At 38.1% G+C, this 57,839-nt stretch overlaps 1 protein-coding gene across 1 annotated transcript; it reads left to right on the top strand.

Annotated features, from left to right (window-relative positions):
* The first annotated feature begins 29,084 nt into the window (after positions 1 to 29,084).
* sema3ab (sema domain, immunoglobulin domain (Ig), short basic domain, secreted, (semaphorin) 3Ab) lies at positions 29,085 to 53,300 on the top strand. The gene is made up of 17 exons (XM_030136708.1): positions 29,085 to 29,910; positions 37,586 to 37,746; positions 38,195 to 38,257; positions 42,099 to 42,218; positions 43,636 to 43,726; positions 44,484 to 44,603; positions 44,701 to 44,843; positions 46,366 to 46,480; positions 46,576 to 46,645; positions 46,729 to 46,873; positions 46,989 to 47,208; positions 47,310 to 47,401; positions 47,499 to 47,540; positions 48,144 to 48,301; positions 49,503 to 49,570; positions 50,340 to 50,485; positions 50,744 to 53,300. The coding sequence occupies exons 1-17, from the start codon at positions 29,793 to 29,795 to the stop codon at positions 51,275 to 51,277; spliced, it is 2,406 nt and encodes an 801-aa protein (XP_029992568.1). The 5' UTR covers positions 29,085 to 29,792; the 3' UTR covers positions 51,278 to 53,300.
* Positions 53,301 to 57,839: the final 4,539 nt, after the last annotated feature.

Raw genomic sequence — 57,839 nt, 5'->3', positions numbered from 1 at the left:
AGCCAACAGGAAGCTGTGGTCATACTTGGTACCTCTGTGGTCTGTAGGCTTGGAGTCAGTTATAGGGCAGGGAGATGAGCAGCCACACTAAAGCACCCTCACTGCAGTTATATATAGAACCTGTTCACCCCCGCCCTGCACTAGAGGTGAATGGGCTGTACGCAAATACATTCTACAGCTTACATGACCTGTTTTCACACCCGCCTTCTTGGTCCTGCTTTTCTTTCCTCTGCCCATTCCCATGACTTTTACATCCTTTGTTTTTAATTAGCAGTTTGGTGGAGTAAATAGTGTGGTTCAGGAGAAAATAAAAAAAGCACAAAGAGGTTTAGTTCTATATAGTAATACCTTATTGACTTGCCATTTATCTGCACTTAATAACCCACTCAACACTTCTGTAATGTCTGGCTGATACTTGACAAAATATCTGATTTAAATACCTTCACTTCATTATGACAAAAATCAGTCAACTGACAGAGGAAGACAGACAGGAAGAGGTGAAAGCAACAGGATATATGGACAATGTTACCGAGACCGATGACGTGCGCAACTGCTCCAGGCCTCCCATGATGCTGAGTGTTTTTTGCAAGCTGGATGTGAGTGTGTGAGAGGTCAGAGCTGGACGGACACTGCGGTCATTGTCCCGAGATGACCGACCTCTCATTTCCTCTTACTGACCAGGTGCTGAAGTCAAATAGATGACCTGAAAGTAGTCTGTGTGACCCGCAATAAATGTGGGTGCATTTGTGAATCTGGGAACTTTCACAGATGGACCTTTCACTGATAAATGCATCAAGAAATCCATCTTAATAATAATTTTAGGCCAGATTTACAGTATATACACAGTTTTTGAGGAAATAATTTACTTAAATACTGCACACACTTTTACTGGACAATTTACAGCATTCATTTTCACTTTCCATCTTTATTTATTGCCCTGCACGCCCACATTCCTCCTTACTCTCTTTAAGAGCTAACTCAATTGCCACTCAGAAGGTGTTGTTTTTATTGCTCCATATTGGTTGGTCCTGGTTGCCATGTGGAGCTCCTGCTGTGTGTGTGTACATCAACACCTTGTTGCGCACACACTACAGCCACCTGTGCCAAAACGTCAGGGGAAAACATCAGTAATATAAGAACTGTAAAAGAGAGAGCCGAAGTGTGAGAGTGATAGAGATTCCTCATCTTATCTGTTATGTTGTAACTAATCATGGGATTCCTCAGTGACAATAACAATAACAATGCTGGGGGACTTTTTCCACTAAGACACTTTCCATGTCCCTGAGATGTGTTGGCAAACACATGGACACAGTGGCCTTTGGTGCCACAAACAGCTGCTCCTTTATCACTCTTGAAAGAAAAAGGTAAAGGCGACTGAGAGAAGCCCCACAGTAGGAATGATGGGAGGCAGAGTTTCTCCAATGTATACACTTTGGCAACTTAAAAACTCTGGGGTAGTGTAAAGTGTTGGCTTAGTGTGGACAGAAAAAGAAAACATTAAAGTTAATTGTTTTTCCCACTTGCAGTACATACAAGAGTCCGCATTGGCCAGTGTAAATTTTGCAACCTACCCACAGCCCGGTATATGTATTAAAAATGTGTGAACACTATGCAGACACCTAGGGTTCACGTCAGCGTCTGTTTTAACACTATATTTAGGGGTGACATGACCTTAGTAGCACTGTGACAAATCAAAGACACACACTCTCTCACACTCTCTATGTGGTCCAGCTGCTTTTACCATTATGTACCAGCCATACACACTCACCTGATTAATCACCTTTAGTCACTGAGGATTACACATCACGTGTTGTATCATTGTTACACAGTATCTGACTCATCTCAGTACTTAATCCAGATGGGATGCAGAACATACCAAGGATTACACAGTGTATTTACTGTTTCAGGGCCAAAAATGCTTGCATTCTTAAGGGGCCTGTAATTGCTACCAGTGCTTCTGGATACACCTATGTAAAGCTCCTCATCCTCACCTACAGTCTGATGCAGTTGCCAGTTCTGTGTAGGTCCGGTTACCAAATATTTCCGTCTCAGGTTGAAATAATAAATAGTGAAGCTGGGCAGGTCAGATTAGAGAGGCTGGTGTGTATTTTCATACAGTTGAAGACAAGGGCTGCATACTAAGGCTCTAATGCCCTACAGATGGTTCCACTCACTTTAGTCAACTACAGGACGTACCCTTTCTCCATCCTGGCTATTTGATATGCTGAAGGCTGACCAGACCTCTGATGTGTCTGTGTTGACTTTATGGGAGGAAAGACTCAGGAATACAGGAATTCATCTGGGATTTACCACGTAAGATAACAATCTGCCTGTCATAATCTTCACCATTTCCCATTGATTCAAGTTGTTGAGGCAGTCCTTGAAATTATTAACCATTGAATTTGTTTGGGCACGTTTAAAGAAAACTTCAGAGTAAAGCAAACACTCCCATACCTAAATAGCTAGTATGTTTAAGATACATCCAGTCAACACAAGTCTTGTAGGAAAAAAATCTGTATTTATAACAAGTCTTCCCAGACTGTTTGTTGACATTTAATGTAGCGTCATAGAGACAGAAACCCAACCAGGATAAACATAGATGATTATGACTTGCTCTCTCCTCAATTTGTAAAATCAACAGCAGCAACAAGTCCTGACTAGCTTCTTGTGGGGCATTTCCAAAATAATCTTCTGAAACTGTAGAAAATCATTAAGTGAAATGGCATATGTTGGAGACAGAGATTGGGAAGAAATGTGCATAACCACAATACATACTTGGATAAGAAATATGCAGCACACAATCCGATTGATTATGACATGCTGAGATGATTTTCGCTTCAACATTGATGTCAGACTGTGGTTGAGACTCATTTGTAGCCTGGTGTTTTCTATGTACACAATATAACCTAAGATATATACTCCATTAACCACTCTTTCTCCATCTAAACTATCTGATGCACTGGAGCCTGACCAGGCCCCTGAACTAGTCTGTGTAGACATTCTTAGTGCAGATACTCTATACAGAAATTTGTCAGGGATTTACTGTGTCAGATGTTAATCTATGTGTCGTAGTCTAAAATGCACACACGAGTGATCTCAGTGACTCAAGATGTTCGGTGGAATACTGTAGTCTTTGCTGCGACAAGAATTTGTTTATTTGCCACCCATGGTGCCACTGTAAGGAAGACTCAAACTAAATACTGCACAATTAAATGATTCCTTACAATTATGCTCAGATGACTTGCCAGAGGGGAAGATATTAAAGATTACTGCATTGAAAAATAAACATGGGAATCAGAGAGTGTAATTATGTGTATTTACCTTCTCACAGAATTATCCCACATATTAAATTCTGATTTGTACAGGTGTTAACCATTGACTCATCATTGTTGTTAATTATTTAACTTAATTATTTTACTTTTTGAATATGTATTATATGTCTTAGGTTTAAATGTTTTGTTTGTTTATTTCTTTTTCTTTTTTGACATATCTGAAATAAATACATCAATCAATCAAATTATTTAACTATAAACTAAAATTAATGCAACTGTACTTGTAATGTATACAACTACATATTGTCAGATGAATACATTGAACAGCTCAGGTGATAATGGCATACATAAAGCATGCAAAGGCAGGATTTATAAGTATTAATGGATTTTAGAATGGATTATAGCTAGTAACTGCAGTGGATTCTGGGACTGGTAGGACTTTTAAAGGTGGTTTTCCTTTGTTTAAAAAGGATGACCTTACATTATCCACACTTTCCACTTTGCCTCATCTTAGATATGGCTAGAGATTTTGTCATCAGAATTTTATCCCTGTTTTAATAACCGTCCACTCACATGCATTTCTCTCTTCACTTCTGCATTACTATGGTACAGACAGTTAAAGGGCATCTGCAGTGTCTCCGCTGCACAGTGCTCTTTGCAATGGAGGTCAGAGAAATGTCACGTACGTATCTGAAATGGCTGAAAGTTAACATGCTTCATTACTGGTGAAAGATCTGTTATGGTCTCTGAATGTGGAGATAGCAGGGTACAGAATAGTTCACATTTACATCCCCACTTTTTGTATTAAATAATGAACACTCATTTTATCAAATCTGCTGAATTTACAAAAGTTTAAGTTCTTCTGTTAGACTTCACTGACTGTTAATGAAAAGTGGAACTTTGGTTGCTCAACAGTGTCCAATTTAGACTATTAAGTTTAATTTCAAGGTTGTAAACAGTATAACATGGTCTACTGCTCTTCTGTTGTTAAGCCACTAATCACACTGGAGTCTTGAATAACTGTTGTTTACCAGATTCACCAACAGTATGCTAATCTGTACAGACACATAATTATCTCTAAATACTTCTCGCTGCCTCTTGGCTCCGCTGTTCCTTGAACTGCACTTACTTTCGACTCTTTGGTCAGGGTAAATTGTCTTGTCATTTGGACTAATTTAATTTAAATGAGATTTTGCTGATGGAATAGGTCATGCCTCAGTTCAACCATTCATTCTGTACACTTTTTTTAATCATAACAACTAAAAAAAAAAACTTTCATAACAGACAATTTATTCATCCATGTTGTTTTACATAATGCTGTTAGGTTGGACCAGTCTGTCTGGCTCTGTCTCCGTAGGACGACAGGCAGAGGAGACTTTAGATCTCTTTGTACAGGGCGGCTTTGTAAAAGAAACCAGAAACACACAGATACACATACATGCATCAGTGCACATACACACATTTCTCCACACTAAGGAGGCAGGCAGTCCCACTCTGTAAGGGGTAAAAACACACAAATTAAACGCTGCAAGCTTGTGGTTTTTAATTTAGAGTGCTGACAGCCATCCAATAGTCCTGTGGTGACACTGGATAACTTTATGGCCCTGGTGAGCACAGCCTGGGACAGGGACCAGGACAGACACCCATTTCAGCTCCAACCCCCTGTACACAAACACATATACTTATGCCAAATAGCATCATGAGGGCACTCGTTGACACAATGTGTTCCCTAACCTTAACCCAATTTTGACCTGAACTTCAAGTCTAAGTCTAAACCCTCAAACGGCTTTTTAAACATCCCTCTGAAGGTGAGGACTGGCCAAACTGTCCTTACGTTTGGTAGGTCTTCATTTCTGTGGTTAAAAAGTCCAAAACTGCCATACAAGAACACACACAGACACAGAAGCACACACTTAATCTAAAGAACTAAATGACTCCTGCAGATGTTTCCATTTGATCTATCATTGCATCCATGTTTTGGGAGGAAATAATAGAGCTATCGATCATGTTGTAAAAACATTTGTGGTTAAAGAAAATAGTATTGTCAAAAATAAAAAATCAAACACTTAATCAAATGAATGATCTCTATGGGTGGCTGTGGGTTCTGTAATTGCCTGTTTTAGAACAAATACTGACTTCCCTAGATGATATTAATGCCAGCCACCCACAAATCTGTGTGGATATGGTTGTGTTTATTTCTTATGAATTGACTGACTTAGTACCGACTGACTATTGTATCTCTGTTTGCATCTTTACTTTTTAAAAACTGGTCGAACTACATCCTGGGTTAATGACAATATTGACATGCTGTCCAGTTTCTTATTACATGCGTGTGCTCACGATGACCTTGGTTGAAGAGGACAAACACTCTGAGGATAAAATATAGTGTTACAAGTGACATGAATCAAATAAATAGCCTTCTTATTCATTCAGCACTGTGTCAACAATCACTTGTAAACCTTAAAAATGTTGGGCTCTGTCTCCTGGTGCAGGATTACTTGTATAATGTAATCTTTATGAACTGTGTTTCTAGATGTGACCATAGACCATCTCTTTTGATTTATCTTTATTTTGGATTTTGCTCTTTTTTGCTCTTGTGTGCTTTGTTTGTGTTCCACTAATGCTGCTGTAAATCTGGAATTTCCCCTTGTGGGACTAATAAAGGAATATCTTATCTTATCTTATCTTATCTTATCTTATCTTATCTTATCTTATCTTAAAGAAGCTGTGTCTGTCCGTTGGTCAGTAGCCAGTAGGTTTATGATATCTCAGGAGGACTGGTTTGACAGAATGTCACAAAATTTGGCACAAATCTTGACTTGGACACAAGCATGAAGTCACAAAATTTTAAATGCTGAAAGTCAAAGTCATGACGATTTCTAATGAACATTACATCTCAGGGACACCTTGAGGGTATTTCGTTGAATGTGTACAAAATTCACATTGACTTCAAGATGAAGTGACGAAATTTAGGTGGCCATAGGTCGTAATGACTGTAACCTAGCAGTGGATGGTGCTAAATAAGACTGTGAATATGAATGTTTAAGTTTGAGTCAACTTTTTGATGTTGCAGTCAGCTGATATTGTTTGTGTTAACATGTCATCAGCCTCTGACTCGGATGTTTGACAAAAGCATGAAATTCTAGCTTCATTTAAATGGTTTTTTTGGGGGGATATGTTCCTTTAAACTATAATTCCTGTGTAAAATACATTAGTGGAGACAACTAAATGGAGGCATAACAGGCTAAACAGGACTAAACTTTGTTACTTGTGACATTTGAAGCAGGTTAGTCATCTGCTTTACATTCATTCTGGAATTCTGACTATCTCTCTGTCTAACTCAAGGCCATTTGTAAACCTAGTGAATTCATTAAATCACATAAAAACATGCAAATAGACAATTCTGACTGACTACAAGGTGCACAAATGGTGCTGTGAGGTGTTTCTCCAATCCACACATCACCTGGAGCCACATTCGCATTTATTTGGTTGGTGTTCCAGGAAGTGAACATATTAACACAGAAATGAAGTAAAACTAACTTCAGTAAATGATGAACTACAGAACAAGAACTATATCACAATAAATTAAACATTATTTATTTCAGAGATATTTTCTAAAAAAAAATATTCATAATATCAAGTGTAAATGCGTCTAGTTCTTCATGTAGTTTTACGTGGGGACCAGCCTCCATTGCTGTAACTTCACAAAAGATATTTTGCCTATAACTGCCAATTATTCAGAGACGTGCATAAATAGATTATGAGTGAAGCTTACCGGTTGAATCTGACTGAAACTATGGTTCTTGTTAACAAACAGTAGACAAAGTAACTGCAGCTTAAATTAGTGGTGAAAAAGTTCTGTAACGTTCTATGTTGTAAAAGTTACGCTCTTAATATTCATTCATTATCTGAACCTGCTTTATCCTCACTAGGGTCACAGGGGTCACTGGAGCCTATCCCAGGTACTTACGGTGAAGGTGGGATACACCCTGGACATGTTGCCAGTTTCTCTCAATATATATAACATTAAAAAAAAATTAGCTTTACAAACTCATGGCTGTGGATTATGGATTTTTTTTAACCTGTAGAAATATAACACTGTCTTTCTCCTTTCCTTTATTTCCAGTTTTTCTCTGACGAAAACACACAATATATAATCACAGACACATAAATATTGACAGTAACGTGAGCATTTACAGCGAGTATCCAACTGTGATCCACATGTTTTGCTTTTTACATCTGAATCCATGCGAAAAATAAGTGAATCAAGGGAAATTTAGCTTCAGTGGTGGCCATATGGGAAGTGGTGTGTGTGGTGTTTCAAAGTGCTTGCTCTGTAGGTGCTGGATCTGTGGCCGTTCCATTGCCACACGGTGGTGACAGCGTGTGTTAATGAAAACCACATGTGATGCCCTGACTATATGTGGTTTCATTTTTCTATTCGTGCCTGCATGGGTGTAGTTACATGAAAGTCTGGGATAAGTGTATTGTGGTCGAGGCCCAATGGACATCACATGAATGGGCTCTGACAGTGAAAGGCATTAATTCAACGTGATGACATGTGTCTCCAAATTATTATTCATTGATAGATTTGTATGTGTTTCCTGAATAAGAACATAGAGAAAACAGGTCATATGAAGTCATATGTTGGACAGTTGTGAAGGAAAGATTTGCTGCTCCACTGGAATATTCTGAAAGCTTACCAGGCAGGCTGTTCTACTGTGTACAGCACTTTGGAGAGCTGTAAATCTTTGTCATTTGAGAACCATCCGCTGTACATATTGTACCTTTTTACGTGTCTATGGCATCTGGAACACCCAGTCAATCACTCTCACCCTCTATGAATGAGTTACAGATGACTTTTTTTTTTTTTTTTTGCTAGCTGAATCTCTTCGGTACCATGTTTGTATCATAGCGCATCTTTTCTCCACAGGGACGCATTTACATCTGTGATTTTCCACCTCCACTCTATTCAATCACTCAGTCTTCCTGCTTTCCAGTTTCACTCTGACAGGGACTTTACACTCTTGGGTTCCCAGTAGAGTAATCCAGCAGGCGGGCATGCCCAGTGCCAGCCCCTGTGATCCTCTGAGAGCGGCTGACGTCACTCAGCTTCTCCCAAGTGACTCTGTGAGAGCGCAATGCACATCAACACTTTAACACACAAATATGGTTTTCCACATCAGACAAGTAACTAAAATAGGAACTATGTGTGTGTGTATGTGCACAGTTGCATTTGTATGGCAGTGAGGGAAAAACAAGAGAAAGATGCTAATGATCAGTTCTTGGCAGATGGTGGAGTGATGATATTACTGCCCTCCTAAACTGCTCTGCTGTTTCCTCTACAAGGCTTGGGCTCGATGCACACTCATCCAAATGCTCGCTCATTTTCATTCACCCAAAGGCGATTGCTCTCATGCGCGCTCTTTCAGACATGCAGGACTCTAAAGAACACTGATCCGGATTAATAATTGTAAGTGAACACTTTTTCATTTGTTTTTATAATATTATCAGTGAATATGATATGTCTAGGTTTGGTTTAGAGACAGTATAGTTAGTGCAGTTGTCCACAGAGACAGCTATTGTTTTGTCATTGCTGATATCATGCTGCCAGCGAAAAGAGTTCAATGATCGCATCTTTTGTCATGGCAATAAAGTAAGTCTCATTTATACTTTGTTGGTGTTGTTAAGCTGAGTAACAGATATGAGGAGACTGCACCTGAAAATTCACCCTGGGGGAATGAACATGCCATATGATCTCATAACACAACCTGATGTTTTTCTCGTTGTGTACATCACGTTACTGTGGTCACCAGGAAAGTGTGCTTTGGTGTAATTTATGTTGGCAGCACGGTTTGTGGAATTATGTGTTTGGTGTTCAGCCACAAACTTGAGGATTTTTAGTGTGTAGACTGTCATAATAATTATACTGGGATGGAATCAGACAAGAATTTTTAGAATAAATAGAAGAAAACAATAGGTCTTATGTTTTAAAATGTGTAGAACTGAAAAACAATGCCTTTATTATAAAAGCACATTGGCACATTCTTATAAAGGTGCCCTATTATGCTTTCAAAAAGTTAATTTATATATCATGTAGGGCTGTCAAAGGATAAAAAAAATTAATCAGATTAATCATAGGGTTGCTGTGGATTAATTTCAATCAATCACAATTAAATATCATTCATTTTGAATCTATATTAATCATGTTTCATTTTGCATGAGTAAACAGACTCAAGAAAGAAGTGACTGTATATGCACTTAACATGTTTGTCGCGAGCAGGGCAACATGTTAGCCGAAGTGCTAGCAGAATCCCCAACTAATGTATGCTTCGCGTTAATGTGATATTTTAAGCTGGAAGTGCTTTGGTGAAAAGAAAACTCCTTCTTGCAGAGTGTGCATAATAATTTATGTCAGTCGACTGTTCCGTCTTGGGTTTTTTGTACTTATGTTTCCATCCAGAGGGCCAATGTGCTGTTTAGCATCTTCCATCTTTATGGGTTGGTTCTGCTGCCTGTCACTACCGGGTCAACTGCCCATTTGTTCATACTGTCCCAAATGCATTGCTAGAGACATTCCGAGTCATTCTGCACTGCAAATGGGTTAATTGTGTTAACATTTTTAATCAGATTAATCATAATGATGGATTGATCCGCGTTAACTCGTTTATTTTGACGGCCCTAATATCATGACAGCACTTGTTTGCAAAGTTGCTCCCCACAAACGCATTCACACATGCTGGAAAGTGTCTTACTGCCTGCAATATCTTTAGCAGATGAGGGTCTCTGATCATATATCCTGCTTTTGTAACATGATGATGCATTAAAATACTCTGAACATGACTCTGTAATTCATCTTTACCCAGACTTTGGGCCTCTGGAGACAGGTTCCCCAAACTTCTAAATATTTGCTATATTAATGAGAAGCAAGTGCAATGACAAAAATGATTGAAATTAGCCCTTAGGGTGTAATGGGATACTTTAAGCTGTCAAAGGTTAATCAGAGAAGTCCGAGGTATTGCACAGAAATGAGCAAATATAGTGCCTGTGATCCCTCAGTGCTGTGTTTGTTTACGCTAATCTTTTAAGTCTTTAATTCACAGCAAAGTAAAGGGATGTGTTCTCTTAAATGAGCAGTTGAAAGGTGTGAAGGCTTATTTACTACTACGCTACACTGTGGGGACTAGTTAAAGGTGCTGACAGTGGATTATGCTCCCTCAAATACTGTAACACACACACACACAAACACATATGCACACACTGGTACGGCAGAGGTATATAGCACACAGCTGCCCTGTCTCAGGAGACATAGGACAGAATATACTCTTCTCCACTTGCCTGTGCCTTTTTAGACATGATTAGAAACTGACATCACTGAAACCAAAACAGAAAAAACTGTTCAGGTTCATTGTTGCCAGTATTACTGCAGGTCACATGCATAAATAGGAATTTAACAAATGAGGTATCCTAAATGTATGCAATAGTGCTCTACTTTGCCAAAGAGGTGCAGCCTGGTTTCTGGGATATATAAAGTGCTGAATCTCTGTAAAGGCATTACATTTGGGCCATCTTGGACTGAAAATTCATGGTCTCCTGGTATATCTACCTTTTTCTCTCAGATGTTCAACTGTTGCAAAGCCAGAAACATATATGTATTTTTGTCTCGCTTGGCAGATTCCAATAGAATACCTCTTGTTGAACGTCACTGACCGTTAATATATGGGGCTTAGGTTAAGATAGTTTTACTTTTTTGCTCAACCAGATCATATAAAATTTCACAAGCTTAAAGACAGACGCTGGATGTTTAAAACGTGCAGAAAAGTGTTTAATGTTTCAACAAAAATGTAGCTTGAAATATCTAGTACTTAACTGAAATTGGACACACAGTTCTTGCTTAATTTAAGAACATTTTTGCAGAAATTTAAGTATGACTGCCATCAATACCTCAGTTGTGTAGGCATGCAGCTCTCCTCGGTGTCATGTAAAGAGGCAAAAAGCATGGAGTCACTTATGCTATTTCCTCTCATTACACCCTCTTCACACAGTGTTAGGGTCAGCGAGCAGAGGGCTAATTGAGCCTTAAGATAGCTCCAAAGAAATGTGCTACTGGTTCACTCCCACCACAGTGTGTCACTGAAATGGTTGTTGTGGTTTCACTGGGAAAAAAAGACATTCCTGTTCAGTGTTAGCTGGCACTGAAATATTTCTCTCATCAGAGACTCTTTGTTAGGATCCAGACAGAGTGCTTTATTATTATTAGTGTGATGGATTGTGTCCAGAAGAGGTAAATAGAATTCCAAAAAATGCTTTGTCCTATGATAAACTTGCCATTTCTTAAATGCAAATTTGCAAATTGTTAATATTTCACAACATTTTGTGAAGATAATGTTTTTCTTCAAAGTAACACAAAGCGATGGAAGGTTTTTCTAACTTATCCTTTTGCTTTTACTTCATCTGCTGGTGATTTTGTCGCTTAACAACCCGCTGTCAGTTACCATCTCCACTGCCTCTTGGAAAAAATCACCATACTGGATTGAATTAGATCCTCAGATCTCCCCAAATAATGGATCTTTTTCATTTTCTTTGCAGCACAGAATTTCTGTTTTGCAGTAAAGTTAAGCTATTTTAACCCATAAAGACCCAAACAGCCTCAGGCAACCAAAATCATGTACTGATCCAAAATGTTTAATCACTTATGAGCCACTAAACCTGTTAATACTTTGAAATAATTGGTGTAAAGTGCAGTTTGTCATCTTTTCATGGTTATCAGATATGACCCATTTGGATGTTCAGAGGCTCCGTAGTTACTGTGGAAACACCATCATCTTCTGCAACATTGATTCAACAGTAAAACCCATGGAATTTGACAAATGACAGTGGATGAACACACTTGTTTTTACATTCAGTTATTGATATCTTTACTGAAAAAGTCACTTTTTCATCAATTTTCTCTGTTTTTGATATAACCCTCAATTTTAAACTGAGACTTTTATGAACATGTACATGATCAGTAAATTAAATATAGGAAAATACATGATTTTCACTGAAAAAAGCAAAATACAGAGGATAACATTATAATAAATGGTGGTAAATTGCTTACGAAAGGTTAACTAGAGAGAAAAATTCATTCAGGAACTGCCTTAAAAGTATCTCTGGGTCTGTATGGGTTAATCAAGCACATACTTTTTTTTTTCATCAAATTCACAGAATCTCTTCCTATGGCTTGCTGTCCTTTCTGTGTGTGGAAAAAGGTGTTTGCATACAGCTCTGGCTCTGTAAATTGGGAAGAAGGACCATTCTAGCCTGTCAGCAATAGGGGGTATTTGTTCATCCTCACATGACGGGGAAAAGATTCAGAAGGGGAGTGTGTTTGGTTGTTTTGCTTAAAGTATAAAAAGTTTTAAATAGGAATTATTTACTTCAACTGTAATTTTATAGAAAGGAATTTGTTTGCTGTATTTGTTGTACTACAATTTCCTCAGAGCTTCTGTTCTGTATTTTGTTGGTTCATTCTTCATGATCGTCATTTCTGTAGGTTTTTTTTTTTTTTTTTTGCACACACACACACACATACACACACACACACACACACCTACACACACACACACACACACACACACACACACACACACACACACACACACACACCCATCCTCCTGCCTTTACCTCTGGCTCCAGTACTGACCATGTCTTTTATCTCAGCCACTCACCATCATCCCCACCCCTGTCTCCTCCGGTGCTGACACAGATGGGTGCTCTGGAGGTTCATGCTAGCTGACCCTTCTACCCCACAGGATGCTTCTGTTTGCAAACTGTGACAAAGTATCAGATTTAACCTTTTCTGTAGGGGCATGCAGCGTGGAGAGACAGGGGATCTGGGCATGTTCCTTACCACCCCACCCAACCCCACTGTGTGCACACATTCAGTGACACATGAAAACATGCCTGTGCATGCTTTCTGCTGCTCAAACACACACACCCACACACACAACAAACATCAATTTGAGTAAAACCTGCAGCGAATAGACTGCTGTTCTAAATAAAAGTCTGCCTTTGTCATTGAAGGACAAAGCTTATTAAATTAACTTAAGTAATTATATGTAATTTACCAGAGTTGCTCCAAGGCACAGAATTACAAAATGTAGTGAGTTTCAGTCACACACAGATATCCTAATTAGCTAATTGAGTCATTAACTTGAGCAGAGTGCTATTAAAATGAAGTTAATGAAGGTAATACTTATTAAGACATGATGAATCAACATGTCTGTTAAAACCATTAACATCTTATCTACTGCTTCTTTGTTATCACACTTAAATAATTTCACCGCAATGACACCCTTTTGAAGTTAACTTACCTCGGGTGTTTTGCCAGTAAGCATTATTTTAATACAGTCGTGGAAAAAATTATTAGACCATCAAAAGTCATCAAAAACAATGGTTATGCATTCAAGTACTAACTCCTGTGTGTATCATGTGACTAAAACAGACAGAAAAGGAAACATGGAATACCTAAAAGCACTGTTTTTGGCAGTACAATGCCATAGCTATTGATATAAGAACTTAAGTGATTTTGGTTATTATCAAGAAAACATGGAAAATGGCTAGATATCAGCTCTGAAATTAAACTCTTATGAGGTATTTTTGTTGTTATCATCATATTTGTCCAAACAAATGTACCTTTAGTTGTACCAGACATTAAAATGAACAAGAAATTGAAGAAAACAAGGGTGGTCTAATAATTTTTTTCTGTGACTGTATATTGAAAATATTTCAAAGACCTGGAGACTAAAAAGATGTAGTGTCATAGCCTGTAACTGTAGCTTCTAAACTCAAAAATATCTGCATGTCATGCTGTGTAATTGACCTACTTTACATTTTGTCAGGGTTAGTTTCAGACAACAGACATATTATATTACAATAATAATGCATTGACCTTTAGAGACATAAATTTATGTATGCATTTAGTAATGCTTAGGATAAGGTTGAAGTGAGGTAAAGGAGCACTGTGCAATATGAATTTATTTTTACTAAATTCCTACAGAATTCCTGAAGGATCATTGTTCTTCATTTCTGTGCTGTTGATTAAATTATAGTCATCATTTTGCACCCTCGGCACTACTTGCTAGATCGTGCAAAATGTGGCACATTTTTCAAGAAATATAGGATAATGCCATACACAGACCAACATTAGTAAAGCATGAAAAAACACAGTTCACCCATTTAATTTCATTCAACTGCTGCACAGAAATCCCTCACAGAGAGGACTAAAAATATTAACAAAACAATAAAGAATAGCAACAGTCTTAGAGCAGGCATTAAGACCACCTGCAGGCTATTATAAGGTTAATAGCATATGGTCTTGTTACAATATGGGGTACTGTATGCACAAATGGCAAGGGCTGCAAAAGTTATATTGGAATTTAATAGTACATTTTGTGGTTCAGTGGTCTGTTAACGGTTATTTTTTCATGTGTGACCACGTATGGATGCCTTGAGTAAACACTGAAAGAACACAGCCTAAGGGATGTTTCTGTTCTGTGTTTTGTGAGGGAAGGGGAGGTGACAGACTTTGTTGAGCAGAGTGTTATAATGACCTTGATGTCCTGAGGTGAGGTGCACTTTGTTTTGAGAAGCTTCTTTAAGTGTGTCATTAATTCCTGCTCCTCCCCTTTATAGAGCTGACACTTCCCCTGCATCCAGTGATGGGATGAAGGGGTGGGGTAAGGTAATGATAAGCATGTCTGTGCAGGTCAAAGGGTCATTTATGTCACCAAGATCTCACTCTTACCTCCAGAATCTCAGTACTAAAAGAGTAGTATTTTCTTTTTTTTTCGTTGGGGTATGTGTCCTTTTTGGATGCTCTTGAAATGCATCATTTTCTGATGCCAGAAGTGATCCAACAGATACAATTCCCACTCCTGTTTTATGACTGTTATTGTTCAGAGTGGTTTTCACAGTCACAACCTGGACTTCTGCTTCTGTGGTTTGCTCGTAATGTAAATTTTGTTTTACCTTTGTAAAATGATCAGGTGTTATGAACATGATCAAGCAGAAAAAGTGCACTTTAACATTTATAGTTTGAAATGTCTTTCTCAGGGATTCTTGTTGAATGCATTGTTTTTGTTGCTTTGAGCTCTGTTTTTGTTAAGGGCCTTTGAGAACTAGGCCACAGTAGAAAGGCCTACCGTGCCATTATTTATTTTTATTTGTTAAAAGCTTGAGTGCAGCAGCCTGGTTTGAAATAAGAGGTTTGCTAAACTTGATTGTGATTTTCTCCGTTTTGCATGCAAATTTAAAAAGCTCCAATAGAAGGGTCTGCTTGAATCATTATACTGATGTCATTTTATGCATCAAAGGGTTGAATTTAACATTTATACAGTGATTTAGAGGAGAAATCAAAATATCGAGATATATATCGTGTATCGCAATATAGCCTAAAAATATCGAGATATTGGTTTTGGGCCATATCGTGCAGCCCTACAATGTCATACAGTTAAAGTTTAATTAGCTGTTGGTATTTGGAGTGGTGAAGGTTAGGAAAAATGGTTGAGGAAACCACTAAAATTATAAAGACAAAAAGGCAAATGCACAAATAAACACAAACCGAAACAAGACATGAACCCTGTGCTCCTGTGTGCAGCTCTACAAACTTTATTGCGCCACTGTTACGACTACATCCACTTCTTATTAAGATTTTTGCCCATTTAATGACATTTGGCCCATGTTGTCAGTTTCCAACATCTAAGTACGAATATTGACTTCTATCGAGTACCCTGGGTAAAAATCAATGCCATACATACCCAGGGGATTAAAAAGAGATGCCAAGCAGCCCAGCAAAAACTGCTGACCAAATATGTGATGACTTCAGAATGAGAACACAGTGAGGTCAGATTTAACACATGGTAATAAAGCTGAATAACAAAAGAAACTTAACACAACTATTAAAAACATAAATGCAGATAACTGTGTTTATTTGAGCACTGGCTATTCATTATTCTGTGCTCTAATGTATCTTAAAAGTTCTGCTCCTTAGACACCTTTGGGCTGCTTTACAGATTTGCTGCTCGAACACGACACAATGTTTTATGCATAAGCATGGCAGACCACAGAGACAGAGGGAGCCAACCGTGATAATACTCTGCTGCGGGTTTGGTTAATTACTCAATTTAACAATGTAGCTAACACTGTGTTCTCAATCATGCACTGTTCCATATTCAGCTGTGTTATTCAGAGTGTCCTTTTTCCACTCAGTTTGATTGTTCAAAACAAACAAGGCAAACGTATTCAGCAGTAGTATGAGGTTTGGCACTGGGCTAGTTTGTAATTCATCTCTAAAATACACATACAATGCCATTAACAGCGGAGACTGCTATGCTTTCTAGTGAGTGTTTATTCACATACAGATGGCTTCATAAAGTTGCTGAAGTATGTAGTGGAAATCTGAAACAGTGAACTCTGCAGAACTAAATTAACTAAACCCTCATTAACAATCACTTAAATCCATGTTTACACTGGTCATATTCAAAAGATCCGTCCTAACGAAGGAAACAACATGATGCAATTATAAGATTTTTCTCAATTGGCCGGACACATGAAAGACACACAACACTTTGGGATGATTGGAGATGGCAGGTTGTGCATTCTGTTACTGGACAGCGGGAGAGAGTAATTGAAGTCCAGGGGGGCACAGGAAAATACAGGATCACTGTGAACGTCGGGATGGTTAACTGAGTCCCTTTGTTTGTGTTTGTATGCAATCACCGGCATTAGCAGAATGTGTCCACTCACTGTAACAGCGATTGCCTTCATCTTCATTCATCCATGGGTCGCTCAAGATCATACATCTATGGGTGCCATGATGAGGCGCCCAAGCAAGATAACAAGAGGCTTAGATGAGGATGAGATAAAGGGATGGTGGGTAAATGAGATTTTAGACATGGAGAGCTGGGGCTGTGTTTTGTTTGATGCTTTGGCAGAAAGTGGTGCCTGACTAATGTGGCGTGATACACTTGGTACTGAAAGCAGGGCCAGGGGTTCCTTCCTAAACATGGCTTACTGGGTTGGGGCTTCTGCTTAATTGGACAGCTAGGCCCTTTTCCCTACGCATTTTCGCAAAAGAAGAAGAGAGGAGCTCTTCTTATTTTCTCCGTTCATTTTCTTAGTGCTTTACTTTAGTATAGAGTGTGCTTGTTATCAGCGCTGGAATCAGAGATTGGATGACAGATATGTGTTGTTGCACTCTTTCCTTCAGGTAACAGCCTTTCTCCCTCAACCGTGACAAGCCTTGTAGTTATTGATACTTTGGCTAAGGGGGTCATACAATAATACCTTCTTCTCTTTCTGCAGGTTGTAAGGGTTCTCCCTACCTAATTTGAAGTAGAAAATCCAGGTAGTCAAGGAGCACCCTGTATTAACTTACAGGAATGCAAACTTTGTACTTACAAGTGAAACCAAACACGCCATCATTTCATGATGACTTGTTTTTGTCCTCAGGGCACTCATTTTGATATAGTCATGGAAAAAATTATTACACCACCCCTTGTTTTCTTCAATTTCTTATTCATTTTAATCCCTGGTACAACTAAAGGTACATTTATTTGGACAAATATAATGATAAAAACAACAATAGCTCATAAGAGTTTAATTTAAGAGCTGATATCTGGCCATTTTCCAAGGTTTCTTGATAATTACCAAAATCACTTAAGGTTTTACACAAATAGCAATAGCATTGTACTGCCAAAAACAGTGCTTTTAGGCATTCCATGTTTTTGTTTCTGTTTCAGTCACGATGCACACATGAGTTAGTACTTGATTGCATAACCATTGTTTTTGATGACTTTTGATGGTCTAATCATTTTTTCTGTGACTGTAAATGCTTTTTGTAACATGACATGAAAATCGATCCCCTTGAAAATGTTGTTCACGTAAATATAACAATATTTTTTTCAATTTAATATTGGGTCCAAAAAAGGCTCTGATTGAGATGTGGGTTCACACATGTAGGAAAACACATCAAATTGCCAACATTCTTACGTGCCAACGCTTGTTAAAGTTATGCAACTGCATCTGGCAGACAGCAGCAGACGTAAAAATATATTTGTCCAACATTTAAACTGGGAATGAGAGTTGTTTTAAGAGGGTGAAATTGTGATTCACTTGGCCACTTATTGTTTCTAGTTAAAAATATAATAACTGTATTTTTCATTGCGGTTGATACAGAAAAACAAAATCAACTCTAGGCTGATTGGGCAGGATGAAAAACATGTTGTGTCACATTTCTGCTATATGTCCAGTAATAAGCTAAATAGAGGTGCAATTTCCTCTTGACTAATAAGCGTGGAATTGGTGCTGTTTTATTAACCTCCCCAGGGCTTCAGCAAAGAGAGCTTCTAGTTGGAGCTAAACAGTACTGGAAGTCGTCTAGATAAGCACAGGCAGACTTAGACAGGACAGGGCTCAGAGGTGTGAACATAAAGGGAGGCTCATCAGAAAGCATCAGCACAGATTGGGTCCATTGGAGGCTGGTGTTATCGCTGTCAGAAGACCAGTGGCAGATGAGCTGAAACAGATGCCCCTCACATTTCAAGGCAGTTATGTGTCACATCTTATAATTACGTTGTTTTTTTTTAGCTCTCCATGTTTTATCCTTTCTGCACAATCCTCCTCACCTTACGCTTTTGTGCCCCACAGTGATTTAGAGCAGGTAGGTTCTTTTTCCTGACGACTGAATAGTCCAAGGCTGAATGGGGATTATTGGGTTTATGTCAGAGTCAAGGTTTTGATTAAGGGTATAAATCAGTGTGGCAGGATGGAGGCTCATGAATCCCTTCTGTTTGACCTCATCTTAACACAAGAAGCCCCATTAAAAGAGACGCCCCCAAATCGATCGATCATGCTGCTCCTTCTGTCGACTATTGACAAGGTCAGGTAATCCATCGTGACACGTCAGAGCACACAATGTTTATGGGCTCGACTGACACTGCTGATGTGCACATTCAAGGGTCAATGTCAGCTGTGGCGAGCAAAGTCATTTGATTAAAATTCACAAAGGTGCAACACAAGGACACTGAATAAAGTCTTTGGGAAGAAATGTATAAGTATGGGAAACATTAAGGTGAGCATTAACCAGGTGTGTGTAATATTTAGTGGCATTTGGAGGCGTGGTAGCAAATTTCACTGAAAAGCTCTTTTTAGAGGTTGGTTTTAACTCCATTCTGGGCTTCTTGTGCAAGTAATGGATAAAACTCATAGTAGGAGTTGGTAATGAACCTTGACACTGGATGCCATCTGCCTGGTTGGAGGACCACGGAGGCTATGCTGATGATGACAAATGAAAGTCTTAAAAGTGCTTGGGGTGAAAATTCAAAAGGCACATGTAACTTGTATACATGGACACATAACATGGATATTAATTGAAGTAGTAAACATAAATCCTTCTCAAAAGTAAAATTTCACAAGATGATGAGATAGAAGACATGTAGGGCAACTATGGTAAGAAACATTTTTCTATCTTTTACATTATTATTATCATATTATTTTGAAGTGGTTAGTCTTGACACCAGATCTTGGGAATAATTTCAGTAAATTTGAGTAAATTGTCTCATGCAAATGCACTACATAAAACAGATATGGGGGTTTAATTTTCAAATCACAGTGTAGTTCAGTAGTTCAGTGTGAATAGAGCTATATGATGTTTTGTTATATAATGTAACAAAACTCCATATATGGAAATTTGTATCTGACAAAAAAAAAAAAAAAAAAAAACACTATTCATTTCATCTCTCCTGGTAAACATTACGAGAATTTACAACTTTGGACATTTAGTTTTATCCTCCTAAGTTTGGCCAAACTTGAAAGAAAGATTGATGATAAAATAGTTTCTTTATTCTAATCTAGCCAGATTAGGTTTTATCAGTTTTATCAGCACACACTTGCTTTGTTCAGCTGATTTTGCCAACTTTGACGCTTGTGTTTATTTGTGACTGCAGTGATGAGACGTATTACTTTCAGACTGCTGGAGCAGCAGGCTTAAAGGTCAGGCTTAACCCAGACTGACACGGACTCTTAGGTGATCCCCCTCATTTCTGATGAAAGACTCAGCAGGGGTATAATCCCAAGCCCTCTGTATTGGTTTTTAATGAAGTCTAACCCTTAACCTCCAATAAGACCTTGCATACCAACACACTTTCAATGGTGATGGAATCTGTCCATGTCATGTTAATGTTTATATAGAGAAAATGAAAGTACTGTACATCATTTAAACAGTCACTCTTTTGTTCGTTGAGAAAGAAAACCATTTGAAAATATTGAACTTTGATTGTTATTTTTTTGGCAAAGTCAAGTCTATTCTAGAAATAGCATACTAGCAGGTTGGAAACCAGCAGAAGTAGAAACAGAAGCCTCAGTGTGTCTTGCAAACCACTTCGCCGTTGGCAGTGCCCACTACGAGGGGAAAAAAAACCCTTCTAAATCAGCCACATGTGAAGTTATTGTTATGTCTACTTCCAAAAGGTATACCATTACATCCTGGGCTATGGTTTAGTGGTTTAGTGCTTTACGGCTCTTTCGCATTAACTTCTTCCCAGTGTTTTTCTCTTCACACCTTGGGCCACATAGGGGTTGCTGTGTTAAGCATCAGGACTGTAACATAGAGAAGAGTGTATGGTCACGTCAGTTCAGTTTGTCAGAGCATGGTGGAAGTGAGCTGTGTGATGTCTAGACTCCTGTCACTGTGAGCTGAGTCAATAAACAGCATCAGTGATGAGTTTCAGCTTGTCTGCCTCAACTGTACACACACACACACACACACACACACACACACACACACACACACACTGAGACTGGAAAATGAATGAAGGAAATGGAAAGCAAGACTCTACAAATCAACCTCGCAAATGTAACTGTTCTATTCTCATGTGATTTATTATATTTGTAGACCAATTCTGCAAAATGGCTGCTGTTTTACAAAGCTTGTAAAATGTGCGATTTATAGGACAGATGTTGAGTTGAATAGCTAAATCACCCCACAAAAAAAGGCATGAGGTATGGTCATTTTCTAAAAGTAGTCTGAGGTTGTTTCCTGTTCCCTTGCATGTATACAAAAAATATGGTAATTTGATCAATATGTTGCAGTGAAATCAACAGAAAATATTACTTTATATTGTAATATTCCATTCCTTTACAGTTCATCTTTCATGGAGTACCCTTAAATTACATATTATGAAAATCACAAAGTGCACATAATCATCAGCAAGTCATTGAGCCTATAAACAGTTTTCAAACTCAGTTTATGAAGGGATATTTGGAAAAATCCTGCAGAATCACAGAGCAAGTGTGAATGGTTACTTTCTAAGGAACCAATAGGACTAATATTATTCTCCAGTTAGTGCATTAATAGACAGGTAAGACAGATATGACACATGACATAAGTTACACAGAACATCTGGTTTCTATCTCCCAACCATAAAAGCTGAATTTGGAGAAGTACAGTTTATAAGTAGAGCTGATTCACTGAGATTGCAGATGGCTATAAACGGAGCACCTCTAACAGAAGTATGGAAAAGACTGTCAAGGAAACTAAATAGTTTGCCAAGTGGTGCTGCACAGCTTCACCAAAGAACAGAAGTGGACAGGTTCTGATGCTGAAAACCTCTATTTCAACATTTCATGAATACATGTGACAAAAAAATGGCCCAGCATCCAACTCTGCCAGTCCACAAAATGTGCAGTATTGAGAAAATTCCTGAAAGTGTACTTTCAGGGGCAGTTTAGTGCAGCTGACCTGCATCACAACCTCCATAAAGGAAAGAAAACATGAAGTATCACATTACGTTAACACTGTGAGGCTTAGAGGTTTCATGAAGTCATCACAGGTTCTGCTCCAAAGTGTCACGAGGCTGAATATGATTCATATATCACCCACAACAGTGTATTAGTCTGCACTGTTTTCTGTTTTTGTCTTTTTTCAACATGTACATCTGGGTGCTTCTATGAAACTGGTCCCTAAAAACAGGACATGGGGCTAAAAATTCAAACCAGATGTGGACTAATGTTATGGAGCATTATGGTCTATTTTAAAAATGAATATTTACTGAGATAAAAGAGAAACTATTTTTAAAATAAAACACATTTTTATATTTTTTTATATGATTTTTTTATACAAAAATCCGCCTATAACACAGAAAATTATGCACTACTATTTTTTTCAAATATCTTTTTATTCTCTCACAGGTCCATTTTGGAAATCAAACTAATTATACAAGGCAGAGTGTTTCACAAAAATGACTGCTGTTGCAAAATCACTCATGATTTATTTGTGTTTAAATGGGCAGGTTCTGCATGTAATGTGAGTGGACACGATGGGTTACACACGAAACCTGGAATGAGACTGCCGATTCATGAAAAACCCGCATATCTGGATTAGAAAAATCACTAGGATTGAATAATTTGACACAGTGTCTTCATAGCAGTATATAAGACCATTTCAAGCCATGTTTTTCAGATCAAATGCACTGACACCTATAGGTAGCTTTTCTTGTTCCAATTTTGGTCCTATTTTTGGCCCCAATATTTTATTAAAAATTCATTAATTTTGGGATGGCTCAGAGCAAGAGTATATTTTTTTTGCATTTATCTGAGGTCATCATTGGGTACATCCTGGGGGGAAATATGTCTAAATTTCTCTTTTATTATTGGGTCTAAAAAGCTGGAAAAGTGTCAGGTACCAAAATAAACCCAGTTTCATAGAAGCACCCATATGGAAAATATCATCACACCAATGTTAGAGATGTGAGATTAGAACGTTTGTTAAGGTTGCCAGTCTGTAGTTTAAAAGTTTTTAGTGCAGGGAATAAAATATGATCTGAAGTGACACACTGCATAATGTCATTCACTTGCAAGGGAGCAAATCAAAACATTTACTACAGTTGTGAGCTGAACAAGACCACGGTGTGACCAGTTTATGGGTACTGGTGCGGTCACAGCTCCTGTCCATGTTGGTGTATTCTCAGGGTAGCCGCATGTTAGTCAGAGAGGTTGTTTTTGTTGTTCCCTTTGGAGGTGAGACGCAGGTAACCTGAAGGTTGAAATATTGATGGATAATGATAAATTCATGCGGTTTGTAAAAGAATGAAACAAACAGATGCTGCGTCCTCTGAATTTAGCCTTAATGTCCAGCTGTTGTGAATTGGAACCATGTTCTAAAGACCCAGCTAAGACTAAATTGATAAAACATGATTTGACATTTAACAATGCTGTATGTCTTATATACATCAAATTCAACATAATAGCCTTAGTGTGTACTCCTACAGCTGAGGGTATGGTTATTTTCATGTAGAAGACAGTGCACAGTAATTAATTCATAACTTTTTTCAGTATTTCTTATTCATTTTTCATTAAGAAAGAGTAAATCACCAACAGGATGTGTTTTATTCAGTCATGAATCATGCATGGCAGAATTTATGCCATTCTCTTATGAGTCTAGTTACATATAGAGGACTTGGAGAGTAGAAGAACCGACAAGAATGACAGTTTTGCTGCGTGTGTTTTTGCTTATACATCGTCATTTTCTTGCCTTTTTTATTATTATTTTTTACAGATCCCTTATCATAAATTTGTCAGGGCTTGAATTAATCCCAGAAGCTCCCAAGGTGAAAAAGGGCCTTCCCATTTGCCTCCGTGCCAAGACCTGCCTGATCAAACAGCTGGCTTCCATCACTGAACATTAGTGTGCATGTGTGCGCTATGCCCATAAAAACCACAATGACAACTCATCAGTCCTGTCATAGGCAGCAACCCAATATCCGTGGCAGTGGGTCAAACTGCATCACTGCATCATAAATCTTGTCTCGTCTGGTGTATGAGAATACAATCTCATATAACGGCATTTTAATTCTTATCTCTGGCCTGTTATTTCACTCAAAGATGTTATTTATGCCCTGATGAATTGTTTCCTAAAACCACTTTAAGCATGCTCCTCCATACTCGAACCCGTGATATTTCTTTTGATAAATTGTATTTATATACGTTAATGGATCTGTTTTTCTTTTAATGGTGCCTGTTCCAGTCAGTCACAGCTGCCTGTTAAGCTAATCTTAAATACAGCTGGGTGGGTGGATGCTGGGGTGAGTTATGCCGGCTGGTATTGTAGGGTAGGTGGGCGGCAAATGTGGTTAATTTGCTTGTCTTGGGCTTGTGGTTCATTTTGCTGAGCCAAATCCTCTCATTTGGGGGATTATGTTCTTGTGTAGAGTAGGTGGAGGTCAGAGAGGATGAAACAGAGAAAAAAACGATTGTGAAATTGACGGTAAGAGTTTTCCGTGGTGGATATAAGCGCAGATGTATGGGGAGACATGAATTCAAAACAGGGGTTAATGTATGCACTTTTGTTGAGTAGGGGGAGGCTGAGAAACAGAAGGGGAAAGCATCTTGTGTGTGGAGAGATCTAAGGGTCCGGGGCGTACTTGTGTGGGCAGGAGGCGTGGGGAGGTGGGGAGGGTATTGTTTAAAGAGGACAGAGTGAAGTCTGATGGGGGGCTCAGCTTCCAATGGGTACTGACAGATCTCTACTTCCACACTACTCGGTTGCTCTCACCAGCCCCACTTCCGAACATACCACTGCTCTCCACTATTTAGAAGTTGCCCCCTCCCCTTATGCACTCACACATTTGAGATGACAAACCAAGATGGTCAAAGTACCCCCAACCCTCTGCCTTTGTGGATAGAAGAGTTGAGGGGCTGAATTGGTGGTTTCAAGGGGGATTCTCATTGAAACTCCTTTTGAGGGCTGCAAAAACCCCCACATAGTCAAGGACGTGTCTCTCTTTTATCAGATGAGTGTATTTCAGTGTATGTTTTTCAACCACTGATAGGCAAGGGGGGATTTTTTTTCAAAGTAAAGACGATACTTTCATATACAAGATTAACCCATCAAGACCCAAACTTCCAAAACCATCTTCTGATCTAAACTCTTTAATACCTGTTGATCCGCTAATCCTATCAATGCATGTAAATAATTGGTGCAAAATGCAGTTTGTCATCTTTTCATGGTCATCAGATATGACCCATTTGGACGTTCAGAGGCTCCATAGTGAACGTGGAAACACCGTCACCTTCTACAACATTGATTCACCAGTAAAACCCCTGGAGTTTGATCGATGACAGTGATTTGTTTTTACATTCAGTTCTTTATATTTTTGTTGAAAAAGTCACTTTTTCTTCTATTTTCTCTGTTTCTGATTTAATAACCCTCAACTTTAATTTGAGCTTTAATGAACATCTACATGATCAGTGAATACATGATTTTCACTGAAAAAAATGCAAAATACAGAGAATAATATTACAATAAATGGTGATAAATCATTTAAAGGAGTGATATTTTTGCATTTTTTAAATGGAATTATGCATTTTAAAACATTTCCCTGTGGTCTACATAAACTGCAAATGCTATGCTTGGGACTGAATTCTTCATTAATTCAGCTCCACAGGTCCATCTTCAACCCAATGTCTGAGTAATGACACCAGAAAGTTTGTTTTGAGCGCTGGCGCTTTAAATGCAAATGAGCCACTTCACGCCCCGCTTCAGGTTGTCCACTGTGCTGCTCTGTCCCATTCAACCAACAACCGAACATTTTAGGTAATCGGCTCAAAGTTTGGACATATTTTCAGTATGGACTACAACCGCTGCTGCTGACAAAATATTATGTCGTACTTGGAGAAATGTTTGTCGGAAGTCTTGACCTTATATGTGCAAATGTTGTGATGTAACTAGTTACAGACGGAACAAATTAAGTAGGAATTAAAACAGGTTGTAGAAATCCACTTGATTTTTGCCAAAATGAATATAAAGATAGGTTTGCAGCACTTGGAGGGTTCAAATTCAAACTTTTTGAATTATTAGGGTCCCCAAATATGCAAATAAATGTACCAAAGACTAATAAAAGTGGGTTTAGCAAAATATTTAAGAAAGGTGAAATATAAAGGAAAAATTCATTTGAGAACTGCCACAAAAGTAACATTGGGTCTTTATGTGTTAAGGAGAAAGGCTGTAATAAAATACAAGTAAAGCAAAGAGCATAAAATGAGGGAATTTGAATAATATCGCCTCTTTCCCACCACCCGTATTAGTTTGACTTGCCTCAACTTGGCACAGACTTCTTGGCATTTCCACTGTGTGAGAGCAGGGACCACCGAGGACCACCATCAGATACTATTTCTAGCCCCACCTTCACTAAGCGTCCAAGCAAGGAAAAAGTAAATCTAAATATGGATTGATCACTCCAGAATTAGTGCTGTATAGGTATGCGTATGTGTCATCATGTTCCGACATGGAATATTAAGTCAAGGTAGTGGGAAATCTCTGGAAATACTGGAGTAAATTTTCCAAGTCAGCTTTGTCTTGGTAAATTGACCACAGATTGTAAGTGTTAATGGCTTTATTCTCACTTGGAAAAAACCTGATATTACACTTCATTGCATAAATCATGATTCGCAGTTTTAAGTTTCATCTTCCATTATTGCTTGTATTTGTGGTTGTGCTGAGTGAATACTATTGTTGCTGTGGAAATGCAACAAACTGTGCCGAGTTGAAGCAAGTTGAGTTGATATCTGCAGTGGAAAAGAGGAATAGAGTTTAATAAATGAATGGAGCACACTGGAGTCTGAAGTAATGTCAGGAACTAGGACATTCTCACCTTTGTCTTCTATTGTTTTTATCAAAAGAGACAAGGAGAATTTAACAGCTTAATTTCAAGTTGTAATATTCATATCTGAAAACAAGGGAATAGAAATCATAAGTGACAGCGCTTTAACTCCTTAGATGATTTACTGATGTAGCATACAGCGCTAGAGTCGGTTTTAGTTACCGTTGTCTACTTAACACTTAAAAAACAACTGCATAAAAACACTTTTCTCAACAGTCAGAGAGTAGGTCCAAAAAGAAGTGTGGAGTAACATTCTCAAGCGGGCGATTCACTCCTAATTCAACTCACACACTTGCTCTGTCTGGCCTCAGTTATGGCAGATCGTGTTACATGATCCTTGGAATAATGAACTGGTACGTCAAAACTGCCAATCCCACATGGCAAAGAAAAGATTCTGTCCGTTCCAGCCCCTAATCCAGTCTGTTTGGTAAGCAAAGACAGTGGCGTGACACTTGTTCCCTATAGTCTCTAACCTACATTAGCATAACCGTGAGGCCCGTCCACTCACTACAGGATTAGTTCAGCCCTCCTCCCACTGTCTGATGGCTCTTTATCCAGATGGATACAGCCTGTTAGAGGTCTTAACCACACATTGGCCAGTAAAGTCATTATCATTCACCACGAGAGGGAATCAGCTCACTGAGGGTCCGCTGTTTAGAGTGAGATTGACACCTCATTTGGGAAGGTTTAAGAGAAAAGATAGGAAACTCCCCATTAGACTATGATGGAGTGGCCCATAAATTCCCAATTAAACTTTCTAAATGCTTAAGTGACTCCTTTAAATGCCTTAATCTGTTGTTGTAAATGTTTTTGTTTTTGCAGGGCCCCAAAATGTTTTTGACCAGGAATAAGCCTGCACTGTTGTCAGACAGATTTAATGGATTCACACTTGTCTGTGTCAGAGCTGAAATTTGATCAACTCAAGTCAACAACAGGACAGATTAGTTGAATACTAAAACTTTATTTGCCCTGCACTGAGCCAGGAGTGTTCTATTTCATTTGTGTGTTGTTGTTCCAGTGTAGGGTAATATTTAAAAGATATGGTTTTTACTAAATGTCTGTTAAAAAAAAAATTCTATAGTTTTATTTGGTATGGGTTTATTGTTTTTATTTTTACTAATTTTAATTGTACAGCTGTTTTATCTCTTTTTAAATCTATTTTTGTATTTTATTCTTTTATTTTGTTTTTTATTCTTCTGTAGAGCACTTTGGTCCATAGTAGTTGTTTTAAAGTGCTTCACAAATAGAAAGAGAGAGCTTAACTGTTAATCTTGCCCCTGTAAGTCGCGTTGGAAAAAAGTGTCTGCCAAATGTATAAATGTTAATGTAACATATAGAATATATCTGTAAAGTCATGGGTTTTCTTCAGACCCAAATCTGGCTATGAATTTCTGTGAATAATCACTATCCTTAGAATTATTTTTCTCTACCGGAATATTTCTTGTTTTGTATCTTGTTTTTTTCTTGTTACCTTTTTTTCAGAATAAGATTTGTCACACTTCAACCATAAAACAGACTGTTCAGATTGAAAATTAAGTTAAGCTTGAAAATAATGCCATTCTAAGAACTACTATGTTCACTCATGTGATCACTGAAACGTAAGTGGCGCCATCACCAGACAGATGGGCCTGACAAGATGTATTTGTCTTTGTCCAGGTAGTTACATATAAACCATGAGGTGCAACACAGATATTTTGACTCTAATCCATCAGACTCAGGTAAGTATGATCACAGTTGTGTTAAATTGCAAAGGAGACAGATAAATAGGTGCGACCGTTATAGTCTCTTTTCTGTCTGAAGGCTTAGACCTGATTAAAGTGCTTGTGTATGTATTTTGATTTGAGAAAACTAAATGTTATGTACTCCAGTATGATACCAGCTTCTACAAAATGTTTTGCTTTCAGGTTCCAGCTATGTTTTCCTGTTTTTCTACTCTTTATATCCTCCTGTCTTGCCCTAACCTCTCTTCTCCTACTACTTTTGCTTTCACACTTTTCTTTTCTCCCATGCTTTCTGTGCTCTCTCGCCCTTTCTCCCGCCTACACTCCACTCTTCTTCTCTCTCTCTCTCTCTCTCCCTCTCTCTGACTGTGCTGTCTGCCTCAGCTGTTCTCAGTTGCAGTGTGTGCTCTGTGCTGAGGGGACAGGGCAGAGCTGCGCTGAGTGGGGCTGAACTAGTCCAGAGGAGTGTTAAGTAGAAAGAGAGGCAGCTAGAAAAACAGAGTGAAAGGGGGAAGAGACAGAGAGTCACTGCAGATTGTGCTTAGCAAGCAGATTTGATTAACAGCTGAAACAAACTGGACCTGTTTTTCTTTCTTTAGCTAAAAGGAAGAGACTCAGCGATAACGTGGATGGCTGTTTAGACAGAGCTCCATGCTGGTTAGGGAGCAAGACAGAAAACTATGGCAATCATATTCAAACCTTCACACCGCTCTTAGGATTTAGTATGGTGGAGCTGGTGTCATAGTTGGGCTTAGTTCGGATAACTTTACCTTGGACTTACTTGTGAAGAAAGTTCACTTGCAGTGACATTGAACCATAACCCCTGACTCTGCTTTGCAGGTTCTTTTTCCCCTGGAGGTGGACTCTAATTCTGGCTTTTGACCCCTGGAACGGGGAAGGGTTTTTGATTTGGCTTGGGGACGAGAGCTTCTGAGAACCAATTTGGACTGACCCTCAACCTTTTATTTGTAGTCACAGGACAACAGGAACATTTCTTCTCCCAGTATTTCTTTTTACGCAGCCAGATTTGAGACTCGTGCACCTCACAGGCTGGAGGTGTGTATTTAAAGGATCTCTCTGGCTTCTCTTGCCCCAGGACCATGGGCTCTCTCTGGGGCAGCATTGTGCTGCTTTGTGGGGTCATAGTTCTCAGGACAGAGGGTAACGGAGCTCAACAGACCAAGAATAACATCCCCCGGCTAAAACTCTCCTATAAAGGTAGGTTTATTTAATTTGTATGTGTTTTTAATCAGAAATTTTGTATCTAAAAAATGCTGATATTTAATCGCTTGTGATTTGGCTTTAGTTACAGTCTGTCAGAGTATATTACATGTTCAGCCTTTAGACTTAAAGTCAGAGAGATGCTCCAAAATCCTAAAAAGTAAATTTAGTTAAAGACAATACATTAATTAATCAAGGTATACACAGTCTGTATCTGTGACAATATTGTGTGTAACTTATCATTTAAATTTAATTTTTTTGTTTTGCAAACTTGATTTATCTGATTTTTTTCAGTTATGTATAAAACTCAAACTGTTCCATATATTTGATTTGGTAGGAAGAGATATCATGGCTTTCTTATAGAGACATTATAACTGTTCATTTTGTAGTACATTGGTTCATTAAGAGAAAAAAAACCCACAGAATAATGAGATAGGATAAAAATACATTATAACATATTCTATTGTATCAAGAAAAGAGATATTTAAAATATTTTTGTAATTTAACAAACTCAATCAAAAGAGCATTCCAGCATGAAATATCTTCAGACATCTTTAAAGATGTTCATTATCTGGGTGTTTCTCTGATGTACTCTATATTTCTATGTTTCTGCGCCTGTTTTGATCAACTGCAGTTGTCAGTTTTGCAGTGAAAAGTGGTGCCAGACATGGACTCCCTGGCAGTTGAGAATCATTTATTCCCTCTCTCTTTCTTTTTCCTGGATGTCATTTTTCCACTCAATTCTTTCCTGCATGGTAATTATACTCAGGATGAATGGTGCAGGTCTGTTTCAGCAGATGGCTTTCCCAAAGAGAAATGTTTCTCGCTCAGCACTGGGAGATCCATAATTATACACACAAGCACGCGCGCACACATGCATGTATGCACGCAGACACACACAAATACACAGCCATCTGTAGATAGCTAATGATACCTGTGAGCATATCAGTCATTTAAAACCACATGCTGTCAGTTAGGTGGGACACACCCATGCAGTGATATCTCTATTAGAAGTACAGTCTTCAGGTAGCACCCTGACCAGCCTGCTTATGTTCCACCATCACCATATTAAGAATATCCATTCCATGTCATTTGCATTTTGGCTACTGGGCACAATATTTGGCACTTTCACTGGCTTAACAGCTTTAGCCAGAGGACAGTGAGCAGGATATATATTTTTTTTAATTTCTGTAAAGTGGAGGCAATTTTATTCAGGTAATAATGAAGAATTTCATCAACTGAAGGTCCCACTAGGCAAGTTACATGGGATTATTGCATTATGAATCATTTATATCAGCATATAAATTATTTATTACCCCTGTGAAAGGTGAAGCAGACTTAGATTTACATGAAAAGAAAATTTTGGTTCACTTTGGTAGGTTATGAAACAGCACAGTCTGAGAATTTGTTCAGTCTTGAGTAAAGTGCGTCTTAGCAGCAGGGCACGGGGGTTGTCAGGTGAAGGAACTCTGACCCCTACAGGTCAGTGGAAATACTTGGAAAATCTTCATGTGTCCAATTTAATGTGTCCATCTGGGTGCAGACATCCACACAGTTTTGACTCTAGGGACACAGCTGGGACGTTTTTATCTCAAAAGCAAAACCTGAGCAGCAGTCTTCTTCCTCCACAGTATGAACCCCCGACTGACAACAGTTATTCTCGCTTATGCTTTCTTTCCTGACCACCACACACCAACCCACCCACCCACCCACCCACTTTTACACACAGTCTCCCTCCTGAACCCCAGGAGATTCCAACAGATCTTTAGATGCAAGGATTGGGGGCCAGAAGGGCACTGGAGAAGGGGGAACGATAACAATGGTACCCCATGGCTACCTAAACATGAGCTTAGGTCCAACTGTATCAACAACAAAGTGAATGGGTGATGATGAGGTAGTAGGAGGTCGTGGGTTTACAGTACACTGCAGCACAATAAATAGAGTCATTTCACATATGTTTTACCTTTACATAAACTAATATGAGATCAATTCACACCCTCAAGGTAAATTGATCCTCTTGGGAGTAAACTCAGATCCATATGGTTTTGAGTTTATGGGTTAGGAGAAGTAGAGCACATGTTGTTTACTGTCTGGGGATGGGAAGAGCGGGTACTTTAGTTTTATAGGATGTGGGTGTTCTGCCAAAAGTACTCCTTCTGTCCGACCTGTCCACCCCTTTTCTGAGAAGAGCCAAGGGCTTACACAAAAGTACAAAGACATATCCACAGACACACACACAGATAAATACATTCACAGCAACACAACATCCTTATTCTTGAATAACGAGGTGGAAAAAGAGCCAAGAATAGACACTGAAACATTGATTTCCACTTTTTTTTCTCTAGACACAGCTAGTTTTATTTTGTGTTACTCCTATTTTCACTGTGGTGTCAGATCAGTGCTGCAGAACAGATAATTTCTCCTAAATGCCTGTAATTTATTTTAATTATTTTCATTTGCAGTGAAGTTGAGATTCTTGTTGACTCTGGATGGCCGTGGGAATTTATCCTTAACTCTCTAGATGTTTGATGAGGCTAAAATACATATTTGAATGTTTTCTCAGGTTCAGAATGTTGTTTCACTTGTTCTTTTTTGACATATTTCTCAATTTGTTTTCGTAGAAGTATTTGTAGTCATTTGACTTTCTCATCTGTTCTTCCTAACAACAGATAGTTTATGTGATGAATATGTTGACTTTTGTGGTCTATGTCTGCTTGCATAATCACAAGTGCTTGTGGGAATTAGCAAACAAATAGGCTTTGTTTGATGTAGGGATCAACAATCCGTGTAATCAGTGTCACACTGTTGACAAGAGTATTTTACTGTAAGCCATGTTAGCACCTTGGGTCAGTCTGCAGTTTGACAAACAGTCCCAACTCTTCAAACAATAAATAGATAGATTCAATTCCAGTTAAATATGCTCACTGATAATGACTTAATAGTAAATTGCAGTCTGTTTATCCATCATTAAATACAATAAACTACCTCAAACCTGAACCTCTATGAAGAAGAACTATAAATCTTAAGAGATGTGAAAGAGAACCTTTCGCAATTTCTGGTTGACAATGAACAAATTACTTGACTGATGAAGCTTGGTGGTGTTTTCCCTCAGGCAGGGGTGAATCAGTAACTGTACTGTATACACTTGAACTGATGCAGTGATATGTTCTGTTTTGTCAATGTGCAATCATACACTCGGCCGTGTGAACAATGAGCATCAGTGTAGCTACTGAACCAGGACCAAACATCAGTGTCCGTGTATACAATACGGCCACATGTGGGTTATTGTTAAGATGTGTTTCTACTTTTCCACAGAAAGCACTTAGATAGCACTGCCTATGCCCTCCAGTAGAGAAAGAGAAAGACGCAGAGAATGTAGGGTAAAAGAGTTTATTTTTATCGGTCTCACATGGGACTGTTGATTCTTTGAATCCATTCCATCTGCCCCCTCATCTCGCTCTCTGTCTCTTTCTCTCTCACTTTCCATATCTTGCTTTTTGCTATTCTGCCCTGCCCCTCGCTCTTAAACACATTGTAAAATAATGTAGTAGTGATGAGAGAGGGAGTAAAAGAAAAGGAAGCAAGGAAGAGGAGGATGCTAATGCAATTGTTGGTGGATGGACTGTAAAGCCTCACTCACTAAAGAAACTGTGGTAGTGGATGTGAAAACAAAAGTGACAGTTAAAGAAAAGTTGTCAGAAAAAAGCAGTAAAAAGTGACATTTCTGTGAATCTTGACCGGCAGCAGCCAACACCTGTTACAGTTCTTACATTTGTCAAGACACTGGTCTATTTGTCTTCCTGTCTGCTTGGTGAACTATTGCTTGGTGAGCATAGTTAGTTTAAAACACTACGTTTTACTTTTTTAAATTAGCTTTTGGTTATTTAAACTGTTTACCGTTTCAGTTTGAGTTGCAGGTGGAAAATAAACAGTAATAAAAAAGAGCATTGTTTCCTGCTTACATACACACCTGTTATAGTTTACCAGAGGCAAATCCAGTTCAGACATGTAAGGGCTACTGCCTCTGGCATGACTCAGAAACATCCTGTTTCATTCCAATAACACACGTCTGTATCCTGCTGCAAAGCACAATATGCGACACAAACGCATGCATAGACCTACACACAATACCCATAGAGCATCTGTCTCTGTGGATGCTTAGTTTTTAATAACTCAGCAGTAGTCTCTGTTGAATGGCCTGTTTCCATGGACACTACTCCCATAGACAAATTGTGTGTATGCTTGTGGGTGGATATGGGGATGCGGGTCTCAGTTCTTTCAGTCAGGGATGTGCTTTGAGGAGGAATCAGGTGCATTCGTCTGTCTGTGCAGGCCCTCCTTTCCCTCTTGACAACTTATTCCTTATAATGCAAACATATTTCCTTTAAATCCTATGAAAATGACACAAATACACTATTCATTTTGTTTTTAGCTATTGAATTAAGTGCCAGAAGGGATGTTTCAGGTTTTCTTTGCTCATATGTGTGCAAAAAGTATTTCAGTGTTAAAACATTTACCTTATGTATTTATATTCCTACATTAAAAAACATGTGGTTCCTAAAAGTAAAAATATTAAATGTGGTGCATGGTCCATCTCTCACAGTCTTTCTCTCCCACACAAATGTAGCCTTGGTACAGGTGAAAAAGGGTCAGAGGTATCAGGCGGGTGTTATTGTGCTGTCAGTGAAAAGCTTACAGTGGCTCCACTAATGATTGATCACCATGGCTACAGAGGAACATAAATCTGGGACACAGCTTCGGACTGGACTGTAAAGCAATACTTTATCAACAACTTGTTTTCACCTTGAACTTTTTTCCATTTCTAAGATTGTTCCTATGTTATGTGATATCCAATAATCTTTGAAGTAAATGAATTACTCATATTTTCAATTAATTTTCTCATTGAAATAAAATATGAGAAGGAAGGAACGTAAAGTAACTTTTCCCCAAAGTCAACCAGAACATTTTTTACACCCATATTAAATACTGATGTTGGTGAAAATAATACCCTGCTAAAAAACTATAAATATTATTGCCTGCATCATAAATTACAGTGCAGTAAATATTCATGGACACAGCAGTATTGTCTTGAACTGCTGTATGCTTTGAACAAGGCCCTTTATGCATCTGACGGACGCAGACGTCAAGAACACTTAAGGCCCTTGTGGGCTTCAGATGTCAGATATATGTCAAGTTCTGAGTGCCTCAGGGCTGGATCACACAGTGCAATGAATTTATATCTTAGACTGTCTAAATCTTTCCCCTTTACAGTAAAGCTGAGGCACTGGACATCAAATAAATCCTGAAAAGTCTTATGATAAAGACAGCAGTCTGCTCATTACTACAGTGTATTGTATAGCTGTGTGTGCAGTCATCCTTTCTGCCTTCCATCCACCTTGTCTATTTTTCACTGACTGTCAGTGTAAAGAAGAAAGAAAGAAAGAAAGAAAGAAAGAAAGAAAGAAAAGAAAGAAAATATTAGTTACAGTAAAGTAGCGAAAAGTGTGGGAAAATGCTTTAAATGATCCTGGTCTTATTAATAAATTTACAGAATTTATGAATGGGCCTGACACATGGTGCCCGTCTTTTCCTATTTTCCTTTCTTTCATATCAGCTTTTCTTTAGCTTGTGTCTTCTCATTCTCTCGGGCTCTGACACACTTCAGAGAGGGGGCATTCTCCCTGCTAAAATATTCATGTGCATGTTTTCTTGTTTTTTTTTTTTGTTATTTACTCTCTGATGCTCTCTTTCTCTGAGAGAGGAGAGCATCAAAGGAAGCAGGTCTTCTACTCCCTCCAATTGTGTGGGTGGTCAGTGGGAGGGGGTCACGGAGCGGTTAGACTTTGCGGGTGAGAACAAAATGTGAGAGAGAGAGAGAGAGAGCGTGGATGTGTGCATGTGGGAGTCTGTGTATAAATGTGTGAGACCACATGTTCCATAAAAACTGGCATAGTGTCAGAGCCAGAATTCCATTTTAGAGGACATTAAGGTAATGAGATCCTTAATATTTGTTTGTGACAAATTCATATTTCCGCTGTGAAAGCAAATGTCTACTTGTCTGCCCAAGTTGGCGCAGCTCTGCATTATGCTGCAAAACGTGAAGTGTGGCTTCCTAAAATCAGCAAATAGTAGCATGTCTTAATAACTGATGTGGTTTACAGTAATACCACAGTTTGGACCATGGAATATTAGCAGACCAATATGACATTTTATATTCCTTATATTCCTCCTATTTTTCCACTGTGTATGTACATATTTGTGCTTGGCTGCTCTGGCCAAGGTCACTTCACCAGGCAGACGGTTTGATCATTGGCTCCCAGAGCTGGCATTACCTGCCGAGTCCATTTTGGCTTGGCAATGACCTTTCACTATCTGTCAGCTGCTTCGGTTGAGTCAACTGTTAGTTTTGAGAACAATTTGTAAAAAAAAATATATCCTGAAATACCCATAAAGGAAGCTTTGACCAAAAAAAGAACACTATCCTATCCGAAATGTAGCCAACAACCAAATGTAACATTTATTTATTTAGTGAACCCTCGGGGCACAGACGAGTAATCCTCGAACAGACAGTGTGTGGTACTCTGTAGTTGAACCAGCAGACTGACAAATGGAGAGGTGAACCTGTGGTCAAAGAATGTGGTGCCTAGAAATGCAATGCAAAAAACAAAATCTTACCAAGTGTATTTTTCTTATTTCTAGTCAAAATATCTCATCAGACTTAAAATAAGACATAATCGCCTAAAGAGTAACTTGTAAGTGAGATATAACAACTTATTTTTAGACAATAGATCTTGAAAATCTTATTTTAAGAAATCTTACCAAGATAATTTTCACTTCTTCCATTGACAGTTTTTTTTTGCTTTATTCAATTTTGATTTTTGCAGTGTATCAAGCAAAGTGATTACCATTAAAAATGTAAAGTCTGTATGCGTGTTTTGTTTGTATTGCCTTTTTTTTCTGTCTATGGGTTCTGTTTGTTTATCATGTCCAGTGTCAATCTTTGTATTATGAACATATTACTTGAAATTATAAGTGTTATATTTGTTAAATGTTGAAAAGTTCTATAAATGTTGAAAAGCTCTATAAAAAAAAAAAAAAAAAAAAAAAAAAAAAAAAGTTAAATCCTAATACAGAATATATTCTATTATTTTCCCAATGAAATACTAGGCCTATGTTATATTTTTCCACTAATGTTCAAATTTAGAGAAATGCATAATTTTATTCAGTATAACGGATCATTTGAACAGCGGTGTCATATAACCTTAATTGACTGAGCTTTGAATGTTATTTGCAGCTGTTTCATCAGAAAGAAATAGCATAACATGAAAATATATCATTAAACATACCATGAATAAAACTTTTATACATGACCTCATCTGCAACTGTGATTTGTGCCTCAGATAGATTGTCATCAGCGGTGGTGGTCAAAACAATTCCCATGATCACATGCCACCTCACAACATCATCTACTGTTTTGATTGATAAACCTCATCCAGCTGAAATTACACGCTATGCTTTAAATCAAAAAGTTTAAAATAATATAAATAATACTGACCCGGTGGATTCGCTTTGATGGGATCTGCTGTTTTCATGCTGGCAGCAGTTGCTGTAATTTTCATGGTGGGATTATTATATTATACTGACCATAGTTTTCTTTCCGTTTACTCTGCAGATATGTTGGAATCCAACAACTTAGTGACATTTGAAGGTCTGGCCAACAGTTCAGCTTACCACACCTTCCTGTTGGATGAGGAGAAAGGAAGGCTTGTGGTGGGAGCCAAGGACCACATCTTCTCCTTCAACCTCCTTAACATCAGCAAAGACTATGCACAGGTGAAGCCAACATGGTTTTCTGTCTGTCTGGTGGTTTCATGCATTCATTCATCCATGACTGTAAATGTGTTTGCATTTCTGACCAACTTAATACCTGCTTCGATGTGCATCTCTATCCGGAGTGCCAGTCGGGGGATCAGGTATCTCGGGACTCACTTTTCTGTTTCTACAGAAAAGTGCCTTATGAATATTTCAGACCAGGGCTGTCGCACACGATCACATGCTGTGCCAGGCTTGTTAGCTGCTCTCGGCACACCTGGATAAATAATGGAGTAAACTGAAACAAAGTGGATAACAAATCACACTGTGGCCCCTTCAACCCTTATATACACACATGCATGCACACGAGGTGTAGCTCTGTCAACTAAAATTGATTCAAGGAGGGTTGATTGTTTCTCTTTGTTTAGCCTCAGTCCTAACATGTACAGGACCTGCTTTTGTGTTGTAGATCCCTTGGACGGCTTCTTCCACCAGAAGGGATGAATGCAAGTGGGCAGGAAAAGATCTGTCGGTAAGAACTAAAAGCAGTGGGTGTTAGCACCGACCTCTATGGATGTGTCTTTGTTCTGTTTTGTTTTCTATGTAAAATGTACAACAGGAAGTTTTAAAGTAGATCTTCTATTTCAGACTAGGATTAGATGTGTTCCAGATAGATCACACTTAATCCACAGACAACAACAACAACAAAAGATCTTTTTCTGCTTATTTTAACCAGTGTGTTGACATATCCAATCTGTCATGTGGACAATGAACCCTCTAGCTCTCTATAGGTCTGACTATAATCTCAGTGCCAAGATTGAGACCATCATTTGACCTTAATCACTTCTCAAGCCCCTGGGAACTCCATTTAATAGAGTGAAGCCTGGGAAATCTCTGTTCTTTCAGCCAGACCTACTGCAGTATTGCATGGATAATGTCATATTTTCATGGATCATAGGCATTAGTGATCCTAAGTTATTGGACTTTAATGTTTCCATGTTACTGTCTGAGCTTTAAATTACTGTATGTTCACAAATGGATGGGATTGCTTCACCGTAATGTCCTGACAACAGGCCACTTTCCAGTGTATGAAGTGGAAAACCTGTTATTACCTTATTAAAACTGATAACCTGATAATACCCAGTCCATTAGTGCATCAATCTGTCTGTCTATCTACTTAATTAGTTATTTACTTCATTCAAGCATTTTTGACCAAAACAAATTATTGCCAAAAGATGACAATAAATGATAAAACATAAGTGCAGTATTTAGTTCATGCGTCCATACTTAATATCACAAAAACAAACACATTCAAACATTTCATCAACTAATAATGGAAAAAATCTAAATCTTGCCAAGTATATTTTTCTCATTTCTAGTCAAAATATCTCATCACATTTAAAATCAGACATAATCACCTAAAGAGTAACTTTTCATTGAGATATAAGAACTTATTTTTAGATGATAGATCTTGAAAATCTTATTTCAAGAAATCTTACCAAGATAATTTTCACTTCTTCTATTGGCAGATTTTTTTTGCTTAATTCAAGATTTTTTTTTGCTTAATTCAAGCAAAAAAATCTGTCAGTGGAACAAGTGAAAATTTTCTTGTTAAGGTTTCTTGAAACAAGATTTTCATGATCTATTGTCTAAAAATAAGTTCTTATATTTCACTGAAAAGTTACTCTTTAGGTGCTTATGTCTTATTTTAAGTGTGATGAGATTACATAAAAGCAAGCCTAAAAACAACAACTTGTTACAGTGAAATTATTTGACTGTCTTTACTCCATAAAATCACCTTTCCATCATAATCATATGTGTCTTATAGTCATTTCTCTATCAGTTAAAAGTGTTATTAACATCTTTTTGAAGCTGCTCTTACTACTACTACATTACCTTACAGCAATGTACATGCACATATATATTGAATAAACACTCAATTACTTGGGATTTTTAAAGCCATACAATAGTTTTGCATAAAATATCTAGTATACAATACAAAGGCCTCTTGTTCTGGCATTAAGTTCGAGGATTTTTTTAGACTCTTTACCTCACTCACCCCTTGCATGACAAGCCATCACATCTGCCTGTATCTGGCCAAGTGCTGTTTTAAAGCAGCTTGTGTGGCGTTGTGAAATTGTGTAAAAACACATTGACGAGCTTCCTTCGCTCCCCGCTAGCCGTGTTATGAGTTCTATATTCAATAGGCCCTAAGGTAAAAGAGTGGAATGTAAAATCATGGCTATGCTGTTCATGCATCAGTTCACAGCCTTGCTACGGAGGCATTAGTCAGGACAGGGCAAGGTCTCCTGCATTTGCACCCCCCTGTATGGCTAATTTGAAGGGCTATGAAATCCTTTGTCTGTTTTCTGTAAACATTGTGGCATAGATGAATAAGATGCCCCGAAGGGTGGTCTTCTTGTTATAGAGTCACACAGTGATAATTAAAGGGGGGTCAAGCGAGATGGAGAGTGTGTCCACTGATGCTCCCTGGTGTAATGAAAGCAACCAGTTCAGGAGATGAAATACAGAAGGAAAAAAAGAGATGGATGGGTGTGAATGATGTGGCAGTCCTTCCACAAATGGTAAAGCTGCAGCTCCTAGCCAACCAAATCACTGCTGAGCACTAACAAGCAATAGAATTGAATAGGAAAAAGTTCAGATTACATTCTGTAACTACACAAAATCAAATAAATTAGTAGAAATATTTACATTAAGACATATATCCTCCTGAGACCCAGTAATGGATTTCTGTCCTCTGTAGGGAACAAAAATTTGACGGTTTTACTTAAAAAATGCTGTCCATTGCAAAGAAAATTCCATTAAATAAATAAATAAATAAATAAATAAATAAATATATAAATATATATATATATATATATATATATATATATATATATATTTATATATATATATATATATATATATACATACATAAAATAAAAATAATTTTTAAAATGTATGAAAAAAAACTGTTGCATTATGCAGTTTCCAATCAAGACAATTGTTTAATGTAAAAAAGCTAAATTTTTCACCTTCCTGAGTCTCCATTTTATATTTCTTGCTTTTATAATGTTCTTTCTTACTATTAATGAAATAAATACTACTATAACACTATAAGTATCACAGGGTCATTGAACTGCACACAGCACCATGACCTGTCTCAAACAACATGCTAAATATTTTCATTTATCATGAAAGTGTGAACAGAACATCCAGGAGAGTGTAATTCACTGCAATAATAATGTTCATTATTCTCCTTCAAAGGCTGCACATAAAAGAAACAGCTGCTAAAATGGAAACCAAAGCTCACACAAAGAGAGGCTGCAATCTACCGATGACCGAGTAAAGCCAGATGAACTTAGTCAGGCATAATTTGTGCTGCATTTCCTTTTTTTTTTTTTTTTCATTGTAAAAATGTAACAACATATTAAGTTTGATTTGAGGTCAGTTCTGTTCAGCCACGTGCTGCCGGAGCACGAGGGAAAATGGCATATGGCACTGGAACAATGCATATATCACATACAGATGCCCTCCCCAACCTCTTCCGCTCGGTCTGTAATGAGTAAGCAGTAAATGTTTAAGCCACTGATGTAAGAGCTTTGGAGAAATCAGAATCACAAACACATTTATACAGAGACAGTTAGCTGCTGTACAATATTTCTGATTCTTGCCTTTTTTTTGCCTGCTTCTTTTGTTACCCTACAGTCTAATACCCTCTTCGGTGGATTTCATGTTGATGCCACAGGAAATTATGTAGCCCTAAGGTCAGCAGTGGAAGATGCCACTGTGAAAAAAAAAGCATCTATTTGTGTGAGAGTACAGGAAAATTATAGTCATAGGTTCAAGTGGGAAATCTGGTCATAAATTTCCAGCAACTTTGCACTATGCTGATAAATGTTAGAATATCACTGATTTTAGCGTAGAGGAGCTGTGTTCTCTGTTAGAATCAAAGGCCCCAGGATTATAGCTTAGTCTTTTTCCTCTTTGGCCTGTGCTCTCAGTTTGGTTTGACCATATTTGTTTATCCAGAAGATCAATAAAACATCTATGTATCGGTGGATTTTATTTCATCTTTATCTTTCTACAGATTTTTAAATTAGAAGTGTTTTATTTACAGTATTGTACAGGAAGTTCATTAGAGTAAGTTTTTTTAGCAAGTTCTTTTTAGAGTATATACTAACCTCAGTGCTAATGTTAATGTGGTTACTAACCTGCTTGTTTTGTTTTGTCTATTCTCTATCTCTCTATCTATCTGTCTGTCTGTCTGTGTGTCTGTCTGTCTGTCTATCTATCTATCTATCTATCTATCGATCTATCGATCTATCGATCGTACGTAACAACTCACTTCTTTTCTGTCTTTGCTCCATCAGAGGGAGTGCTCAAACTTCATCAAGGTGTTGCAGCCATTCAACCAAACACACTTTTATGTATGTGGGACAGGAGCCTTCCATCCTGTGTGTGCTTACCTGGAGGTGGGCAAAAAACCAGAGGTACAAGCACAAGCTGTTTCTATTTTCACCTTCGATTACTGGTAGAATTTGTTTTGAATATTTGTACCAGGATGTAAACTAAAAACAGCATTTAGAGGCCAGGACCGTGTCATTATGGTGTAAATGCATTCTTTTCCTAATAAATGACCTGCTAATTACATTAAAATGGTTTCATTCAGCAAAATGGAGTGGAAAATTAAACACAGGGTTTCACAGTGTGCAGTTTTTCCAATTCATCACTTTAATATAAAGCTGCTGTGAGTGTGTTTGGTGAGTTCAACTGAGAATGAGGGAAGAAAATTGCTCTCTTCTCCTCCAAATGTCACTGAGTCAGACTTATAAATGTGCATTTCCTATTCATTAGTTGGCTATTTACAGACAATTAGAGGCAGGAAATATCCCTGAGAAAAGCCATTTACTGTATATAGATCATAACCTAGATATATAATTTGTTTACTATTAGCAGAGAGGTCACCAAGTCATAGAGAGTGGTGAAAATGATTGTTTATGATACTTTTCTGCATGCATCTGTGGAAACATTTAAATACTGAGTTAGTATAAGTTAAGTTAGTGTTAGAAAAATCAAGCCATCGTAATAATTTAGTTAGACAGAGCGTTTAAGTATTCATTTATGTATGATCTTAGCAATGTGTTAATCTCATGTCATTTAAACAAACAAACAAAAAAACATTAAACCCTTAGTAGATATATGCCATAAGCCATAGTATCACTGATCCGAAGATGGGAGACATATAGTCACGGAAGAATTTATTAGACCATCAAAAGTCATCAGAAACAATGGTTGTACAATCAAGTACTAACTCCTGTGTGTATCATGTGACTAAAACAGACAGAAAAGAAAACATGGAATGCCTAAAAGTACTGTTTTTGGCAGTTCAATGCCATAGTTATTGATGTAAGAACTTAAGTGATTTTGGTTATGATCAAGAAAACCATAGAAAATGGCTAGGTATCAGCTCTGAAATTAAAATCCTATGAGCTATGTTTGTTGTTATCATTATATTTGTCCAAATAAATGTACCTTTAGTTGTAACAGGCATTAAAATGAACAAGAAATGGAAGAAAACAAGGGTGGTCTAATAATTTTTTCCGCAACTGTAGCTATCTCCCAGACAGAGAGGAGGCAAACCTTTGAGTTTGGATTTGTTCATCATTGCTGTATGATTCTCAACTTTTTTCTCACTTTTGCAAGAATAAATAGCCTGACTTCATTCACATTCTTGTTTCAAGTGATTATTTTAACTATAATTGCTGGTTGTAATTACCATTTTCTTTAAATACTACAACATTCTTCTACATTTTGATGACTTTCAGTGTCCTGTGTCATAAAATATTTGCTAATCGACTCCATTTATTCACTATTAGTCCTGAGGTTTCCTGTCTCTCGTTTTCCCAGGATAACGTGTTCCGACTGGAGCCTCACGTAGAAAATGGTCGTGGAAAGAGTCCCTATGATCCCAAGTTACTCACTGCATCCATGCTTATTGGTAAGTTAACACCGGATGTGCTTGTGTTCTTGTGTGTGGAAGGTCATATAAAAAAACGTGGGAGTCCCGAAAACACCCTCTGCCGTGGTCTTTCATTTTAGCTAACATAGTGAGTGTAAAGTACGTGTGAATAACAGAACAGGGCATTCCTGTCATTCATTAAAAGCGGATCTGCTCTGTAGTTTGTGTTTACACAGTGTGAACCCGTCATCGCCAGGACTGTAAACTCTATTTCAATCTGAATATACCTCTTTTAAGTGGCGGGTGTGCATGGCAGATGACACTTAATTGGGTTTTCTGTGCAACATTTTGGCAAATAAACCAGGACTGTATGAGCATGTCTTTCTTCTCTAACCTCAATTATTGCTAGTCACATTGTGTTATATCACGCCGTTTGACCTAACAGATGGCCATTTTCCAGCCCATCACCCCATATTTCCTCCTCTCATCCTTTCTCCTCCTTTCTGTCTCACCAGCATTATTATGTACTCCCCCTGTCTCACACCTTTGTCCTGTCTCTCCATCCATTCATCATGCACTCGCCTTTTTTTCTCAGCCATGCCTACCATGTTAATACCAATTTCACACTCCTGATGTTCATCACGTCAGTCACTGTCTGTGTTCTCTGAGGATGCTAAGTCTACCTGAACTGTTAAACCCCTGAACAATTCTTCAGCCTTTCACACCTGGATCACAGGGGAGGAAGGACGACTGCATTTTCATCCTATACTTTCTATTCATTTTTTTTTTTATTCAGATGGGGAGCTTTATGCTGGAACATCAGCTGACTTTATGGGGCGGGACTTTGCCATCTTTCGCACTCTTGGCAAGCATCATCCCATAAGGACAGAGCAGCATGACTCCAGATGGCTGAATGGTAAGTAAAATAGAGTAGAAAATCAGCGAACCATAATTGATTTAAGAAACAAAATCATCTCATCATCTCAAATGTGTGGTGTCTGTATGTGTTGTAGACCCCAGATTTGTGGGAGTTCACTTGATTCCCGAGAGTGACAACCCAGAAGACGACAAAATCTACCTGTTCTTTAGAGAAAATGCTATGGATGGAGAGCATGCTGGGAAGGCCACGCATGCTCGCATAGGACAGCTCTGCAAAGTACGCTTACACTCATTAACACACAGCTGCATATCTGTTGAAATATACACACTCGCTGGCTGTCACAAAGGAAAATTCAAGCACACACAATAGGGGAGACACAAAGGCACACGCACTCTCACACCGACATAATGTGAAATAGCTTCTGTATCTGGAAAAACACTTGACGGGTGTCTGAGTGGCTTTCATAATGGTGGCTTTCAGAAGCTGTTATCTGTGATTATTTTTAGCCGGGAGAAGAGTGGGCTTTGTTGTGCCTGGTACAATCACCCCTGAAGACAGAAACCTGAGAGAAATGTTAAATGTCACCAGAACCTGAGAGGCGAACGCCTGTCAATGGCAGCACTGTTATCCTAATGCCAGGTTTTGGCAATGATCGGGTCAGCAGCACCCTCAAGCACCAAGGGATACTTACGCTAAATCATTTGCCTTGTTATGCCTTTCCAAATCCTATTCTCATTCATTAAATTGGAATCCAAGAAGGTGACTGCAGATCAGTGAATGATGTCCAGACCGTAACCTCACGATTAGCTGAGCCTTCCTCATAACAGTGTGATTGCCCAGAATGTTAAGAATCTGCTATGCTCAACACAAGACAAGCGATCCATTATGCAAGTTGTGGTATTAATTTGGGCCTGTGCATATTTGGACACATTCTAATTTACTGTCATGAATCAACACCAACTGAGACAAGTTTTTATGAGCCAGCACATTGAGCTTCTGTGTATGGATCCCAAGTTCTGCACTGGATCAGGCATAGATACATGCAATCTGGGTGTGTGTTTAGACAAATTAATAACATTAGTAAATAATGTGATTTATCAGTCTGAAAAACTTGGATGATGTACTATTTGCTTAGTAAGTAAATAAGTAAGACAAATCACTTTCTTCATTTCATGTTTCTGCATCATTTTGATAAATCAAATCCTTACACCTTAAAGCTTTATTTTCTTTTTTTTTTTCTTTTTTTTTTTTTTTTAGTATTGGAAAATATTTGCACATTTCAGTCAGCAAAGTAGAAAGTAACTGGAATATTACTGATGGAATGGATGCAGTTAGAACAGTTATCCCAACTTCATCTATTCACATTTAAAAGTCCCCTGTCAAGCCTTTTTTTTTCTACTAACCACACTTTCAGTGACTTCCTCACTTATTATGCTTTACAAGGTAAAACATGGAAAAAGTGACATCACTGGCAGAGGTTTGGTAGGTTTTATGCTTTGTGGCCAACCAGTAAAATAGCACACTTCATCCAACTAAGGGGTGACGGAGTGTATAATCTTGTTAAAGCGTGAAATTAGCCACTGTGACTCCTCTACCAGCATTTCATTCATTATATTCACAAGCTGATGCTTTCATCATTGTATCAGACTTGAAACTGCTACATTGTGAAAGATAAACTGTTATAATTATAATAGTGATTTTATGTTCATATTGCAATTGTCTCTGTTTATTAAAGAAATGAAAAAAGAAGTATTCACCATATCTGCTACTAAATGCATATGTGTGATCTAACTAACAGAATGACCTGGGAGGGCACAGGAGCCTGGTAAATAAGTGGACCACCTTCTTGAAGGCTCGACTTATTTGTTCTGTTCCTGGCAGCAATGGAATAGACACACATTTTGATGAACTACGTGAGTAACTCTACAACATGCTGCACATAGATAAATGCTCTCCCTTTGTTGGACAATATGGTTTTAATATAAAGAACCTTATGTTTGGCTTTCAGAGGATGTTTTCATCATGAGCACAAAGGATCCCAAGAGCCCAATCATCTATGCAGTGTTCACCACTTCCAGGTAGCATGGTTTTCACATTGGCTGTAATTCATGGTTGCGTGACCTGTGTTTTCCTGACTTTCTTTTTTTTTCCTCTCCATTAGCAACATCTTTAAAGGTTCGGCTGTGTGTATGTACAGCATGACAGACATCAGGAGAGTGTTCTTGGGTCCTTATGCTCATAGAGATGGACCCAACTATCAGTGGGTGCCCTTCCAGGGACGTGTTCCCTACCCACGCCCTGGAACAGTACGTGCAGTCTGCTTTCAACACACACAGATGAACTTTTGAGCAGCTTCTTACAGTTAATTCGTACTTATATGACAATGAATTGAAAGTTTCTTTTCATATATTTTTTTCTCAGTGCCCAAGCAAGACATTTGGAGGATTTGACACAACGAAAGACCTTCCTGATGAAGTTGTAACCTTTGCCCGGAGCCACCCAGCCATGTTCAACCCTGTATATCCCATTAACCATCGACCAATTATAGTCAAAACGGATGTGGACTATCAGTTCACACAGATAGTGGTGGATAAAGTAGAAGCAGAAGATGGACTTTATGATGTTATGTTCATAGGCACAGGTGTGCATTCATGTATTTTCCATAAGGCTCTGTAAACATTGAACAACTCATTGATTGAGACTTTATATTAACTTTATACATGTATTTCCATTGTATGTTAGACATGGGGACAATTCTGAAGGTGGTATCCATCCCCAGAGGTTCTTGGCATGACTTGGAGGAAGTCCTTCTGGAGGAAATGACCGTCTTCAGAGTAAGTTTCTAGAATTCCAGGCCAAATTATTATTATCGATCTGTACAGTGTCTAATAAATCTCTTCTGTTGTATTTGGATTATTTCTTTTCTTACAGGAGCCAACAGCCATTACAGCAATGGAGCTTTCAACAAAACAGGTATTGATTTATCTAAATACTTCAACAAAGTGCTTTAAAATCCTGTAGTAGAGACATCAAACTCAGTCCAGGACAATGGTATTAAAAGAAATGACCTAAATAAATGAGTGTAATACATCTTGGATATAGACACACTTAAATGCAGCTGGGACAGACAGGTGGAAATAGTAGCTTTACGCAAGAATGTCTGTTTGTCAAAAGTGTTTTCATGGTTTACATAGTGAGAGCTCTTCACGGTAGGTGACACATCTTGCCGTGGGGCTGGCGGACAGAACAAAGACACTTTTGTCTTTCAACACTTTGAGATGAAACAACGTGTTATCACACAAAGATCTCAATTGTTAGCTTTTCAGCGAACGGTTAGCTAATCATCCTAAATGTAGGGGAGAAACAGCCATATAATTGACAGGTTGAAGAGTTCTGAGCACATGTAGTAAGATGGTCTGTCCACATTCCTGACTTGTACCGCTGCTACTCTTGCAAACACATGCTTAGCCAAAAAATAGGCGTATTAAGCACTCCACCCAGCCAGACTTATGTAAACATACTGTGTATTGTAGCTCTTACAAGATAAAATGTCTTATTTCTCTTCTTTATGCACAGCAACAACTTTACCTTGGCTCAGACATTGGTGTGTCCCAGATGCCTTTGCATAGATGTGAGGTTTATGGAAAGGCCTGCGCTGAATGCTGTCTTGCCAGGGATCCTTACTGTGCATGGGATGGCACCGAGTGCTCCAGATACTTCCCCATGGCTAAGAGGTATTGAAGACACAGTCCACATGTATTACTTGGCATCTTACATAGATTTTTTTTGTCATCATTTGTTTAACTCTGACTTGTTTAGCATTCATACATAGTATTTTTGATCAGGAATCTATAATGCAATATATCTGGCCAAGTAAACATACTGAATTTGACACATGCCTTGGATAAAGCAACACTTACTCAAACTGAAACACATTGTAAGTCATTGCAGCCTGCCAAATATAAAACATCTGTTTAAATCATTGCTTGTTTAAGAGAACTATTTGTTTAAAATACAAACTATACTTTACTGCGGAAAACACCAAATCAGATACAAGGGTTTTCGCATACAAATTGAGGACATATGCAGTTGGACTGTAACTCAACACTGATGCAGTGCACACTTGGAGGTAGTGCAGGCTTTGTATATTTGCCAAAAAACCCTAAAGGTACGGGCTCATATTTCTACCAGAATGCTAGAAATTTAACCTGCCTCATGTGTTTACTGTAAGAGAAAACCTAAGTAAATTATGTCTTGAGGCTGTAGACTACAGGCGAAGTAGGTGTGAGAGGTTTCACTGTCGTGGACTAATCTGTGTGTGTTAGGGTCAGACATTCAGTTGTAATGGTCAAGTTTAGGTTAAGACATGCATGAGTATCCTCACAGGGCAAAACAAGTGTGTTCTTTGTATTCTGCCTCCAATCGTAACTCCATGGATTCTATTTGTTGTTCAGTGTCCCGCTGCTTTTTTGACATTAGAATGTAAAATACACACCTGCATTTATGAGCGAGCACACCAGGTAAGAACATTGGGAAACAGAGAGAGAAAGAAACTGTTTAGTTCATTGTTACCATAGTTTCTTCAGTTATTGTTTATAGAAAATATCCTTGGGGTTATAATTGACAGTGTAGTTGAAACTCCATCTCAACTGCATTGTCAGCCCATAGAGATGGAGAGACAGGCTGAAATGATTGATTGGGTTAAAATTCCTCTGTCACACACACCCTATAATTAAAGCTTTTCTACAATGCACTGTGCTGGCTCCTGTTAGTTTATCTTTTTGTGTTGGCCTCCAATATGGCTGCACATCCAAACCACAATTTAATACGCACATTCACACAAGCACAGATGAAATCCACTCCACACACATAAATACGAATACCCAAATGTCTCTGCTGACTCATGGAGGTGTTTATTATTTTTTGTTCTTGCAGGAGAACAAGGAGACAAGACATCAGGAATGGAGATCCGCTGACACAGTGCTCAGACCTGCAGCATCACGGTACATAAACACACGTAAAACCTGTATTCCTAACACATATTTATAAGCCATTATTCAATTGTGAAAATGTATATAAAGTGAGAATTGAGAACTGAATGTGCTTGAATGTGTGTGATGTTGTTGTCTTTACATTTTATGTGTGTCTGGGGGTGTGAAGATAAGAGTTGGTCCATCTGAAACGTGTAATTAACATGGTCCGAATTCCTCTCTGTTGCCAAGACCCCTGCATGGTTGTCTCTTTTTCATGGTCTCAGTCCAAAAGCAAAACTCTGTGGTCTAGTATACTTCTGAGAATATTTAATAACTGGAGAAGAACAAACTTGTTGTTCTCTGCAGGCCTATTTGAGTTGGAACAGCTTCGATACAAACAAATTCTGTTACTCGCAACCACCCCCCACCTGTTTGACTGACTTTATTTTGGATTAAAGATCTCAGATAGAGAGACAGCAAACTTCAGTTTACAATAATGACTGTGAAAGAAGCAGTAGATTAGTCAGGAAAACATTAACCTTGCAGTGCAAAAACAATCTAACTGTATAGCATTTATATACTTGAAGATCCAGGCTTTAGTCACAGCCCATTTCCTTCAGTGGTTGCTGCTGTAACGGAAGCTGCACATGACTGATTATGATAGAAACATGCTGTCAAAAAGAAAAAGGAAAACCAGACATTGTTACTCTGAGGGATAAACTTCTACACTTTTCAGACAGTTAAACATATCTTAAAGTTTTTACTTTTGTAACTAACTTTCTTCTAATTGTTGCTCTAGATGAACTAAACGGACAGACAACTCTGCAGGATAAAACTGTGTATGGTGTGGAGAACAGCAGTACTTTCCTTGAGTGCAGTCCAAAGTCCCAGCGAGCGCTGACATACTGGCAGTATCAGCGCTCCACTGATGACCGCAAGCAAGAGGTTGGCTCTACCTTAAAGAAACTTTAATCTAATTTTCAGAATAGATAAATGGAAATGTTAGCTGATAAGGATTACTTTAGATAATACAGTCTCAGATTTTATAAATATTTAATGTCACAGCTATGTCAAGTTGAAAGAATTTGTAATTAGATTTTTAAAGTACCTCATATTAGTTTATAGTGAATCTAATTACTTTCATTTCTTTATCATTCTGTCTGCAACTCTTTCTTTATTGCCTTCAATTTTCTCTCCATGTAGATCAAATCAGAGGATCGTTTCATCCGCACAGACCAGGGCCTGCTGATTCGCACACTTAACAAGAAGGATTCTGGGATCTATCTGTGCCAAGCAGTCGAGCACGGCTTCATGCAGACACTTCTGAAGGTGACTCTAGAGGTGATTGACACCGAGCGCCTGGAGGATTTGCTACATCGTAACGAAGAAGCTGCCAGCAGCGCCCCCATCCAGGACCTTCCCCCAGCTCGAGAGACTCCAAATCAAAAGCTGTGGTACCGAGATTTCCTGTCTTTGGTTAATCATCCGACTCTGAACAGCGTGGACGAGTTCTGTGAGCAGATTTGGAAAAGGGAGAAGAAGCACAAGAGGCAGAAAGCTCACCTGGTGCAGCAGGTACAGACACAGCAGCAGCAGCAGCAGCAGAAGGCGATAGTGAACCCTCACAGCCACATGCATGCTCAAGGGCTGGCAGCCAAGTGGAAACATCTGCAAGAGAGGCAGAAGGGGCGCAACCGCAGGACCCATGAACTAGAGAGGGCCCCCCGCAGTGTCTGACCTATAACCCTGGACCTTTTACACCTAACCCTAAAACAGCACTCAGTTCCCATTCTTTAATTGTGATTAACTCAACCAGTTTTCTCCTTCATGCTTCTACAATGACTGGAAAGAAAAGTTAAACTGACATAAGATCTTGTGGTTAATGTGTCACCTGCGTGGGCAGCCATGTTTACAGTACACCACTGCAGAGGACAGCAGGAAACAGGATGTCCTATCACACCAGACATTTGGAGCATATTATCTCAGCTGGCCTTTGTGGCCTGAACACTGCAAAGGGACAGAGTCACCCAGCATAAGAACTAGATACGTACAGTATACCAGCCTTGTAGATGTGACTGACTCCATGTTGAGATGACTGTGTCAATGGCATTGTCTCATGGCATGCTAGTTAGGTGTCTTTGTTAGTGTGCAACAAAGTAGATACCTGAAAAAATAATTTGTTTGTTTTTGATACACAAATATAAAAGAAGAGGAAGTGGGATTGTATTAAAACCACCTGAAGAGCAAATGGACTTGCAGTGGAACTACAAGCACAAGATAAGCTGTTGGAAAGCACAAGATGGGATGTATATGGAGTTGTAGATGGTTAAAACAATGAAATAGGACAGAAAAATGCCCAAGCACTGCAAGAAACTGGGAGCAATGTTCACTATTTGTCGAAAATATATAACTGTGTAGCTAAAATGTGTAAATACTGTACTCTTCTCATACTAAAGGGAATGGCTTGCAGTTGTCTTGTTGCTTTATGTTGCTTCTCCTGATAGAGATTTATTTAAGAAAGTTTTCTCGAAAGCAGTTGTGAACAGGGATACTGTGTACTAGTCTTTATCTCTACACCCTAAACTTTCCAAAAGAAAAGTTTTATTATGTTTTATTTATCTTTTCTTTTTTTTTGCATCATCAAATTCCTTTCAGCAGTCATAAAGTTATCATCTTTGTAGACTTTGTTGCCAGCTGCATCATGCCAGTGCTTAAATATGTCCAACGAAGTTCTTCCATGTTGTTTGTATTTATTGATATACAATAATGTACATTCTGGAGATATTTTTTTTTCAGTGTGCAGGTTTTTGTTTCCTTGCAGTATATCATTTGGTTTGATTCAATGGATTTACAGGACCAATCCAAATAACTGTATTATCACAGATACTGTAAGACTGGAAGCTATTTATCAATATTGTTTAATTATTACCTTATCACATATCAAATACTGAGCAGTTACTCGGTATCCATACTGTATTTTTCTTCCGTATTTAGGCTGCATATACATTTTCTTCACAGACAGAGCAGTGTGATAACTTGATTTCACTGCATGTAATAGAAAAACAGATATAACAATCCACTATAATCCAATGCACAAGAATACACCCACAAACCTGGAATGTAGCTGTGAACATTTTGTAAATAGAAATACTATGATCTATGTTCGACAAGTATGACACTGTGTACTAGTGCATGTGAATACTATTGTAGTGTTCCTGTTTTGCTATAGCAATGATATTCTAGTCTGATGTTGTTCACTGTTATTCTGTTGTTTGCTTATACAGTACACAATATTAATGATTTCGAAGATGTAAATACTATTTCTATTAGGTATTCAGAAATTATACAAACAGGATCTAAATAAGGTCTCAGTGGATGTCAAAGTCCACACACCAGTTAACAAAAATGAACAATGTCACTGAGCATTGCAACACATCAGTATGTAACATGACTTTGTCTTTTGAGTGTTTGACAGCTTCATCTATTTTTAAAAGTCAGGTTGAAGGAAGATGAGAAACAGCTGGAGCCAACGTTGAGAAAGTGATTTTAAGCCAAGGAGTGATGTTGGATGCCAGATATGTGAAACTTTCAATAGAGAAGGGCATACGATACGATCATCATTATAAAGACAAAATATAGTGCCTCACTGCATCTGTCTTAGACATATAGTGAAAGTGAGGAAATGAACTGCTGCTGCTGGGTTTTTGGCATGATGCTGATGGTGATGTACTCTACTGATCTAATAAATGTCTCTTCATAACGTGCTGGTTTAATTAGATCTATTTTTAATGTGCTGCCACGATTACAGTGAGTGAAAAAAGGTTTCCTGTGTGGAAAAGATTAGATTTGGAAGCACCTTGCTGAGTTTATTTCCATACTTATAAGAAAAAGTTTTATAACCTTCCACAACTTCTGTTCGGATTCATTTAAAGTGGTACTTTTTGTGCCGCTATGACTATCACAGGTTAAGTAATAATCTAATAAAGCAAAGCATACCAATATAAGAATGACTTAAAATGACAAATGATTCAATTAGCTGAAGAAATTACCATAATTCATTTTATATTAAAAGTGTTGATAAGAAAGAATATCCAGCATTTATAAATCAGTGTCATGAGACAGAGAAATCAATGAAAGTTGTCATTAAGATCTTGACATTTGATGTGATCGGCACCAAGTTTCTTTGGATCTCCATGTCTGCAACTTAAAATACCAAAAACAAAAGAAACCAACTATTAAAACCCAATTTTTAAGGTTTTATTAGACCTACATTTCAATCAACTGCATGTTCTAATATTAACAGTGCACTACTGCTCCCTGGTGGTTGTACTGCCTAAGTGCATGTTTCTGCTTTATTTTAAATGATTTAATGCTTGTACAGTATAAAATGATTACTACATGTGTTTAATATACATATGGCAACCACAGATCTATAGCTAAAAAACAATACTGACTTTTCATATATAATAGAGCTTCTGTTTAGTCTTTGGTCACCTTTGGTCTTGGGTCAGAGGTCAGATAATTAATATCTCACCTGGGCTTTCACCTTGACCTTTGGAGTCACTTCATCTCCTGCTGTGGGTCCTCACATGCTTCAAAGCAAACTGCTTCAGACGCTTCAAAAGGAACATCACTGAAAGTTAAAACTGAGATGTGTCAGCTGGGAGAACACATACACTTAAAGACTGTGGATGAAAAGCAGTGTGGCTGTGAAAGTGTGGTGTTTATGTGTCTCAGACTGATGGAGAGCCTTGTATGGTATTAATATTTATGGAACACTATAATATTGTGTTAGATTTTTTGCAATAATATTTCAGTATTTCACAATGTGCTGTTAAAAAAATGCACAGATAAATGAATAACATTTGTTTAGTTAGCAAAATATTACAAAAAAGTTCTTGCAAGGTCTAAAGTTCTCACAAGGTCCAAGCAAAAACTGATTAGGCAGAATTTTCCTGTGTTTTTTTTTTTTTTTCTTCCATCTGCTGCTGCTCACTAAAGTCCTTGATAGAACCACTCCCCAGCGTTGCACTCATACCTTTTACCACAGAGCGTGACTGCCCTCCGGTGGTAAAGGGGACCTGAACGTTACTGTTGAGCTCCAATATCCTCAGCTTTGACGGAAAATAGCAGTCCCTGCTTTGACTCAGAGCCAAGGCTATGGATGAGTGAGAAGGACCGCCCTGACAGTCACACAAAGGACCACTAGACTCAATGGAAAAACTGACAAATGAGTGACAGAGTGGGAGAGCAAGAATGTAGTGAAGTAGGCTATTACAGTTGTTTTCATTACATTGAAACAGCACTGGTTCTTTGGGACTATTTGTTTGTGGAAATTTGTATTCAATGCAGCACTTTCAGTTTTGCTTTAGTAGCCTTGGTAAGGGTTAGCAACTGAGACAGTGCATGATATAACTCAAACATTAAATCTTAAATAACTACAAGAAGTACAGCACTCTCCATTATAATAATTCAATGTGGTTACTACAATGTTTGACTCATCATATGAAATTTAGAGCACATAGAAACAACAAAAAAACTTCTAAAGCAGACATGAAAGTCGTGGATTAGGAATCATCTGGCAGACATCTGGCTGAATATATAAAAGCATATGTTTGCGTGAAAGCAGATAGAATGCATTAGACTCTTCTCCTTAGATACTTAACATCTTTGACTGCAGCTGCATCCTTTACTACAGCTGTGGGAAGAAGGCATTCGTGTACTCCCTCCTATCAGGAGGCTTGGAAAAAGTGAAATGGAGCAAAGACAGAGTCATTTATTTTACACTAGTGACAATGTGCTGGGGTGATGCTTCACTGGGCCCAGTAGGGTTCGGCTGAAGACATGTATACACATGTACAGATCACTGGTGTGTTCCAGCTGCTCTGTTCTGGGTCACCTCCTGAGACAACACACTGAATTATGTTGAAAATTGATCAAAAATTCCAAAAGCATAAGTGTCTTCACTGACATTCAGCACTGTCTACACTGCAAAAATCAAACTCTTACCAAGTGTATTTTTGTCATTTCTAGTCAAAATATCTCATCACACTTAAAATCAGACATAACCACCTAAAGCAGGGGTGTCAAACTCGTTTTCTTCCGGGGGCCACATTCAGCCGAATTTAATCTGAAGTGGGCTGGACAAGTAAAATAATAGCATGATAGCCAATAAATACTGACAACTCCAAATTTTTTTAGTGCAAAAAAATAACTTTCAATTATGCCAATATTTACATTTACAAACTATCCAAACAAAAAGGATGTGAATAACCTGAAAAAAAAAAAATGCAATTTATTAAGAAATATAAGTACAATTTTATCAATATTATGCCTCGACTTATCATTTACAGGCTACATGTGCATTACAGATCAGATCTACAAAGGCACAAAACATTTAGTAACAGGCAAAATATTGTTAAAATTGCACTTAATTTTCTTTAGACATTTCAGGTTATTCACATTATTGTTAAGGAATAGTTTTTTATTCTAAATATTTTCATAATTTAATGTTTTTGCACTAAATCAAACAGAAACAATTGGTGTTGTCGTTATTTATAGGTTATAATGATATTTTTGAGTTTGACGCTGTAACTTGCACTTTGCCAATTCATCCCACGGGCCGGATTGGACCCTTTGGCGGGCCGGTTTTGGCCCCCGGGCCGCATGTTTGACACCTGTGACCTAAAGAGTAATTTTTCAGTGAGACATAAGAACTTTTTCTCACACAATAGATCTTGAAAATCTTATTTCAAGAAATCTTACCAAGATCATTTTCACTTGTTCCATTGGCAGATTTTTTGTTTGAATTAAGCAAAAAAAAAAAATTCTTGAATTAAGCAGAAAAAAAATCTGCCAGTGGAACAAGTGAAAATTATCTTTATAAGATTTCTTGAAATAAGATTTTCAAGATGTATTATCTAAAAATAATATCTTATATCTCACTTACAAGTTGCTCTTTAGGTGATTATGTCTTATTTTAAGTGTGATGAGATATTTTGACTAGAAATGAGAAAAATACATTTGGTAAAAGTTTGATTTTTGCAATGCATCCACATTTTGTTGATATGTGAATCTTAAAGACATCCAAAATTTTTAGGTTCTTTCCAAAAAGAAGACACACCACACATCTGGGAGCCTTGGAGAGCACTGCATCACTGTCCTGTCACTGCAGTCAAACACACCAAGACACATCATGTCTGATATTTAATCAGCTAAAGAATGACCTCTGACAGCATCCAGCCCATTAGCAAGGCAAGAAATAACATGCATATGTCATTCTACCATTCTGCCACCTCATTGCAAAGTATGGTATATCACAGCTCTGGCCAACTGTGGTAATGCTCTTTTCTGTTTTTTTCCTCCAGCTGTCACTTATCAAAGTTGTGTAGAGTTCTGGCAGTGTCCCCGTCTGTCGTCATTGGGTCAATAGTGGTGATATGTGTGCGTGAGGTATGGAGTGATTTTCTGGAAAACTTAATTTTGCAAGCTTTACTAGATCATCGAGGGATAATGCTTTGAAGCACTGTGTCTGTATGTGCTGCCCTCCATCAGACATTGGTAGCATGTTAGTGATGTGTTAGCATGCAGGGGCACATCCCTTGCCTGGGGTAAAGCAGAGGACAGACTATTTAAGTGTGGCAGCTTGGCAGTAATGCTGCTGGTGTGCTGTACAGTTGGCAGGAATCTGGAGTGCCTTTCTGCTGTGAGTGACAGCATGGCACAAGAGGTTTAGACTGGAGGTATGACAAGACCTTTAGCTCATTTCCTATGTGGAAAAGACAAGCGTCAATGTTAGTTTTATGACTGTCGCACACCCATAACATTAGCACCAGACTGTAACGGAACAAATACACAGTGTATTATTAATGAAGCCTATATTCAGGGATTCAATATATACATGGACTCAATGTTGTTGGCAAACATGTATCTGAATGTATAGTAACACATGTATTCCAGGTGCAAAATATCATATTTGTGTATATTTGTGTGCTCCCATGGAGTTGCATTGGAGTCTTTTACTTGCATTTTTATTTCTTAGCTAGTGTCATGCACTGTTACCACTGTAGAGGAGCTGAAGGGAGGCACTGTAGCGCACAGAATGAGCAGATTTCTCACTAAAAGAATATCCTACCCGAGTTTTCGATAAAGAAATACATCTATGGGCTTTTATCATTGATGTCACTGAGTCAGGGATGAATATATACTTAATATATGTGAGTTTTTTCACATATTTTAGATATTGCACTTTTAAAGTAAATGGGAAAAAAAGATAATTATTGCTCAATATGAAATAATT

Source organism: Sphaeramia orbicularis, chromosome 6 (assembly GCF_902148855.1).
Source record: "Sphaeramia orbicularis chromosome 6, fSphaOr1.1, whole genome shotgun sequence".
NCBI lineage: Eukaryota > Metazoa > Chordata > Actinopteri > Kurtiformes > Apogonidae > Sphaeramia > Sphaeramia orbicularis.
This window is presented reverse-complemented; position numbering and strand designations above follow the sequence as displayed.

What these genes read in the sequence shown, in the direction of transcription:
- sema3ab (XM_030136708.1), top strand. Translation starts at nt 29,793, where the DNA reads ATGGGCTCTCTCTGGGGCAGCATTGTGCTGCTTTGTGGGGTCATAGTT. An exon ending in GGGCAGGAAAAGATCTGTCG is followed by an intron (nt 38,258 to 42,098) that starts GTAAGAACTAAA and finishes TTGCTCCATCAG; the next exon opens with AGGGAGTGCTCAAACTTCAT. An exon ending in AGGTGGGCAAAAAACCAGAG is followed by an intron (nt 42,219 to 43,635) that starts GTACAAGCACAA and finishes TCGTTTTCCCAG; the next exon opens with GATAACGTGTTCCGACTGGA.